Source organism: Saccostrea cucullata, unplaced genomic scaffold, assembly GCF_032062105.1.
Source record: "Saccostrea cucullata isolate Sc308-1 unplaced genomic scaffold, CSIRO_AGI_Scuc_v1 ctg1958, whole genome shotgun sequence".
Classification (NCBI taxonomy): domain Eukaryota; kingdom Metazoa; phylum Mollusca; class Bivalvia; order Ostreida; family Ostreidae; genus Saccostrea; species Saccostrea cuccullata.
In genome coordinates this window covers 1-57,500 of record NW_026919846.1, presented here as the reverse complement: position 1 = coordinate 57,500, position 57,500 = coordinate 1, and the positions used below count along the sequence as shown (strand labels likewise).

The window sequence follows — 57,500 nt, the reverse complement described above, 5'->3', positions numbered from 1 at the left end:
CCAAGTAGGGCTTATAGTTTCTTAGGAATGGACCTGTTCCTAACACTTTTACCTGGTCACTCGTCTTGAAAATGTCAGTCAAATTCAGCATCCGAAGCACGTCTGGTAGTGTTCATCTCTAGATGAACCATAGCTCTCATCGATATCTATCAGCATATGAAGTTTGATGAAAATATCTTGGATAGTTTCTTTGAAACTTAGCTTTGAACAGAGCTAAACGCAAAGTGTGACGGAAGGACGGAAGGACGGAAGGACAGTAGGACGGAAGACGGACATGACAAACACTATATGCCCCGGCCATATTCATGGCGGGGCATAACAAATATACAAAATAAGAGCAGAGCAAACACGGACCTCCGAAACATCAGAGGTGGGATCAGGTGCCATGGAGGAGTGAGCATCCCCTGCTGACCGGTCCCACCCGCCGTGTGCTCGTTGTCATAATCAGGAAATAACGGAAAAAATCCGTAGTCAATTCAGTGTATAAATAATGGACTAACAATTGGGAACCATTTTATGGTCAACTCAATCAGACTTATTCTATGGTACAAATGTTGATTTATATTTTTCTATTGCTAGTATGTGCATTAATGATTTATAACAATTTACTTAAAACATTTATACTCAGTTTCTTTAAACAATGTAAATTGAGAAATTACTATCTCTTAAAGTATAATTCTTTTAATTGTACAAAAATTTCAGATGCGATATTGTTTATAAACATTTAATTAATATTTTGTTTCATTAAAAAATATTTTCAAGGGCGATAATGGAACAATAACTCTTGTTTATGGATGCATGTTATTTTACATGCACAGAAAACAATTTGTAATCGTGATTTAAAAAGCAGCACTTCAGTATATTTTCTAATGGGAATTAGATAGGTATGAGAGTAATTATTATTATTATATATACCTCATATAATATCTAATTTTATTGTGAGATAAAAAAATAATTCATCTTTCTATTTACCATCTCAAATTTTCTTCATATCATGATTTGACATATTATTCATTTCTGAAAAAAATAAGCAACGCTTCATACTTCAAACTATTTTCCATTTGAATTTAATGCTATAGTTGTTGCAAATCAATGTCTGAATTTTAAAAAAAAAAATCGTGAAAATTTGGAGCAGAGGGATATTGCCCCTTAATCACATTTAAAATAAATTATACTGTGTATTGAAACACTTTGACAACTCCTTTATAGTATCCGACCCACAGTGTAGACTTGTATAGGGATAATCTGACTGGAAGGTTCACTTCATTCTCTGTCAGTAAGAACTTCAGGAACTCTCCATCAGGACTCAGAAGATGGATCTGTTTGTTGTTATAGTCAGTAACAAGGATGTTACAGCGGGAGTCACACACTACATCAAGTGGAGTAAAGTTCTCTGCCAGGTTCTGTCCACGGTAGACAGACTTCATACGTCCAGAGGGAGACATAATCACTAGTTCACCTCTAATGTTACTAGTACGGTTCACAACACAGATATCACTGTTACTGTTCTGTGTGACTCTGTATGGCCCTGTAAACAGTCTGGTGTGACCGTCCTCCTGGTACTCATACTCATGAATGACGTCACCTGTCACTGTGATGTATCTCACCAGACGTCTGCTGTGTGACTCTAATTTGTAAAGATCTGATTCTCTGTCTCTCAATGTGACCAGTAGTCCACCGTCCACAGACTGACAGATTCCTACTGGGCCCAGTGGATCTGTACTGGTGACTGTAGAGACAGATCCTGACGGTGACAGATGGCTGATAGATTTGCTAATAGAAACAGTAAAATAAACATCACCAGTATCAGCCACACACATGTCATTAGGATCAATATTATATTTATGTTTTTTCTCCCCGTCTTTGTTTACTTTTTCAATGTAAGGTGATTTTACATCTCCTATGTAACAACTGTCTTCACACAATGCCTCCAAGGAATGTATTATGTTATCTTCATATTTAAATGAGTTTGTTTCAGTCAAACTAAAATCATCTAAATCCAGAGTTTTTCCGATCATTTTCTTTAGCACCTCATCACTGATTTCTCCTTTACTGTATCTCATTGAATAATTAAAGTTGCTAAAATTAGCATCTTGAGCAGACAGAATTTTTGTCAGTTCTCTGTGGTTGTCAATCAAGCCGTAGTCTGACATGGAGCTCTTGTTATCCTCCATATACTCTACCATCTCTTCCATTTTTTTCTTCTTCTTGTCTAGCTCAGATTTCACACTGTTCAGCTTTTTATTTTTTTCCTCCAAATTATCTCTCAGTCTTTGTTCAATATTTTTCCTGATTTCATTTAACTTGACTATTATCTCATCAACATGCTTGTGAAGCTTTTCAGTCTCGGAATCACAAAGTTCTTTATTTCCTAAGATCTGTTGTGACACTTTCTCTATCTTCTCATCAATACCGGAAAGGTCCCCTTCTCTGATCTTTGTCAAAAATCTTAGCAAGTCTCTTCTCCTTTGAGTAGCTGCCGTGGTTATAGTGCTCCATTCATGATCTTTATGATCTGTTTTTGCACACTTACCACAAATGAATTCATCACAGTCCTCACATATCATATCAATAGGTAAATCATGGGATTCACATATTTTAATATGCTCTTGAGGAGAGCCAAGTGGATATTTGGGATTTCTGGCCGCCATGTTTGTTGAATGTTGCCTACCTATGACCTAAATTTAAGGTAAAGTTAAGGTAGCTATGCATTCTGAATTGATTTGGACTTTAAACTGGGATATCATATTACATGATATGCACAGTGAACAAACAGGTGTACCTAAACAAATCATTATATAAGGAGGTAGCTTTAAACAAGGTGTGTGTGTCACTAAAGTTAAATTTTAAAAATATATCTAATGTTTCATGCACTAGTTCTAAGATATGCACTTTTACAGGGGTTAAAGGGGTTTTTTGATACGTACTTTTTGAAATTTTGGCAAATTAAACTGTATACTAGCTTCCAAGTAAGACCCTTATCTAGACAACAAGAATTTTTTTTGAAAAAAACCCCCAAGAGGTCCATGGGCCACAACACTCACAAGAGTCAATATGATTCTGCTGTTCTTCATCAGCAGAAGGATTTTTCCCCTATAAAATATTTGTATGTATCTTATTGTTCCGAAACAAGAGACTCATGGATTACAATTGCTCACCCAAGCCAATACTTCCCTTCTGTACTTCATCAGCAGATTTTCTCATATATTATTAGTTTATTACCCTTTTTAGCTCACCTGAGCCAAAGGCCCTAGTGGGCTTTTCTGATCAAAATTTGTCCATTGTCTGTCGTTGTTGTCATCATAAACTTTTCACATTTTCGTCTTCCTCTCAAGAACCACTTAGCCAATTTCAACCAAACTTGCCACAAAGTATCCTTGGATGAAGGGGATTCAAGTCTATTAAAATGAAGGGCCAAGCCCTCTTCCAAGGAGAGATAATTATGAATTAATGAAAAATTAATGGCATCTTTTAAAAATCTTCTCCAGAACCATTGGGCCAGGAAAAATGAAACTCATGTGGAAGCATCCTCAGGTAGTGTAAATTCAAGTTTATTCAAATCAAGACCCCTGGGGTAGGGCAGGGCCACAATGGTTGATCAAAGTATTACATATGAATATAAAAGAAGTTTAAAAAAAAGTCTCCTTCTTCTCCAGAACCAATGGACCAGGAAACTCATGTGGAAGTATCCTCAGATAGTGTAGTTTGAGTTTGTTCAAATCATGACCAGGGGGTAGGGCGAGGCCACAATTACCTATCAAAGTTTTACACAGTAATAAATAGGAAATTAAAAAAAAAATCTTCTCCAGAACCATTGCACCAGGAAAGATGAACCTCATGTGGAAGTATCCTTAGGTAGTGTTAATTCAAATGTGTTCAAATTATGACCCCTGGGGGTAGGGTGGGGCCATAATGGCTGATCAAATTCTAACACAAGAATATATAGCAAATTTTTTAACAAATCTTCTCCAGAACCAATGGATCAGGAAAAATGAATCTCATGTGGAAGCATCCTCAGGTAGTGTAAATTCAAGTTTGTTCAAATCATGACCTCTGGTGGTAGGACAGGGCCACAATGGTTCATCAAAGTTTTACAGGGGGATATATAGGAAAAATCTAAAAATCTTTTTCTCAAGATCATCAAACCTATGATTGGTAATATTAATATGGACACATTCTCAGTTAATTTAAGTTTGTTCATATCATAACCCCAGGAGGTAAGGTTGGGCCATAATGAGCAATCAAATCTTTACATAGAAATATATAGGAAAAATCTTTAAAACTCTTCTTTTCAGGTATGGCAATATTATACATACCGTATATACCTAACTGATTTAGTGGCATTCTCAAGTAGCAAGAAATTCACGGCCCTCCTTCCCCTAAAGAGTTAACTTTTCAATACTGAGCTGATTTGTGTTTTTTTGTGTTCATGTGAGCGATGTGGCCCATGAGCCTCTTGTTAAAAATTACAAACTTGCATACTATGACCCCGCTTTACCACTACTGAGGGGTGGAGTTTTAAGATTTAAAAAGACTTTACCCGGTAATAAGCCTATACGCAGTCCTTAGTTTAGTAATGTACAAGAGATGACCACGTAAAGTAAAACAATACTAAGAAGAAGCAAAAGTGACCAAGTTCAGGGTTGCAACAAACCCTCATTTCATAGATAAAGCAACTAACCATGATTTATGGTCTATGCTACCCAAAGTGTGAAAAGTATGATTGATTGCAAGCAAAATGTGAAAATGTACAGCTATTAAAATTCAAAAATGAGGTCATGGTAATCTACTTCTGCAATGCTGCATGCTTGACTCCTATATGCGTTAACGCTCACATTGATTGGATAAAGAAACAATAGGCCACACTGCTGACCTTAGCATCTTGCTTAGAAAATTTTAAAAATTACTCAACCTTAACACCAGAGTACTATTTCGTTTAAATTCATCATTTAGTAATTCTATGGTCGAAAACAACAGAATACATGTACCATTCATCATGGATTCAAAAAGCTGACTGACAAATTTCATATTAATTTCATATTAATTTTGTTAATTGGTATTCCATTTTTTACATAATGAATTGATGACAGATTTTTCCTTTATTTCCTGATCATAACAAGGAACACAGAGTGGGTCGGCAGGGAGTGCTTACTCCTACATGGCACCTAATTCTGCCTCTGATGTTTTTGATGTCCGTGTTTCATCTGCTCCTATTTTGTATTGTTTTATGGACTTTTGAGCTTAAATACTGTTTACTATCTATATATATTTCATTCATTTCATTTTTTTAATTATTATATTACAGCATATTTATATTATTTAATTTATTAAATCCAAAATGTCTTGTGAAATAAAGATAAACATATAACAGATTTTTTTTTAAATTCACATATTTTGATATTTCTTCATACATATATATATGTGTATCCTCACAAAGAATCCATATTCATATTGAATACCAGAGGGATAATTTTGGAAGGGGTAATTTGAACGAACTAGAATCCATTCATTTTTCTTAAGACTATTAATGACCTTATTTAAGATCTTCAAAAGAATGTTGATTTATTGTGACATCCGCCTTACCCCCCCCCCCCCCCCCCCCTCCTGGATTTGAAGTACAAGCTTTTTTTATTTTGTTCAAAAGATAAGCCTGAACATTTTAGCACTGCCAATTACTTACAGTGTGTGAAATAATCGAGCACCTGACCGCCTGAGATGCTCAAATTTACACATATTGACGACCGGCTGGATGTCCAAAAATTTTCCATAAATTGAAATTGATCATCGCTCTCAAATCATCTAATATTATAAACTTTTTGCAAAGTGTAACAAGCAAACACGTAAAATTCTTCTTGGAACCTATAGGAAATAGTGAGCTGTCCCTCTTCACATTATTGCTAAAACAAACTTATCAAAGGCAATTTTTTTCTTTTGGGCTAGTACATTTATAGCAGGGCGGACAACTTTTACTAGCAATCAGCCCTGCATGTCTAGCTAATTTTACAGCGAGTTTCAAACACTGGTACTTGCCTCTTTTGCCTCTGGACTTTTGAGATCTTGCTCTTGTATGACATCAATTTTTAAGTCTGGAAACTCTTTTCTGAACTCTGTATAAATCTCATCATCTATCTGTGTTAGCTTCAGGACTGTTGGATCCACAGAGCTTATAAGCTGTAACAGTAGACAGAAGATAGGATACAAATACAATAGCTCCTGTATTAAAGTTACCAACAATTTTTTTTTATTTATACAGAACTTTTTTCATTTGAATTAAATAAATGTTCTCTTAATATATGTAGGTACTGTATTTATTTTTAAAAAATGAATGCTGGTTCTCAAAAACCTGTGCACGTTTTAGTAAGGCCATCTTTAAGATAATGTGTGCTTGTCCTCTCCCAATTCAACGTAATATTATTGGGTCGGGTAAGTACAATGTATGAGAAGTTCCTGGACAATGACAATTTGATTAAAATAAATGGGTTTTTATATAAATTTATTGAATATCAAATTAATATTTCTTAAGAAAAAATCGGGGTCTTTAACCCCCTTCCCAGAAGTCATGCAATTTAACACATATACCATTTCCTATTTCTAACGCAAAATAACGCATATACCGTTTCCCGCAATCATGCATTTTCATTTACTTTAATAAAGTGCCCCGCCACAGCATGATACGCCCATCAAATAATGTTCAATAATCATAAATTAGTTAGGATACAAGAAAATCAGGTAGCCATAATTAACAGATTGACGCAGATTTCAATTATCTATTTTCCATTTCTTATTATACATCTCTAAGAGACTTACAGTGTAGGGATTGATAAATTAATTATAACAAATAATACTAGTGAGACATGACTGCAATTTGTGTCAAATATATAAAAATGAAATATAATTTTTTTTTTCAATTAACACATGTATACCGGTAATTAGTTTTAATCATATTGTACAATACTAATTTAGTTTTGATCATACACTAAAACATCAATTTGTTTTAATTAATTACACAAATTGAAAGATCTTTATCTGGACTAGCCATCAAGAACTCTTAATTAACACAACAACTATGAGGCCATCTCTTTTTGCCCAACTCCCAAGAGATAAATTAAGATAACTGCTGTGCCAGATCTAGAGGTGCTCTTAGCTCCTGACAATAAACTCGTTAATTTCTCTCTAATTTGACATGCAAATTTCTGCTATCAAAATTCTTTTTGACCAGTGCTTGATAATTAAGCCCATGGGACAAACTGATTTCCTCTCAAAGCATAAACATTTGTTACAGATTGCTGTAATGTATATAATGAAAAAACAAGTTTTTACTTAATTTAACGTTTTTTAATAAGCATACAACTATATTTTTACATTTTTTAGGATTATGAAATCTAGAACTTAAAAGACTTAGTTTTTTAAAAAAAAATTCACTATAATTAAAAGTCACAGTGACCTTGAAATAGGCCGCAACACACCTTCTACTTAAGATGTATACTTTTGCCAAGTTTGAAAGCTCTAGGTCTAATAGTTTTCTAGTTATGAGTCGGACAGGATTTTTCCATATTTGGCTTTAGCATCTTTATTTAAAGGCCAGAGCGACCTACTTTTTGTGCGCGAAACCCCGTCTACCCAAGAAGTATGAGTTGACAAAGTTTGATAATCCTAGGCCTAATAGTATTCAAGTTACGAGCCGGACAGGAATGGACAGACGGACGGACGGACACAAAGCCTATAAGTGAACATAATACGTCCCGTCTTAAGACGGGCGTATAAAAAGTTCATTTAATCTTTAATTTGATGCCAATTTCCTCTATATTATACTTGCAAAAATCTCAAAAAATAAGAAAAGTTATTTTTGTTTTAAAATATAACATCATAATAACATTTACCTTACACTTTAGAGAAACGTGTACCATGCTACAAGGTGCTAGCGCGGAAATGGTAAATTTCTATTTCTATGACTTGAACTATGTGAATGTTGCATAACAGTTAAGTAAGTTGTAAAGAGTTAAAGATCACAGATAGTATTTTTTTTATCAGTTTGTACAGTTGTGTGAAAAACTGGTTCATATTTTTTGTGTGTTGTTTTTCTATTTTAAAAATATATATACAGAAATAAGATTTATACAAAGACAAGGTAATTTCCAAATATCAGGAGAACTATACATGTACAGCTCTCTTGTTGAGAAGATTCGTACATTACAGTCAAATCAGAGAGCTTCAGACAAAGCATTCTAAGAAACCTTCGATTGACTTACATTGAAATATGTTTCAGCATGGTGGTATGACTTCATAGCCCATTTCAATTCAAGGTCTGGCTGTAAGAACAAAAATAAAAACAATTGATAAATTACATGTGGGCTTTTTATTCTAAAATAGATAACAAACTGTAAACTACTTAGTTTTATAGGATATGAACATAGTTATTTGTTTAACATCCCTTTCAAAAACTGCAGTGAAGGACTGCAATTTAAGACCTGTTCTCGGTAATCAGGGCCTTTGAGCAGTGAAAGGGCTTTTTTCATGCAATCTTGAAGTTTTCACTTTCGAACTATCCCGAGCCAATGCTGATAACCTACTTGCAAGATTTTTTACATTATTTTCAAGGGATCAGAAATACTGTGGTTCATACAGGTATGTAAAGAATATATTTATATTATCAAGTAGTATTCTGGTTTTGGCATTCGGTATTTTGTGCAGATTTATACGTGATATTCCGTGGAATACTTTTTTTTTTTTGTTTGAACCATCAAGAAATGCAGAATCAAATGTATCTAATAACCATTTTGATTCATCAAATTATATCATTTGTTTGTATTAATTATTTCATTTTGGCACAACATGGTTTCCACACTTCTTTATCCATAGTTGCTGACAGCTGTAGAAGTTCACCCAACCGAAAATGTCCATTGAAAAGACAACTACACATGATTATTCCTCGGTACAAAAAGCAACCAACACTGAGGTGCGGTCATGTATTGACAATCCCTAACTCACGGGTTTGTAGTAAAAACATAGTAGACCATCATGCTTTTTGGTTCATTCACGAGATAGAACCATTGTTTGCTGTGAACATGCAAGACCACGTGATCATGAATATTTCAATAAGAGGCATTTTTAAATCCGACACGGAGAGAAAATAATTTTTACCAAATAATATTTCATAACTTTTAAAAGTGATGGAGTGGAATTGTCTTATTTGCAGAAAGTATATAACTTATATAACTTGATGAGACTCCATGTATATTTATTTCTTTTAAAATAAAACACTAATACGGCATATATATCTTTAAGATTTAACTAGGATCAGCAACAAGAGGTCTATAGCCACACCACTCATGGTGAGTCACCTGAGAAACCTTAGCCCTATTGTTCTTTTGAGAATTAATTTCTCAGATTTTCCCCCCTTTCTTCACATGTTGAAAAATTTTGCTTCCAAAATAAACCCTATTCTAGCTCTAACTCTAAGGGACCATAACTTTGCCAAACTTGAATCCACATGCACACAGACAAGTACTCCAATATCAGTTTCATGTGTTTCAATACCATTCATGACTTTTGTTGTTCTAGAGTAGTATTTTTCACCCCTGACTGTTTAATGCTGCTTATCCATTATGTATACATGTATTTTGAATCCTGACTTTAGACAGATGGACACCAGACTTTAATGGGTGATCAAAAATGCTCACATGATCTTACAGCTCAGTACAACTAACAATGGGAAATGATTTTATAAAGAAACACAGCTAGAGCAGAGAATTTTGTCTTACATTGTTGATATACTTGGATGCATCGTTGGTTAACTGTGATCCAACATTAGCCAGCTCTCCCGCAGTCTGTAATCAAATAAACCACACATGATTATAACATTGATCAAAGAGCAATATATTGTACATTTAAATAGCTTTAGTCAAAACAAACCAGAGCCAGGGTAGAGTACTAAAGGACACTTTGTTACATACTGTTTATAATAAGGCAAAGTTGTCATAGCCAGTTGATATTTACTGTATATACCATGATATACACATCCATAAGTCGGTACAACTTTTTGCCAGAATTAGATGACAATTTTTAATAAATTTTTGATGTTTTACTCTGATTTCATTTAATATTTTAAGAAATATGAAGTTAAAATTCAACTTTAAGTCACAAGAAGATAAATAATGCCCTCTTACGATTAAAAAAATTATTTTAATACATGTATTTAAAATACATTTACCGTATATAATCGCCTATAAGTCGGTTGTATTTTAAAAGCTTATATATCATAGGGACTGACCTCATATAAAACCATTGATTTTATAGCTCGCCTGTAAGTCGGACATAGAGTTTTGGACCAGAGATTAACTCCCAAAAATCTGACTTATAGGCGAGTATATACGGTATGTATAATCTTAGAATACATAAATGAAATAATATACCCATACTTCACTGATAACTGTTGAAAATGTTTATAGAATACTACGATTCGCCATCCAGAAAATACCAGTCTTTTATGACTCGCCTATTATAAAGTCGGACATAGACTTTCGGACTAAAATTCAACTCCCCAAATACTGACTTCGTTATCATGCTTATAGGCGAGTATATACGGTAAGGACATAGGCAAGGTACCTTAGGTACTGATAAATTTTCAAGATATTCTTAATTTAAGATTCATACATGCCAACTTTCCTGATTTAGGCGGGATTCTCCGGATTTTATCCTTTCATTCAGCCTTCCCGATCGGGAGAGAAAAATTGCCCCAATTTCCCGATTTGAAAAAAAATCAGATTTTCAGTTTCCCTACCACCAAATTTTGGAAATCGGGATAATCTTGAATATCAGAGTTGTTTATTCAATGCACACAGATAAGTCTCATTGTTTTTTTTATAGCATGCAGAGTTAATTAGCCACGGGAAATCACTTCTCGCTTCAACGCACACACTGCTGTCCAGGTACAGGTAGCTTATGGCCTGAAGCAGTTAGGGGATTAATATTTTCAGTTTGAAGGGGTATGCGAAGTGAAACACATGGATTAGGGCTTAATTATTAGTCATTGTATTAAAAACAAAAATTGAAGTCAATAAAATGATAATCATTTTTTTTTTAAAAACGAAAGTAGAAAATTTCAAAGCAAATATACTTGCTGATTTTAACTACAGATAATAAAGATATTGCATAGTTTGTCAATTAAAAAAAATATTGAAGATAATTTAGATTAAAAAATACTCTCATGTTAATTACACTGACCCCCCCCCCCCCCCCCTAGATCAAACTCATATTGTACATTGTATTTCTTTGTTACATATATGTCAAGGAATTACTAGAGACCCATATATGGCATTGTCAAAACTGCAAAAGTTCATCTTGTTTATGATGTAGTCTTTTACAATTTTAATTTTTCTTTGGGATGGATGGGTGTGGGGCTTGTGTTAAAATAATTCTTAGGCCTATTTCTCCAAATTGTTTTGTGTGTGAGATAAAATTAATCATGCAGTGTCTATATACTTACTTATAGGAAATAAAGTGACACTTGATTTTAAGGGTACATACCAGAAACAAAATTTAAATTAATAGAACAGATCTAGAGTGACAACTATTAAGCAAAGATATTCAAATTTAGAAAAATAAAACTTTAATTTGTATTGTTTTATTTGTGCTGTATTTATAAGCATGATAAGTGCTATCAATATCATAATTTAAAAAAAGTATTTCATAATCATTTATTTTCACGATAAAATGTCGGACAAAATGTCGCAAATTTAAAGCTTTGAAAATTGTCGTCACGCGCAAAATCACCCATGGGAATTTTCAAATTATTAAAGTTGGCATGAAGATTAGACATGTTAGAGTGCCATCAAAACATCATAGACAAAATTTCAGCATGCATAACCGAGGGATTTTGGAAGATATCAAATTAATTGACCTATTAGACTCTGTTATGGACATGTAACTTACATTACTTGACATCACGGTTTAGACCATCGTGATACTTCAGAGACCACAGGAACTCATCATGACTCAATTATCATTTTATTGAAGCTTATTCGTGTCACATAATAATTTTCAAAGTTGGTAATTCTAACTGTAACATGCTGGGCACACACCACCAAATGGTCATTTTACCCTAGTTTGGTGGTCAATCTTCCATACCGGGGTCATTTTTACGTACCAAAGATGGTCTTTTTTTTTTAAATCCAATTTTCATTAGAATAGAACAATTTTTTTCTCTCTCATTTAATAGGTGAACACAACCCCGATATGTGTGATTATATAACCACATGGCTTAAATGACCATTTGGTGGAGTGTGCCCAACCTGTATAATATAGGCCATCAGGATTGATACATGTAGTAGGGGTGGTCAGGTGGTCAAATAGGTAAATAAGTTATGACTAGCTCCTCTGATTTATTGACTATGACACTGTGTACTCGGTATGAATGGGACTGATGATGTGCCTCTGCCAGAGATGTGCTGCTGATTTTTTTATTTTTTATTTATGTTTTTTTTTGGGGGGGGTGGGGGTGAGGGTAGGGTCTTCCATTGATTTTATTTCTCTAAATCTCTTGAATTTTTTATCTTTATCCAATAAGAATAAGAAGTGAAGAGATCTCAAAATGCGCCCATTACCCTTGAGATTAACTTATCAAGACTACAGTAGACAATAAAAAATAATTACTTACAAAATTTGCGAGGTTTGCCATGTTTTTTTTAAAGATCAGTGTGAATTTAGATTTTCCTATTTAATGTGTATTTCAGCTCTCTAGAAGAGTTTCAATGATTAAGATGCAAGAAACGTGTAATTTCTAAACCAAATCCGATCCGAGAAACGGGTTAATAATTGAGAGCCGAAAACAGGTATGAGTTTTATAGTCTCTGCTCTGTTCTGTATTTTGTCACGCAATGTATCATTACATATGTACAGTACTTATGGAAATGCACTAAATGCACAAAATGATTACTTATTTTGTAAACTATATCATTTATTTACACTATTTGAAAAAAAAAATCGTATATAACTTAAGTTTGTGCAGGTTCATGAGGTTGTTTTCTGCATAGTCCCATAAGAAGCAGCATCTTACTATGGCTTCATGGACAAAAAGGAAGGTGAAGGGAGTGCTGTTGGACATCAGTGGTGTTTTATTTGAGAGTGGTGCTGGTGTCCCTATTGACGGGTCTGTGGAGGCCGTACAGAGGTAAATAGTCTGGTAACATTAACAGGTTGGACCTGCACTTTCAGTCTCTGTCTGTCCCAAATGGGATGTAACAGTCTGTTTGGGATATAATAAATTTCCAGGTGGGATATAAATTTACTGTGCAAAAAAATGGAAAAAAATGTTTTTGGCTATAAATATAATAAATCTGCATCAAAATACTTAAAAGTAAAGGAATAACTTTTGGCAAGCAAGTTTTTCTGTAACCCTACAGTCTGTTAGATTGCTTCCCGAGAACTTCAGAAACTCTCAAGGGATCAATCTCCTAAAATGTGGCCATACAGAAAAACTTGTCATCTAAAAATCATTCCTGTATACAGGTATATATCTTAATTGAAACGGATTTATGAAATTTATAACCCAAATTAAAAAAAGACTGCACTGTAAATTTATATCCCATCTCATCTGTCAGTGGGATATTGTTATTATATCCCAAACGAGCTATATTGTATCCCATTTGGGCAAGTGGTCCCAAGCTTTCAAACATCATTCATTCATTCCCTTCAAATAAGGGAGGCAGTTGGGGTAAACAAGGAATAACTATAGGGATAACTCTGAGGAGAAAAGATGAGGGAAAATCAGGAAATTCTTTGCTGAGTTTGAAATCTGACATAATTGGATTTTACATGAATGTAGAAAAATGAATTTTTTTCTTCTTCAAGAATCATAATCATATAAAGTTAAAGTATAAATAACAATTTAAGAAGCATCAGTAAATAGTCATATTCCATCCATTTGATTATATTACATGTAGTTTACTTTAACCTGATAAGACTTGCATTGATTGATAGATAATTTTATTTAAATACAGACTAAAGGCGGCTGGTTTAGCGGTGAGGTTTTGTACCAATGAGACGACGATGACGCGAGGAATGTTGACAGAGAAGTTACACGTGCTGGGATTCTCAATGTCGGAGCAGGAAATTTTCCCCCCGATCCCCGCCATCTGCAAAGTCTTACAGAAACGCAACCTCAGGCCACATCTCCTCATCAATCCAAGTATGAATTCATATTGTATGAAATCTGTAATTGACAGGTTATTAACTTGTATGTACTTTGGGATAGAAATTTGAACGTTACCTTAGACATGACAGTGTTAAAATTAGGAAGCAGCTAACATTTTTATGATGTGAAATAGAAATGTTGCTCCTAAAAGTCTTCTCTATGACAAATCAATGACAAACTGTTACAAATTTTAGAGGGATGAAATTGCTAAAAATAAAAACAAATACTTAAAATATTTCATTTTAAATTTAATATTGTATCATAGATTTGTCATTTTTTTTCTTACATAAAGCAGCAATGATGTAAATAATTTTGTCACAATAAACTTATATATAGGGTGAATTCACCATGCATCGGATACCCTTGTACTTCAACAAGTTCTAGCGATATCGCTACCAACGGAAAATTATCAAAATGAAGTTTAACATTTAGTTTGTGATTAAAATATCAATGTGGGACACAATTACATGTATATGCCCTTTATTTAGAAAATATCCTCAAAAATCAAGTTTTTAGGAATAACTCAAATTCACCATGGATCGGACATTTTTTACCATGCATCGAACAGACGGTATTTTGACCAGAAAAATGTCATACCTTTATTGAAGTGCTTTAAAATCCTTGATATGGATTTATTTTTATCTTTTATCTAAGAATTAATCCTCAACTCAATTTAATTGACGATATTGTTGCACAAATGTAGAACGATTCAAGAGACCTCACTCTGCCATAAAAATGCTTTAAAATACTTATAATGCGGTAATTCGCACCTTTTTTTCATGGATTATCATACTCTGGTTTGTAGAAATAAATTGAGTCAAATTCCAGACGTCATATATTGTTAACTTGTATTTTGACTGAAAATATAGAGTTTTTATTTTCTTTTTCCACAAAAAAAGCTATCAGCTGGGTTCTGTATGAAAATGGTAGTGCTTACCTTTGCATTGGAAAGTTGCATTGCATGGTTAATTTGTGTCCGATGTACGGAGAAATGAACATATTTGTGAAAACCAAATTCTTTTATTTAATTACACAAACATTGAAGTGAAATTTCTTTAAAATTTATATAAAATTATCAATCTTTGACTTTATTCACCAAAGTCTGCCTCGTTCCGTTGAAGTCGAATTTTAAGAACGATAACTCTAAAAATCGCTAAATCATGAATTTCTGGTTATTCCCCTATGATGATGTAAAATATGACGTAACTTCAGGCAATTCTCGGGGTATTTTTATCACAACATGATAATAACAATCGGTATCATTAAAAAATTTAAGTCTTCAGCTTCAAAACAGAAACAAATAAATACATGGAACTCTTAAGTTGAAAGAGAGTTTATTGTCTAAAGTTGTCCGATGCAAGGTATGTGTCCGATGCATGGTGAATTCACCCTATATAAGTTTATTGTGACAAAATTATTTACATCATTGCTGCATGCTCATAGCTAGCATGTTATATTTTTTTTATCCAATAAAAATATTTTCTCAAGAGAGCATTTTAAAAGTTAATCACCTAACTGTAACTTTTTTCTAAAGGATATATTTTTTGTTCAAGAAAGTATATATATTTCATTCTAGTGATATGTTCCTCCTTTATATATCTTTTGTAGAGGTAGCCCCTGATTTTGACGGTGTTGATACCTCAGACCCTAACTGTGTCATCCTTGGTGATGCGACAACAGAATTTAATTACCACAATCTCAACAAGGCGTTCCAGGCCTTAGTGGCAATGAAGGAACCCGTTTTGTTCTCTCTGGGAATGGGGTAACTACTTACTTTGCTATTTTTTTTATTTCAACTTATGAGAAAGAAAGTTCACTGTTGTAGTTGGCATTTTATTTTTAAGCTATCTAAAGTCAAAATAAAGATATGTTCAAGAAATTTTTAGGTTCATACCAAAATAATAGTTTCCGACTATGAAATGCAACATTGGTTAAATTTCATATGTTTAGAATGATATACCTTAATTAATTTTGGTTTTTCTCCCTTGGTTCCTAAATAAAGACATCATCAAAGTTTTAAATTCCTTTGGTAAATATTGGAATGCATAATTATTAAGGACCCCTGAAGCCCATGTTAAATGTTAAAGAATTCTTTACCTGATATTCTGTTTAATTCTGTTTAATTTTAATCGCTTTTCTCACATGTAGGAGATTCTACAGAGAACAAGGGGAACTACTGTTGGATGTGGGACCTTTTACCAAGGCTCTAGAGGTAATAACACAATCATGCACAAATACATTCATCATTCAAAATTGAAGACCATTGATTTACTAAGGCTCTAGAGGTAACGACACACAAAAAGACAATCATTATTCAAAATTCAAGCCTTTTTTCCCGTGCTTAAACCACAAGGGTAATTTGATAAATTTGATTGTTTCCTGTGCATAAATTATTAACATACAGTTGATTTTTGGTATTTCGAGCAGTCACCTTTTGAACACTGACTTCTTGAATGTGAGGGATATGTCAAAGTAATCTTGGAAGTCTGATCCACTTACTTTTAAAGAATTTTACCCTGGATTTCTGAAAGCCTTGGATATCTCAAAGATTTCTCTCAGCCCTATTGAGTTTAAAATAATTTTCACTGATTAAAAAAAATCAAGAAAACTTTTTCAAAAAGTTTTATTTTAAAATTTCTTTTTATGTAAATCTGCAATATAACATAAGACGTTACTTTTGTACTTAAGAATGAAACTTTTAAGGACTTTTATTGGATTAAGATAAAGTTTATGGACATAAATCTATTGGTGAAAGATGATTGTGCTATGTAGATTTTGGGGCTGAATTAAGGTTGAGAAAATGTCTAAAAAGTCATATTTGAGCACTTTACAGTCTGTTTCATGAGTGCATCCATAATTCACTCACAAGAAAGTGCTTAATTATGTTCCCCAAACGAAGTTGGGGAACATATTGTTTTTACTCTGTTTCTTATTATTATGTTCCCCAAACGAAGTTGGGGAACATATTGTTTTTACTCTGTTTCTTATTATTATTAAGGTCTTCCGTTTCAACGGAAGACCTTCTTATTATTCTGTTGTTTCTTTTCAACTTTTCTTATTATTATTCTTACCGATTTTGTGCAGTCGATTTCTCGTAAATGCGTCGATGGATTTTCATGAAACTTTCAGCATTGATGACAAATGAAATGAACTTAAGGCATTTTTTTTTAATTTGATGACGTCACTTCCGGTTCGGAGTTTTCTGCGATTTAGTGAGTTTTAGAGGGTCATTTTGTCCGGCAGTTTTCTCAATAATGGCTCAAGATAGAAATACGAAACTTTCAGGTCTGATAGACCAAAGTCTATAGATATGTATAAGGTATTTCATTTTTATCGGAAGTGCCGCACGTCGGCGCTCGCTATGGCCCGAAAATAGTCCTATCGAATTTCACAATTTTTAACAACTTTTCTACAATATCTTTTTACCTGGAAATATTTTGTGAAAACATATAGAACAAAAGAAGTGTAGAATTTCAAGACCTTTCGAATGATATGTCGAAAAAAGGGCTGGCCCCTAAAATCAAGGGCCTAGAGGGGCCGAAATTGTTTTCTTTATATCTCAAAAAGTATTGAGAATTTGTAATAAGTTAAAGAAGCAAAGTTGTTCAAAATGTCAAGCTTTATTTACTGGAGTCGTCAAAATACGTCCGGCGTCGTCACTTCCGGCCAAACCGGAAGTAGTCGGAAAACGCGCATTTTTGCCGTTCTTGACAAGTTTTTGGATAACATATGTCTCTTGGAGCATAAAAATTAATTTTCCGTCCGTCGTCATCACTTGCGGTTAAACCGGAAGTAGCCAAAAATAGCTTAATTTGAAGGTTTTTATGTAAAAATTGAAATTCTAAAGTCACTGGAGACGACTTAGCTCATTGCTTTCTTGTGTTGATGTCACTTCCTGCACTTCCGGTCAAAACTGGACGGAACACCTACTCGTTGCTTTGCAACGAGCTTTGCTCTAGTTATTATTATTATTTTTCTTCTTCTTCTTCCTGGGTACTTTTTTGTCCGGGAATGATCTTGTAAACTGTTCGTCCGAGGTAGGTAAAACCTGTTTAGGGTAAGTAGACATGTTATGCAGATTTGCGGAATCAAGGTCATTTTGCGCGCACGTGCTTCCAAGAGCGCGCACGTGCAACACTTGAAATGACCAATATAATAGATATAGTCGAAACTTTTCTATTTTTTGATTAAATGCTTTGAAACTCATAATGTAAGGATACATTAGTAGTATAGACAAGATGGCATGGTCAAAATAGCAAGATCTCACGCGCATGCACGTGCGCTTTGCTCTGATTGGCTGAAACTAAAGTCTCAATATCTTTCTTGTTTCTTGTCATAATCTTTTGAAATTTTGAACATGGTTCTACATTATGAAGATCTATAGCATGATATATTAAAATTTTAATAAAAGCATGCGCATGCGCGCGTGCTGTAATCTGATTGGCTAAAACTTTAAATGGCTATATCTCGTTTGTTTTTTGACGAAATGCTTTGAAATTTAAAACATAGTCATGCATTACGATATCCTTACATATGATATAGAAAATATTCATGAAATCACGAGCATGCACGTGTGCTGCAATCTGATTGGCTGAAACTTCAAATGGCTATAACTCTCTTGTTTTTCAACCAAACAGGATGGGATTTAGAACTTGGATAAACATAAGGGACTCCTACAAGAAGGTGTAGTCATTACGCACGTGCGTGCACGTGAAATGAGTAAAATAAAAAATACACTCGAATGAGTGCATTTTTTAATACTTTTGGATTAAATGCTTTGATATTATTAAAATATTAGATAGTGTAGACAAGATAATATGGTCGATACGCACATGAACACGCGTGCAATGCCTATTTTTTTAATATATTTTGTATTTTTTTTGGAAGACCTTGATTAAGTCTAAATTCCATAAAGTATTTCTTATTTAATAGAGATAACAGGGAATATGGCACCAAAAGGGAGTTGGGGAGCGTTTGGGGAACATCTGTAACGGTCCCCGTTACAATTAGCACTTAAGTTATTATTATTTTTCTTCTTCTTCTTCTTCTTCCTGGGTACTTTTTTGTCCGGGAATGATCTCGTAAACTATACATCCGACTAAGGTGAAATGTTTTTAGGGTCAGTAGACATGTTATGTAGATTTGCGGAACGAAGGTCATTTTGCGCGCACGTGCTTGCAAGAGCGTGCACGTGCAACATGTGAAATGACCGATTTAATGGGTACCTGTAAAGTGCGAAACGAAATAGAAACGAAACGAAACGAAACGAACTGAAACGAAACGAAATCTGCCGAAACGAAACGAAATTTACCGAAACGAAATCTACCGAAACGAAACGAAACCTACCGAAACGAAACGAAATCAAAACGAAACCTGCCGAAACGAAACGAAACAAAACTTTCAGAATGTTTATATGGTCTATTTTTACTTCATATGAAGTTTATATAGTTCAAGCACCAGAGGCAATTGTTTCGCTTCAAGTTCCTACATAGGCGTCAGAAGGATATTGAAAGCTGGGGGGGGGGGCTTAACCAACAAAAAAGGTAAACCCCAGTTTTCAATGCCTATGTAATATATATCTTTGCAAGAAAGTGGGAATGGAGGCTACCCCCCCCCCCCCCCTTCCCGCCGCTCCCGACACCTATGTCATATTTTGTTAATATCTTACTGAATAATTTACCTACTTAAAAATGACATCGTTCGCTTCGAGAGACTTTTTACTTGTCAGTTAAATCGTTTAAGACGTCTATGGTCGAGCCTCTTTATTGCAAACCACTCCTTTTTTCCTCCAAAATTACCTCGATAAAAATAGGAACGTATGTACGTAGAAAGGATACACAAGATTTCGGTTGGAGTTACATGTATAATCTGATTGAACAAAAAAACAGACACTTTGGAATGGAATACTAAATACTCTAAGTCTCTGGTTTATCCTATGTTTTAAGACATTCGCAATACAACAGTACAGTGACTTTATTTCGACCCGCACATAAACGAGCCTTTACATGTAACACATCAATGAACCACGAACGTTAGTATTGTTCTCCCGCCTAGCTCTAAGTCAATTTTCAAAAGTTAACATATTTGAATGATTTTCAGAATTTTTATAGATATTTATATGAATTTTCATAAAACGTTACTTTTTTGGGATACCAAAGAAATATAACTCTATAATTATGGTAAAACTTGAGTATTTCACTATAGAAATCAATGGAAAACGGAAAATATTTTAAAAACATCTTCCCCCCCCCCCCCCCCCCCCCATGAAACAAAAATTCCTTTTTACAGGTAATATAGACTGTCATTTTACAAATTTATGCCGAAGCTTTTTGTGTTTCACGGGGGGGAACATATGTTTATAGACAAAAAACGAAAAAAAAATGTTGATTTTTCACCAATTCTAAAGCTATTTACAATTAAATAATTGTATTTTAATAATTTATATAGCTTTTATTTATTTGTGTACAGCATAAGAAAAGATATGAAATACATTTAATCATATTTAAGACTATTTCAAAATAAAGTGATTCTTGAAAGTTTCATTTCACTAGAAAATATCGTCTACCCCCCTTTTTTGAGAGCTGAAATTAATGATCATTTACTAGCTAGAACTGGAATTAAAATGATTAATCAATTACCATAGAACTGTTCTTTGTACTAAACCAGGATTTAATGGCCAAATTGCCATTAAAATTGAATTAAAAGGGTGCAAAATGTAGGCGGGAATCAGAAGTTAGAGTACGTGGTTCTTTGATAGATATGTTGAATCTAGATAAATAAGGACTGAAAATAAGAGTAAGATATAAAAATTAGAAAATAATGCACATATTGAAACTATACATGCATAGTACGCTCGTGTATATTTGCAGCTTGCAAACATGTAAATGCATCATTAGACTGAGAAGGGAAAATTTATCGGTAATTAAATTTTATATTAACAAGTGCTTGAAGTATATGAATTTTATTTGAATTAAAAAAAAAGTCCACATGTAGTTACACATTTATAATTAAATACATGTACCTTGATTTACAAAAAAAAAAAAAAAAAAAAAAAAAACATTTTGATAGTTTCGTTTCGTTTCGGCAGGTTTCGTTTTGATTTCGTTTCGTTTCGGTAGATTTCGTTTCGTTTCGGCAGATTTCGTTTCGTTTCGTTTCTATTTCGTTTCGCACTTTACAGGTACCCCCGATTTAATTGATATTGGTGTAACTTTTTAAATTTTTGATGAAATGCTTTAAAACTTATAACATAAGGATATAATAGAAGCATAGACAACATGACATGTTCAAAATAGCAAGATCTCACGCGCATGCACGTGCGCTTTGCTCTGATTGGCTGAAACTAAAGTCTCAATATCTTTCTTGTTTTTTGACGAAATCCTTTGAAATTTTGAAAATAGCCATGCATTACAATATCCTACAACTTAATATATAGCAATTATCATGAAAACACGTGCATGCACGTGCGCTGCAATCTGATTGGCTGAAACTTTAAATAGCTATAACTCCTTTGATTTTCAACCAAACAGGATGGGATTTGGAACATAGATAGATATACTGGTCTACTACAAGAAAATATGGTCACCATGCACATGCATACACGTGCATGTACGTGCGCTGCAATCTGATTGGCTGAAACTTTAAACAGCTATAACTCCCTTGGTTTTCAACCAAACGGGGTGGGATTTAGAACATAGATAGATGTAACGGACATCTACAAGAAGGTATGGTCACCATGCTCAAGTATGCACGTGCGTGCACGTGAAATGAGCAAAATCCAAAAAACACTTGAATGAGCGCATCTTTTTTAATACTTTTGGATTAAATACTTTAATATTTAGTATATAAAAATATATAGATTGTGTTGACAAGATGATATGGTCATTACACACATGCATTCACATGCGCACGCGTGCAATGCTAAAATTTGAATTAACTTTGTACACTTCTAGATAAACGTAGTTAAAGTCTCAAATGCATCGAGTGTGTCTTATTTAATGAAGCTTCCAGGGAATATGGCACCAAAAGGGAGTTGGGGAGCGTTTGGGGAACATCTGTAACGGTCCCCGTTACAATTAGCACTAGTTTAAATTCTGACAGTGTTAATTTTTAGTCCATATCCAACAAACTTAGAAATTTTTATCACTTACTTCACTTTGTAACTGTCATATAAAGCTGCTGCAACAAATGTACTGGATTAATAATTTTGGATTTCATTTTCAGTTTGCAGCTGATGTGAAAGCTGAAGTTGTAGGAAAACCTTCACAGACTTTCTTCACTTCCGTTTTAGAGGACATGAATGTTGATGCTGACAACGTAAGAACTATTTCTATGCCCTCCTTCAAAGAAGGGGGGGTATATTTGATTTGCTGCTGTCTGTTGGTCTGTCAGTGGGTCAGCCTGTCTGTCGGTCCACCAAATTTCTATGATGAAGTTTGGTATACAGATTAATCATAAGAATATCGAGGTCAAGTTCTGTTTTAGGTATGATCAAGCTATTCTTTTTTGACAGAGTTATGCCACTTGGACTATGAAAATTCCAATTATTTGCAGTTTTCATGTAAAAAGTTCATCCCTTTATGCAGACAATGCTCTATTTCTACATATTAAGTAGAAAATTATGTCTGTTAGATTAGTCCTACATATTCTTAAACATGTGAAATATTTTTATTATGCTTCTTTGGAGGTTTGAACAGTGAACAGGGACAATGAAAAAAACAAGGAAATAGATACCTGTACAGTGTATTTATAAGGCTAACTTGACAAAGTTGAGATGAAATTATGAGATACCGTCAGCGTCCAGGTTCAAGTTTTAGTAGCAGGTCCATTCCCAAGTAACTATAAGACCTACCAGGACCAAACTTGCATGGATGATGCATCTAGGGATGGACACTACCAGACTTGCTTCGGATGCTGGATCTGACCTACATTTTCCACATTAGTGACTAAGATATTAGTTTGTGGAGCATCTCTGTTATTATATGGCCTGTTATGATTTGCATGTAACTTGCATGGATAATGCATCTAGGGATTGACAATTGTAGACTAGCTTGCTTCGGATGTAGAGAAAAAAAATTCTTGATTAGTGATGTCAGAACAGGTCAACATCCAATGAACTATGAGACCTACTTAAACAGAACTTGCATGAATATTGTTATCAGGATGCATACTAACTATAAAGAAAATATAATGTGAGATTTGCATTATTTAAACTGATAACGTTCGTCGAGGTGATTATGTATGTTTTTTCATACATGTTTACGTAATTTTGTGTCTGTGTATAGGTGGTGATGGTGGGTGATGATATTGTGAGTGACGTGGGCGGAGCTCAGTCCTGTGGCATGCTGGGAATCCAAGTCCGCACAGGCAAATTCAGGTTAGTGTATTGGCAAGGCATAAGTGTGCTTTGGTAGTAGCACATCGCTGCTTAGAGTCATATCTGAAGCTTGTTCAACAAAACGAGCACTCATTAGCATTTCTGTATAAGGAACTTTGGTGAGCACTTGTGAACATTTGGTCCATTAAACAGGCCTCTGTACAGTTTTTTTTAAAAAAATTTTAATGGAAAAAAAGACAGAATAATCAATGATTTATTAATATCATGATAAATTAAAGTTGGTTTTTTAGTTATCCTGTGTCTGTTGATTTTAGGCCTCAGGACGAGGAACATCCGACCGTAAAACCTGACGCATTTGCCGACAATCTCTTGGCTGCAGTGGATCTCATTTTAGAAGCATCCAAATAGCCAACCAATGAAAATATCTTCCAGAAAATGTGCCATCTCTAATTATCAAATATTTAAAAGAATATAATCATGATGTAAAGATTGCATGACATTGTTTATGTGAGTAATATACATGTATGGTATGCTTTTGAAATTATGTTTTTCATAATACTGTAGATTCCTTATTATTCGTGAGGAATTGATTTCTGCGTAATTTCGTGAGAAACGTCACTCGCGAAATAGAATTACTCGCTTTTCTTTTTATGGTGCTGAAATCTATGGAAATTCTGTTAATCAACCGTCCATTTGTGAATTATAATTCTTGCGATTTGAAGTTAAAGACCAAGATCGCGATAAAAAGTACTTGCAAAAAATTAAGAACCTACAGTATACAATATTAGAAGAATTCCAGCTACCTCCTGATTTTTGAATTTAGCGCTTCATGTTTAATTAAAACTTAAAATAATGTTGCAAATAATTCAATCACAAATATTGCCTGAGAAAATAAAAGGTTGTCCTTACAAAAGCAAAATTGATTTTGCTTATAATATTTGTCCACTCTTAGGATGAAATCAGTAAAATAGATTAGGCTTATCAAAATTTCCCTGTGTTTGGATAGATGTTTTGCAAATAATATTTTCCTTTAGAAAATAAAATCACTAAATATGCAGGTCTCTAAATATATTATTAGTAATAAAGCAAATGCATGTACAAACATTTTCTAAGCTGCTTGACACCTGTTTCTGTGCATACAAAATAAAATACCAGGTAAATGTATGTTACATGTAATTTATACGGCATATTGTTACAGTGCATAGGTACTCAACTGTATTGATTCTGGCTGTAGGCAAATCAGGCATAAAACAGCTTATGTATTACATGTATGTGAATTTTTAAAAAAATTTCCTGAATGATATAAAGAATACATGTGTGAAGTAAAGTTTATATTTGTGGTGGTTATTTTTTATCTTAATATTGTGGTAAACACAAATAATAAAGGTGTGAAAAGATAATTGCAGACATAAAATGTTATTGTTCTGATCTGCATGGAAGCAATTAAGAGAGATTGCTGTACAGATAAACTTTCCTGTCAGTGCTGTGTACATGACTGTATGTCAAGATATGAAGTTTGACATGAAAATATAATGGACCAAAATCAACATGTAACAAGGTAGGAGAAAATTTATGACTTGACTGTGACGCAAGTCAGTGGCCCCTGCATCATTAGTCAGGTGCTCTAACCACTGAGCTTAACCCAGGCCAATATCAATGATTAATAAAGCCCAAACTTGTACACAATAGCAATATCTTACGATCCATCCTTATTGATTGATAAATACAGTGTGGGGATGGGATTTGAGAATGTGACAAACAGATCTAGATGGTATTAGAAAATCTAACTGATGAACCATGACCTTTCCAGGGTTCCCTGCATCACTAGTCAGGTGCTCTAACCAATCAGCTACCCAGACCAATATCAATGATTTATAAAGACCAAACTTGTACACAGCACTAATCCCTATCTGATTGATAAATACATGCAGTGTAGGGATGGGATCTGGGGGTGTGATTGACAGATGGATTTATAGAGGATTTGATGAATAAAAAGTTGAATTATTTGGTGATTCAGTCAATTCCGGCTTCATTTCTACGAAGTTATAAAATTACAGACAGAGCTTGTATCAAATATTTTTACATTAAATTTCCTGTTCCTGTATAGCCTAAGCCTTTGAGTTTTAAATTTTGAAAACCAATTTTAAACTAAACAAATGACATAGAGAATAAACCAGTTTTTTTTTTTACTTTAATTAATAAATGATCCAGTAAAGTAAGTAGAGTATTTTTGAAAAGAATCGTAACTAATTCCTATATAATCGTTAATATGTTTTAATCGATGAAAACTGTAAGAAACTAACAAAACAAAATCATGACACTACTGATGATTAGTTCCCAAATGGAACAGATGAATAGAAAACTGGAATTTGATTTATTTAATGAAAACTTTAAAGCAATATAATCGAAATGATATAATTTAATTGTTGGACGTGATAGGGTTTAAACAAATTTAAAAACATCTACGTGAAAAGAAGAAATCTTACTGTTAGGTAGCCTTCAATTCGACATTTGATATATTAAAGACATGTTATCAAATAAAAAAAATAAATCATATTTCATACGTTATCTGTATGAACTCGAAATTAAAATTAATGCACCAAAATTATTTTGCTAAAAACTCTGATTCTAGACAAAATTATTCCCATCAATCATATTTCATACGTTATCTGTATGAACTCGAAATTAAAATTAATGCACCAAAATTATTTTGCTAAAAACTCTGATTCTAGACAAAATTATTCCCATCTTGATAATTAAACGATGCTTAATTAAGTGTCAGTTTGGCAAAATCTCAGTAGTTTTTGATTGATTGATTGTACAAACGTCCCTCTCGAGAATTTTTCACTCATATGAAGACGCCACCACTTGCCGGTGGAGAGCTGCAAATTTTGTCCTATACTCGGCACTCAGGGCCATTGAGGAGGGATGGATCTTTTTCATGCCAGCACCTTCTGCGAGTAGATCCTATAACAATCTCTTTGTACTATAACGAGTACATGTAATCATTGTCCCTCGTTATTAGGAGATTTGATTTTGTATTCATTCAAGAATCTATTAAAATTCCTTTAATTCAAAACTTATATAAATCGATATCGATTGATAAATTTACAATATCTATTTCATTCCAACGATGATTATACTTATCCTTTAGAACTCGAGTCACCAAAGAGTACAAGAGAATCACATGGATGTAATACAATCTGCAAAAACTTTATCAATAAACGTTAAGACCTACTTTTCTATACTTTTTCCCGTTATCACCTGCATGTTTAAATGTTTTTCAGTTTAATCAATAAACAAGAGTATATTCTATGTCAGTTACTTTTTAGTGGTGTAAATCAGATTGGGATACTTTATAATTCCAAGGATCTTTTGGACAATTTGAAATCACAAGATTTTACTAACATCAACAGCTTAAAAACTTACGACATTGCAACTTTATACAAAACCATTCCGCATGATAAAATTAAGTCTTAGACTAGACTTTTTGATATCATTGACAGCTGCTTGTCATTGGTCAGTTGCAAAATTATTTTGTTAAAAATAATTCTGATTGTACACACAAGCTTACGTACTCTGAAGGTGACATAAAAAGATACTATAGTACTTGAGTTTCTGATCGACAATATCTATTATTTTTGGAAACCAGGTCTTCCAACAAACAATTGGATTCCCATGGGTACCAATGGGAACCTATAATTAGCAGACCTATTTATCGTATTCATATGAAACATAATTTGTGCAAAATCGCATGCGTGAAAGAAGGATATGGACCGGAGATAATGAATAGAGTTCAATCTCAAAGTTCATAAAACAATACAAAATAGGAGCAGAGCAAACACGGACCTCCGAAACATCAGAGTTGGGATAAGGTGCCATGGAGGAGTGAGCATCCCCTGCTGACTTGTCATGATCGGAAAATTACGGGAAAATCCGTCGTCAATTCAGTGTATAAATAATGGACTATCAATGTGTATGAAAAAGTCCGTCAGCATTTTACTCAACATTTGATAAACTGTATTTGCTGAAAAGGTCATTGAATCGATTATAGAACTTAAAAATTGATGACTTTAAAAAGAACTGCTAATATTATTGTTTCATTAACTTGCTTGTCAATAATTTACCTCGTTTTAGAAAATGTTCGTACGTAGAGCATGCTCTTGTGTATCGCATAAACTGAGATATATATATACTCCGTATGCAGGTGGTGAAGGTATATTGCTGCATAAGTAAGGGAAGTTGACGATAGAAAAGTTAAAGTCATCAAGTTTATCATATGGTTTGGTTGTTAGATTATCATTAATGTCTTTTTCAAGTAAAATATTTAAGAATGAAACAGATGTGCCAAACTCTGTGGTATCTTTTATCTCAAGCTCACCAGGATATATCGTATCGACGTAGGAACGGAAATGACCATTGTTAATTGACAATGTCCTCGTTATATTTAAATGTCACACTGTAACTATGCAGTTTTCTTTTGTTGATACCTGACTACATTGTTTTCATAAGAGCCAAAAATTCAGTCTTCCATATATTAATGAATAAACCAGCAATTAGGTAGATCAGGAAAGAAGATGCTTGCAGAAAATAAACCATCATCTCTTTGTGTATTTCTGTCATTCTTGTCTTTAGCCTGGACTCTATTGGCAACCTCTTTCTAAACAACGAATAGAATACCACCATACCAGGTATCCATAAACTTTTTTTGTCCTTTGTACATTCTAACAGATCTCATTTAATTTTAAATAATTTAATTTTAGTTGTAAGACGTCATTTAATTTGTTAAACAGTTTTATTAATTTTGTATAACATAGCTTGCCTACATCACGATGAGTTACGTCAACAAGAGGCCCAGGAGCAATTGGCTAGGAAAAAGCACAAATCAGTTAAGAACTGAAAGTTTACTGAGGGGGGGGGGGCTTGAATTTTAACCCCCAGGGGCTCATGATTTGAACAAAATAGGATCTACACTACCTGAGGATGATTCCCTATAAATATTACTAAGCATGGCTTTGAAGTACTTTAAAAGGTTTCCCTATATATTCCTATGTAAAATTTTTATTTGCCATTTGGCCCCACCCTACCCCCGGGGTTCATGATTTGAACAAACTTGAATCTACACTACCTGGGGATGATTCCACATGAGTTTCATCTTTCCTGTGTCAATGGTTCTTGAGAAGAAGATTTTTCCTATATATTCCTATGTAAAACTTTGATCGGCGATTTTGGCCCCACCCTACCCCCGGGGGTCATGATTTGAACAAAATTGAATCTACACTACCTGAGGATGATTCCACATGAGTTTCATCTTTCTTGGCCCAGTGGTTCTTGAGAAAAAGATTTTTAAAATTTTTCCTATATATTCCTATGTAAAACTTTGATCAGCCATTTTGGCCCCACCCTACCCCTGGTTGTCATGATTTGAACAAACTAGAATCTACACTATCTGAGGATGATGCCACATGAGTTTCATCTTTCCTGGCCCAGTGGTTCTTGAGAAGAAGACTTTTAAAGATTTCTCCAATGTATTCTTATGTTAAACTTTGATAACGAATGGTAGCCCGATCCTACCCCCGAGGATCATGATTTGAACAAACTTGAATCTACACTACCTGAGGATGATTCCATATGAGTTTCATCTTTCCTGGCCCAGTGGTTCTTGAGAAGAAAATTTTTAAAGATTTTTCCCATATCGTCGCTGCGCTTCCAAAACCTCGTAAGTCAAAATATGCGCGAATTTTTTTTTCCCTATTTTAGAATTGATACCCCAGCCTCCATATACACTCAAAATATCGTAACTCTACGCCAATCAGAAGTCATAAAATTATACATGTGACAAAACCTCGTAAATCTATTGGTTGTCTCAGCTTATTCCAAAATATCGTATGTCAAAAGAGAAAAAACATTGAAGTTGCAGATGACCGAAAATACAGGTAAATTGTCACTTTTATTAAATATTTTGCTCAATTAATAAATTAATATGCCATGAATATGCTTCTTTACTACATGTACACGCTGAATTCAATTTAACAGTGTAAAAGAGAAGAGATATCGTCTGATCAGCAACGAATAAACGATTTTCCCCCTGTTTTTGACTTCGCAGAGTTTAGGAAATAAATCTATGTCATTTTGATATCATCGTTTATATTTTTAATGCTTGTTAAAATCAATAAATACTTCATTCAAACTTTTTTTCTGCAGATACGAGGTTTTGTAATTTTAACTTGAATGAATAATACGTGACATACGACATTTTGAAAGAACCTTTGATTAAGTTGACAGTCATTTTCAAATTAGATAAGTATGTTAATATAAGGTTTTGGTATGTATCCTATTAATATAATAAAAATGCGAGTAATATTTTACATTTGAAGGTGCCAAATATTTTTTCTGTTAGTCTATAACAAATCAAACCATATGCTCGTATTTTCACTTGTAATTTTAAAATCTAAATAACGATTTTTTAGATGTCAGATTCTGAAGAGGAATGGCCTGAATGGACTTGTTTTGAGTGTCATCGCGTTGCAGTGAACTCTGGTTGCCTTGATTTGCAAATGATTACAAAGGAACATGTAATACTTGTTGATGTAAATGGAGAAAAATGGGTGCGGTGTATATGTAATAAGAGATTTCATTTGAATTGTACAACAAATCTTCCTAAAAGCGTCAAGGAATCAGATTTTAAAGACATATATATTTGTGATTATTGTGGTTGGTTTATGATTGGGGCATACGATTCGGAAAATGCAACAACCTTGTAAATGGGGAAGAACTTACACAGATGTCAACACAAAAGTACATCCAATTCAACCGGTTGTATCACTTTTACAAGGTAGAGAACGTGGAGATTACTCGAGAAGAGGCCAGCAATTTCAATTTATAGAAAATATTTATTATTCCTGGTTTCCAGAAACAACACCAAGAGCAATAATAATTGAAAGACAAGGTAGCGATTACAAAAAACTTGAATTCAAATTTCATCCTAACTGCAAGAATGGCTGTTAATTTGCCTCTATCTCGTGGACAGCTTCTTTTGCAACTATCTTTAAATAAAAACAAGGAAATTAGTCATACAAACGAATTTAGAAATTTTCAAATCCAGGGATCGGTTGTTACAGAATCAGTAGACGAGAATGAAAAAGATCAACGTGATGAAAACGATAACATGCAATATGAAAACGATCTTCACAATGAGTCTGATGATGAAATGCTGTATGATAGTTCTGATGATCCAGTTTGGCAGCCGAAAAGAAAAGAAATGTTACAAAGCAGCTCAGACAGCGAATCAGATTGTAGCAGTACGCGTAAAAGAAAGAGAAGAAAAACGATAAAAATCAAACAGATCAAGAAAAACAAAACTGTTACTAGTAATTTCACGAATAAATCAGTCAATGATACAAATGCAAAAGTCAATAATATTGGTGAGGAAATCGTAAGAACTGATAAAAACCAAGGGGCTCCTTGTAACATTTCCAATGAACCCATTAACGACGAGCAGATTCCATTTGAAAGAGAAGTGATTCTTGGGGAGCAGAGTCAATCAGAAACTGTACCTCCTGAACAACTGCAAGTAGACCAAAACAACGAGTCGGAACATGAACAATCAGATCCTGAAACTCTTGATGATAGACAAGAAATTCATTCAGAGATGGCCAATAACATGAGAACCGCACAGGAACCTAAGAAAGATAGAAAAAGAAACCCAACAGACTGGGAGAAAAATAAGCAAAAAGCATTACGAATGCAAGGAAAAGGCTATAAAGGGATGACGAAAATTTCCGGTCACTATAAATTTACAGTAGAGAGACCAGAAAGAGTGATGAAAGAAAGAAAGTGCTCAAGGAAGTGTCAGAACTGTTCTTCGATAGGCGAGGAAGAAAGAAGAAGCATTTTCAATCAATTCTGGAACAATATGGACTGGGATCAGAAAAAAGTTTACATTTCAACGTTGGTGGATGTGAAAGGTTGTAAACAGAGGAAGCAAGACAAAGATATAAGCAGGCGTTCTAGATCTCTAGTTTATCATCTCAAACGAAACCATGAAAGGGTTCCAGTTTGCAAAGCCATGTTTTTGCTTACCTTAGGCATTGGTGAAAAGACCGTTTATTCGTGGATTGATAATGCAGATAGGGGAATTCCAAAGCCACCCACCCAAAGACAGATACAAAGTCGAGCCCCAGAAAAGGTTTCTTTTGCTAATGACTTTTTGAAACAACTACCAAAGATGCCATCACATTATTGCAGATCATCTACCTTGAAACAGTATTTGGAACCAACTTTTAATTCCTTCTGTGAACTCTACAGTGAATACATTGAAAAGTCCAAACAATGTAACCAAGCAGTCCTGTCAAGGAAAACGTTTACAGAAGTATTTGAAAGCCAGAACCTCTCTTTATTCAGCCCTAAGAAAGATCAGTGTGATACATGTTGTGGCTTTGAGACAAAAAATATATCAGAAGAGATCTACGCGAAACATTTAGAGATGAAGACAGCAGCACGCACAGCAAAAGAAATTGATAAAGATAGGGCACTCAATGAAGACAACCTGAAAGTAATTGTTTTTGATTTGCAGGCCCTGCTACTTTCCCCTATGTTGAAAGCAAGCTCTATGTATTACAAAAGTAAACTAGGTTGTCACAATTTCACAGTATTTGATTTGTGTACGAAAGAAGTGACGTGCTACTTTTGGCATGAAGCGGAGGGCGATTTATCAGCAAATGCATTTGCCTCATGTATCGCTGATTATGTAGATAATCTTGAGGAAAGAATCGAAGAAGTCATCATGTACAGTGATGGATGCACTTATCAAAATAGAAATGTTGTGTTAGCTAACGCCTTATTAAAAATATCACATGATAAGAACATTCGAATTGTTCAGAAAATTTTGGAGAAAGGTCACACGCAGATGGAGGTAGATAGCGTTCATAGTGTAATTGAGAGGAAACTTCGCAACAAACCAATCTATATTCCACAAAATTATGTCGACATCATGAAAGCATGTAGGCCATCTCAGCCATATACCGTGAAGTATTTGACACATGACTTTTTCAAAGATTTCACCACCTTGAATTACTACCAGTCGATTCGACCTGGAAGCAAAGCTGGCGAACCTACCGTTACCGATCTCAGGGTATTGAGATACCTACCTAATGGTACAATAGGATACAAGTTGCATCATGACGGGGATGAATTTATGGAATTTCCAAGACGGGCTAGAATTCGGTTACCCTCAGATGATGTTGTTGGAAATTTATACCAGCGACGAATCAAGATCAAAGAAGCAAAATATGGGCATCTACAGGAACTAAAAAGAGTGATACCCCTCGACTATCACCCTTTTTATGACAACTTGCCACACCAATGAGAATGTCAAACTTAACTGACAGTTGGCCACACTTTAATGAGAATGTTGTACTTACCTGGACTTTGTGAATTCAATTTTTTTTTTAATTTTTGTTGATTATGATTTTATTTTTCCCTACAGTAAAGCTATACTGTTTATTTGTTCTAAATTGTAGCATTAGAAATAAATTTTTGCAAACACATAGCATGTTATCATTATTTCATGTTTGGAATGAATTTTACACGGCGAATCCTATAGATCATAAAGGTTTTCAATTCATGAACGGGATGAAAAAGGAGAACATGAACCACTTAGGGTGATCTCATCTCTACTTTGTATAATTGAAACCGTTATTTATCAATTATGGGGCAAAAATAATTTATAAATAAAATTATGTAGAAACGATATGTGACAAAAGGTCGTAAGTACCAGAAAAAATACAAAAATAGAGACAAATCATCGTAAGTCCGCTATGATCTGTACTATGCACAGTAGATAAGATTGCAAATCTTCATCTTCAAAACAATGGCTATTAATCATAAATGTGAAAGCAATTTTGATATGTCACTAAAAGGAAACAAATTGAACAGTTTTTTGCCTCTTCTGAAAATTATCAATTATTGACTTACGAGGTTTTGGAAGCGCAGCGACGATATATTCCTATGTTAAACTTTGATCAACCATTTTGGCCCCACCCTACCCCTTGGGGTCATGATTTGAACAAACTTGAATCTACTCTACCTGAGGATGATTCCACATGAGTTTCATCTTTCCTGGGCCAGAGGTTCTTGAGAAGAAGACTTTTAAACCCTTTTCCTATATATTCCTATGTAAAAATTTGATCAGCCATTTTGGCCCCACCCTAACCCTTGGGGTCATGATTTGAACAAACTTGAATCTACAATACCTGAGGATGATTCCGTATGAGTTTCATCTTTCCTGGCCCAGTGGTTCTTGAGAAGAAGATTTTTTAAAAATGCCATTAATTTTTCTCTAATTCATAATTATCTCCCCTTGGAAAAGGGCTTGGCCCTTCATTTGAACAAATATGAATACCCTTTACCCATGGATACTTTGTAGCAAGTTTGGTTGAATTTGGCCCAGTGGTTTTTGAGAAGAAGATGAAAATGTGAAAAGTTTACAACAACGACAACGACAACAACGACGACGACAACGACAGACAACGGACAAAATTTGATCAGAAAAGCTCACTTGAGCCTTTGGCTCAGGTGACCTAAAAACGTATTATCCGCTTGACGTTAACTTTTAAAATATGCTATATTTGAATCCCTTTTTAGTAGGAAAAATGGAAAAATTGTCTCATTGTCTACATTGAAATTAAATTATGAGGAATGAAGCTTATTATGTTCCCCAAACGAAGTTGGGGAACATATTGTTTTTACTTTGTTTCTTATTATTATTATTAAGGTCTTCCTTCTGCACGGAAGACCTTATAGTGATTCTATTGTTTCTTATTATTATTAAGGTCTTCCGTCTTCACGGAAGACCTTATAGTGATTCTATTGTTTCTTATTAAGGTCTTCCGTCTTCACGGAAGACCTTATAGTGATTCTATTGTTTCTTATTATTATTATTAAGGTCTTCCGTCTTCACGGAAGACCTTATAGTGATTCTATTGTTTCTTATTCTTTTTATTATTTTTTTGACTTTTTAATTTTGTGCACGCGATTTCTCGGAGACTACTGGATGGAATGACGTGATATTTTCAGGACAGATGTGTTGTAACATGAATTTTATATATCCGAGAGAAAATTTGGAAACTCACTTCCGGTGCCAAGTTACGGACAATTTCCTGAAATTAAAATGACATTTTGTCCGCGATTAAACTCAAAAACGGTAAAAGATATCAACATGAAACTTTCAGGGATTATAGATCGTGATATCTATCATCCAGGACGCGACATTTCGTTCGTCGTCTGTACTTCCTGTCGTCAGGAGAAGCAAATTGAAAAAATCGTATTTTTCAACTTTTTTGTTTTTCAACATTTTTTATTCATTTTTGGAATGATAATAGAGACCTTTTGATCAATGCTTACTATATAATTTGTTTGAACATTGGTTAATCAGAACTCTAGATATTTATATTTGAAAATCTGAAGCGGACCCAAGATGGCGGCTGTCTCTGTCAACTCCGCCATTTCGCGAGTAGGGGTTTATGGAGGCAGCTGAGCGTTTGACTAAATGATACATGACAAGTAAAAAAACTACATGGACTTTCACCCTTCAGTACGCTGCAATTCACTGACAATCTTTAAACTTAATTTCCGTTTTACTGCTTTAGTGTAATTGTGGTAGATAAGTGTGTGTAATGTATTAAATTTACTTTCTTAGCGTCGAAACAAATAAAGGCGATAAGAAGTTGTTTAATTTAATATTTAATTTCATTGAAGCTATCACACCTGTTCGATAGATCAGTCTATCATATAGATCTTTTTGAGAGGTTTCCAACGGTGTATTTCTTGTGATTTTTAATGCACTAATTCAGAAACTATTAGCTCATATCTATAAGCATTCTGTTTTGACAGAACATGTCCTCGCGTTTTAGAAGTAAACAACTTATATTTAGTTACAATGGTGGACATTTAACGATGGCTGTGATTGGTCAACCAATGATATGACAGCTTATATATTGATATCCTCCATTTTGAATATTTGAACCGTACGCGCATCCTAATTGCGCATGTGACGTTATTATTCTAGAACATTCCTATTTGTCGGTTTATAAGTCGATCAGATTAACCGGAATTCTATTTTACGCTGTATTAGTCATTCCGATAATACGATAATCGGATATTACGATAAATTCCTGCTTTTGATGAATTTCATCGAAAATTATAATTTTCAGATATTGCTCGTTTAATTATATCTCTACAACTCGGACGGAAGACCTTCTCGTTGCTCGCAACGAGATCGCATCTAGTTAAGGTCTTCCGTCTTCACGGAAGACCTTATAGTGATTCTATTGTTTCTTATTATTATTAGGGTCTTCCGTCTTCAGCGGAAGACCCTTCTATTATTCTTTTGTTTCTTTTTCAATTTTATTATTATTATTATTATTATTATTCTTTTTTTCTGCACAAATTTTGTGCCGACGATTCCTCAGAGATTTTTTGATCGATTTGTTTCAAATTTTCAGGGTTGGTGCACAATTATCTGAAGTTAATTCCGGCTGAAGGATTTTTTGAAAATCACTTCCGGTCTAGAGTTATCCCCCTTTTCTTAAAATTCAGATGACCTCCGTGTCTGTGACAGAACTCAATAACGGCTTAAGCTAGAGCGTTGAAATTTTCAGTGATAATAGAGGACATGTTGCCATGTTGCACCTGGGTCAGGATATTTTCCGGAAGTGCCTAGTATGGGAGCTCGGTAGGGGTCAAAATTTAGGACACGAATCATGACTGATTTTTTGAGACATTTCGCATCATATCTTTTAAAGTATAAATATTTTGTTAAAACATACTGAACATCATTTGTGCAGAACATCAAGATCTTTCATATTATACCAAGAAAAAAGCGCTGACTCATCACATTAAGGGCAAAAAAGGGCCAGAAGTCTTTAATCGATAAATCTTTAACAATCAATATTTTGGTATTTATTACTGAACAAAAAATGTTAAGCTTAACAATCTACAACTATATATTATGATATTCATGTCGTATGGTACATAATTAGGGGCCACAAGGGGCCAGAATGCTAAATCTTTGATGCTTTATATCTCTAAAGGGAAAAATATTTTGATAAGCAATATTGAACAAAAGATGTTCAAAATAATGTTCTGAACAATGTGCAGCCTTTCATTTTTCGCTGAACGTCCCCATTAAGGAGTTGAAGGGTTGGCCCCTAAATATTTCTTTTGCTAATAGCTCAAAAACGAAAAAGAATTTCTGAACAGTTGTTGAACACAAAATGTTCAAAATCTTAAGATCTTTAAGATGAGATCCCGAAAAAGGGGCTGGGCACTCGAATGAGGGGCCAAGAGGGGCCAAAAGTCTTCAATCAATGTCTTTATCAGTTAATATTTTGTAATACATTACTGAAGCAAAGATGTTTATCTCAAACATCTTCAACTATATATTATGGTTGTTATGTCGTATGGTACATAATTAGGGGCCACAAGGGGCCAGAATGCTAAATCTTTGATGCTTTATATCTCGAAAGGGAGAAATATTTTGATAAGCAATATTGAACAAAAGATGTTCAAAATAATGTTCTGAACAATATGCAACCTTTCATTTTTTGCTAAACGTCCCCATTAAGGAGTTGAAGGGTTGGCCCCTAAATATTTCTTTTGCTAATAGCTCAAAAACGAAAAAGAATTTCTGAACAGTTGTTGAACACAAAATGTTCAAAATCTTAAGATCTTTAAGATGAGATGCTGAAAAAAGAGCTGGGCACTCGAATTAGGGGCCAAGAGGGACCAGAAGTCTTTATTCGATAACTCTGTAACAGTCAATATTTTGTTATACATTACTGAAGCAAAGTTGTTTATCTCTACAATCTACAACTATATATTATAATTTTAATGTGGTATGAAACATAATTAGGGGCCACAAGGGACCAGAATGCTAAATCTTTGACGCTTTATATCTCAAAAGTGGAAAATATTTTGATAAGTAATATTGAATAAAAGATGTTCAAAATAATGTTCTGAACAATTTGCAACCTTTTATTTTTGCTAAATGTCCCCATTAAGGAGTTAAAGGGTTGGCCCCTAAATATTTCTTTTGCTAATAGCTCAAAAAGGAAAAAGAATTTCTGAACAGTTGTTGAACACAAAATGTTCAAAATCTTAAGATCTTTAAGATGAGATCCCGAAAAAAGGGCTGGGCACTCGAATTAGGGGCCAAGAGGGGCCAAAAGTCTTCAATCAATAAGTCTTTATCAGTTAATATTTTGTAATACATTACTGAAGCAAAGATGTTTATCTCAACCATCTTCAACTATATATTATGGTATTTATGTCGTATGGTGCATAATTAGGGGCCACAAGGGGCCAGAATGCTAAATCTTTGATGCTTTATATCTCGAAAGGGAGACATATTTTGATAAGCAATACTGAACAAAAGATGTTCAAAATAATGTTCTGAACAATATGCAACCTTCCATTTTTTGCTAAACGTCCCCATTAAGGAGTTAAAGGGTTGGCCCCTAAATATTTTTTTTGCTAATAGCTCAAAAACGAAAAAGAATTTCTGAACAGTTGTTGAACACAAAATGTTCAAAATCTTAAGATCTTTAAGATGAGATCCCGAAAAAAGGGCTGGGCACTCGAATGAGGGGCCAAGAGGGGCCAAAAGTCTTCAATCAATAAGTCTTTATCAGTTAATATTTTGTAATACATTACTGAAGCAAAGATGTTTATCTCAAACATCTTCAACTATATATTATGGTTTTTATGTCGTATGGCACATAATTAGGGGCCACAGGGGGCCAGAATGCTAAATCTTTTATGCTTTATATCTCGAAAGGGAGAAATATTTTGATAAGCAATACTGAACAAAAGATGTTCAAAATAATGTTCTGAACAGTATGCAACCTTCCATTTTTTGCTAAACGTCCCCATTAAGGAGTTAAAGGGTTGGCCCTTAAATATTTTTTTTGCTAATAGCTCAAAAACGAAAAAGAATTTCTGAACAGTTGTTGAACACAAAATGTTCAAAATCTTAAGATCTTTAAGATGAGATCCCGAAAAAAGGGCTGGGCACTCGAATTAGGGGCCAAGAGGGGCCAAAAGTCTTCAATCAATAAGTCTTCATCAGTTAATATTTTGTAATACATTACTGAAGCAAAGATGTTTATCTCAACCATCTTCAACTATATATTATGGTATTTATGTCGTATGGTACATAATTAGGGGCCACAAGGGACCAGAATGCTAAATCTTTGACACTTCATATCTCGAAAGGGAGAAATATTTTGATAAGCAATACTGAACAAAAGATGTTCAAAATAATGTTCTGAACAATATGCAACCTTCCATTTTTTGCTAAACGTCCCCATTAAGGAGTTAAAGGGTTGGCCCCTAAATATTTCTTTTGCTAATAGCTCAAAAAGGAAAAAGAATTTCTGAACAGTTGTTGAACACAAAATGTTCAAAATCTTAAGATCTTTAAGATGATATGAATAAAAAGGGCCGATTCCAAAAAAATTAAGGGCCGTTAGGGGCAAAAGGCCGATTTTTTAAGTCTTTAATGTTCAATGTCTATTTACAGATTGTGGTAAATCATAATTTTAGAATGAAAATCACAATCAAAATCTTATCTCATCTCATCAAGAATTGGACGGAAGACCCACTCGTTGCTCGCAACGAGATCTTATCTAGTTAAGGTCTTCCGTCTTCACGGAAGACCTTATAGTGATTCTACTGTTTCTTATTATTATTATTATTCTTTTTATTATTTTTTTGACTTTCTAATTTTGTGCACGCGATTTCTCGAAGACTCCTGGATGGAATGACATGAAATTTTCAGAAAAGATGTGTCGTAACATGAATTTTATATATCCGAGAGAAAATTAGGAAACTCACTTCCGGTGCCAAGTTACGGACAATTTCCTGAAATTAAAATGACATTTTGTCCGCGATTAAACTCAAAAACGGTAAAAGATATCAACATGAAACTTTCAGGAATTATAGATCGTGATATATACCATCCAGGACGCGACGTTTTGTTCGTCGTCGGTACTTCCTGTCGTTAGGAGAAGCGAATTGAAAAAATCGTATTTTCTAACTTTTTTGTTTTTCAACATTTTTTATTTATTTTTGGAATGATAATAGACACCCTTTGATCGATGCTTACTATATAAGTTGTTTGGATATTGGTTAATGAGAACTCTAGATATTAATATTTGAAAATCTGAAGCGGACCCAAGATGGCGGCTGTCTCTGTCAACTCCGCCATTTCGCGAGTATGGGGTTTATGGAGGCAGCTGAGCGTTTGACTAAATGATACATGAAAAGTAAAAAAACTACATGGACTTTCACCTATTAGTACGCTGCAATTCACCGACAATCTTAAAACTTAATTTCCGTTTTACTGCTTTGGTGTAATTGGGATAGATACGTGTGTGCAATGTGTTAAATTTACTTTCTTAGCGTCGAAATAAAATAAAGGCGATAAGAAGTTGTTTAATTTAACATTTAATTTCATTAAAGCTATCACAACTATTTGATAGATCAGTCCAAAGGATAGGCACGAATATTTACTCGTGGTGTTTTTCGCCAGATTATGAATAGTGGTCCGCCTTTTATGATTCTTGGACAGGTGTACTGTTGCAGGTGTACTGTATACATAACTATATTTAGAGCAGTATTCAAAATTTATTAGTTTTTCACAAACGTAACCACTGTGTTTCCCATGCATACTTGAGTCATATTAAACTAATAAAAAAGACAGAATTAAGAAAACCTTTTTTAAATAAGATCGTCTAATGGATTTATATTAACATTCTTTTCTCAAAGATATTTAAAGTTGAACATTGAACATAAATGAAATCTGATTCCTTGACCGTCGAATGGCGAGACATGTCTTTTATCGAACCATTTCTACCTTTTCATGAAGGTGTAAAGAATCGGGTTAGTTCACTTTGGGGATAAACAAGTAATTAAAAAAAGTTAAAAATGATTTCCATTTCACTTCTTTTGTGTTACTTACCTATATAAGATATAGAATATGTACAATCTGTTAGATATATTTTCTAAACCTCGAAATTTAGGCTTAAAGAACGTTCCTTTTTCTTTATTCTATTGAAGCTATCACACCTATTTAATGAAACATTCCAAAGAAAAGGCGTACAGATTTACTTGTGGCGTTTGGCGCGAAATTATAAATTATGGCGCGCCTTTCGTGATTCTAAGACAGGTGTGTTGTTGAAGAAGTATATTCAAGTACATTTAGAGCAGTGGACTCAAACGCGTAATTTAAGCGTGTTGGGAATAAAGAGGAAAAAAGCGCGTTGGATTTTCACGCTGGCGACCTGGGTTCAATCCCCTTTGTGACCAAATTTTTTCTTATCACTTTTTCGGCTCGATTTTAGGTTCTTTTCCTGAAACGGACGGAAGACCTCTCGTTGCTCGCAACGAGATCGTTTCTAGTTATTAGGGCTTTTCGACTTTTGTCGAAAATACCTATTGTTTTCGTCTTTTTTATTAGGGCTTTTCGACTTTTGTCGAAAAGACCTATTGTTTTCGTCTTTTTTATTAGGGCTTTTCGACTTTTGTCGAAAAGACCTATTGTTTTCGTCTTTTTTATTATTATTATTATTCTGAACACTTTTCTGTCAAAGGTTTAAGAAAAACCTTTGAAGATATACACTTTATTTCATAACCATCTTTATGAACATGCAAATGCCTCTTGCGTGTAATGTTTTGGTTTCCCGAATATGTCACATCCGGTTTCTACCGAAGGAAAACTGAAATTACTAAAGAAGCCAAAAACATTTCTAATTTTAAGGTCTAGACTCCAAAATTTTAGATATGAATTCTAGAAACCTTACTTAATAAATAAGTGCGCGTACGTAACTTTATACAACAGATAATTTTCGAGATATAATACTTCAAACACTGAAAAAGGGGGGATGAAATTTTTTAAAGTAACAACTACCTTACAAAAATTATTCTGAGCATAGAAATATGTTTGACCTATTTAGTAGAGCATATCCTGTAAGTTTCACAACATTCAGAGCAGAACTTCCGGTTTTATAGTCTTTGAAAATTGTCTATGGAAGTTCTATGTTAATTTGAAATCACGCATGACATTTTTTCTCCTAAAGTAATGACAATTTTCTTGTGAAATTTTAAGCTAAGAATGACCTTAATAATGTTTCTACCTGAAAATACTCGGAAAATGAAAATCAGGAAAATTAGGGATTTTAAGGGGCAAAAATTAAAAACAGACCTTTGCCTGTAACTTTTTTATTTGTCAATCAATCTTCAAACTGATTTCAGTTTTGAGTTCAGCATAAGAAGGACAATTTAAAAATTATGGTCCGTGGGGTCACTTTTTGACCCCTTAAAGGAGTTTTAGAGACCTGAAATTTTGTATTTTAAAGTATTTTCAAAAATAATTGTGCAAGAGTTATCTCCCTTTGGCAACCTATTTGAAGACTAATATTCTCCCTATGTTTAAATTTTGGTATGGATATGTAGAGTACTTCCGGTTTTATAAGTACCTTAAAATTCCCTATGGAGATTTTTATGTTAAATATGAAATTATACGTTGTCCATTATTTTCAAAGGAAAGCAAGCAAGTCTCATAATATTTCACATGAAAAACTACTTTAGCATTGTCTTTCGGGGCTTAGGTCATGAAAATAAAATTTCTTAAAATAAAAGGGATTTTAGGGGTCAGTACAGAAAATAGTTTTTTGTTTATTACTTTTTTATTTGTTCATAGATCTTCAAACTGTTTTCGGTTTTGAGTGAAGCGTAACAAGGGCAATTTAAAAATAATGGTCCGTGGGGTGATTTTTTGATCCCTTATGGGTGTTTTAGAGACCTGAATTTATGTATTTTTAAGTAATGTTAAAAATAATGATGCAAGAGTTATCTCCCTTTGTCAACCTGTTTGCAGTCTTATATGCTCTCTATGTTTCAATTTTGATATGCATATGAAGAGTACTTCCGGTTTTATGAGGCCCTTAAAATTCTCTATTGAGATTTCTATGTTAAATATGAAATCATAGAATGTTCCATATATCAAAAGGGAAGCAAGCGATTCTCGTGATATTTAACATGAATAATGACTCAATCATTGTCTCCAGTTGGTAAGGCCAGGGTAAGAAAAATCCCTTAAATTGAAGGGACTTTAGGGTTCAATTCAGAAAACAGCCTCTTCTCCATATTTTTTTTTTCAAGCAATCTTTAAACTTATTTTGGTTTTGCATTAAGCATGAAGAGTGCAGTTTATAACATATTACCCGTGGGGTCACTTTTTGACCCCTTATATGAGTTTTAGTGGATTGAAAAACAGTACATTTTCATATGTTTTAAATATTGATATTTAGAAAGAAGTAGAGTAGAAAATGATGGACAGAAAGAATCGTTATGTTTTCAGTTCAGTATTGATCTCAAAAGAACTTTTGTGAAATTGAACCTTATGAGTTTTATATCATGTAAGTTTTTAAAGCTCTTGATTTTTAGGCGTCGAAAAGCCCTCCGTTTTTGTTGAACGACAAAAATAAGGTCTAGTTATTAGGGCTTTTCGACTTTTGTCGAAAAGACCTATTGTTTTCGTCTTTTTTATTAAGGTCTTTCGTCTCCAACGGAAGACCTTATTGTTTTCGTTCGGTTTCTTTTTCCCTATTATTATTATTTTTCTTACCGATTTTGTGCACGCGATTTCTCGGAAACGGCTCGCCCGATTTTCACCAAACTTTCAGATCTGATGGATATTTATCTGAACCTTGTCGGAAATTTTTGTCGTTGATGACATCACTTCCGGTCGTGAGATATGGCCGATTTTCTGATTTTTAGAGGGTCGGCTTGTCCTGAGATCTCCTCCTAAACGACTGAAGATATCGACTTGAGATTTTCAGTGAAGGTAGAGGAAGGATAGTAGATGTGACATTTTGCATATGGAGCTTTCCAGGTAAAAAAGCATCGACGCTCGCCTGGGCACGAAAAATAGGCTCATATGCATCTCGCAAAAATTGATACGTTTTCTTTTATATCTTTTTACTGGTTAATATTTTGTTAAGACATATATAATAAAAAATGTGCAATAAAGTAAGACCTTTCATTTGATATGAAGAAAATGGGGTTAGCCCTTCAAATTAGGGGCATAGAGGGGCCATAAGTCTCTCGTCTTTAACTCTTTAATGATCAATACTTTGTGATACATTGCTGAAGCAAAAATATCCAACTTAACTATTTGCAACAATATATGCTAAAAATTTGATCATATGTTACGTAATAAAGGGTCACAGGGGGCTATAATGCTAAATCTTTGACGCTTTATATCTCGAAAAGCGTGAATATTTTGATAAGCAGTATTGATTAAAAGATGGTGAAAAAAATGTTCCCAACAATATGCATACTTTCAATTTGTTCATTTTGTCCGTGGACACTTCTGTTGTAAACCGGAAGTACATGTAATTTAAATTCATGTACATGTATAGCGATTTTTTTTATCATTTTCTAATGAATGTAATTGTTCATAATATAGATTTAAAGAATGCGTAGCATCTTAATATTTTCACCGGAAGTACGGTTTGTTCAAACCGGAAGTTGTCTAAAAATGAGTATTTTCCATCGAAACTTTCAGGGATGATTACTGCATGCTTGATGTAGAGTTGAAAGTAGTTTTGAGCACATACGGTCGCACCGGAAGTGAAGAAGTAGAACCAGAAGTTGATTGGAATTGATAGATCGTACTTTTTTTGTATTTCTAAACATATATTGAAGAATTCTTGTGCCTTTTTGACATTTTTTTATCCTATCAGTGGAATTATCCCAGCACAGGTCTTATTCCATCAGATATCGGACGGAAGACCTACTCGTTGCTTGCAACGAGATCGCATCTAGTTAAGGTCTTCCGTCTTCACGGAAGACCTTATAGTGATTCTACTGTTTCTTATTCTTTTTATTATTTTTTTGACTTTCTAATTTTGTGCACGCGATTTCTCGAAGACTACTGGATGGAATGACGTGAAATTTTCAGGAAAGATGTGTTGTAACATGAATTTTATATATCCGAGAAAAAATTTGGAAACTCACTTCCGGTGCCAAGTTACGGACAATTTCCTGAAATAAAAATGACATTTTGTCCGCGATTTAACTCGACAAGGGTAAAAGATATCAACATGAAACTTTCAGGGACTATAGATCGTGATATATACCATCCAGGACGCAACCTTTCGTGCGTCGTCAATACTTCCGGTCGAAACCGGAAGCGAATTTAAAAAACGCAATTTTTCAACTTTTCTTTTTTAATATTTTTGTATTTGAATTGCATAAAGACCTCTTTTCTGAATCCAAATATGTAATTTGTTTTAAAATCGACCGAGCCAATCTCGAGATATTTGCATTTGAAAACGCGAAGCGGCTATCCCGATGGCCGAATGGTTAGCGCGTTGGATTGTCACGCGGGCGACCCGGGTTCGATCCCGCTTGTGACCAAAAAATTTTATCACTTTTTCTGCTTGATTTTTCGATTTTTATTAATTTTTGACTATTTGCAAAAACATATTTTCAACTTTTAAGTATATCTTACATAATAAGGGGTCACAAGGGGCCAGAATGCTCAACCTTTGCACGCGATTTCTCAAAGACTACTGGATGGAATTACATGAAATTTTCAGGACAGATGTGTTGTAACATGAATTTATTATATCCGAGAGAAAATTTGGAAACTCACTTCCGGTGCCAAGTTACGGACAATTTCCTGAAATTAAAATGACATTTTGTCCGCGATTAAACTCAAAAACGGTAAAAGATATCAACATGAAACTTTCAGGGATAATAGATCGTGATATCTGTCATCCAGGACGCGACATTTCGTTCGTCGTCTATACTTCCTGTCGTCAGGAGAAGCAAATTGAAAAAATCGTATTTTTCAACTTTTTTGTTTTTCATTATTTTTTATTCATTTTTGGAATGATAATAGAGACCCTTTGATCAATGCTTACTATATAATTTGTTTGAACATTGGTTAATCAGAACTCTAGATATTCATATTTGAAAATCTGAAGCGGACCCAAGATGGCGGCTGTCTCTGTCAACTCCGCCATTTCGCGAGTAGGGGTTTATGGAGGCAGCTGAGCGTTTGACTAAATGATACATGAAAAGTAAAAAAACTACATGGACTTTCATCCTTCAGTACGCTGCAATTCACTGACAATCTTAAAACTTAATTTCCGTTTTACTGCTTTAGTGTAATTGTGGTAGATAAGTGTGTGTAATGTATTAAATTTACTTTCTTAGCGTCGAAACAAATAAAGGCGATAAGAAGTTGTTTAATTTAATATTTAATTTCATTGAAGCTATCACACCTGTTCGATAGATCAGTCTATCATATAGATCTTTTTGAGAGGTTTCCAACGGTATATTTCTTGTGATTTTTAATGCACTAATTCAGAAACTATTAGCTCATATCTATAAGCATTCTGTTTTGACAGAACATGTCCTCGCGTTTTAGAAGTAAACAACTTATATTTAGTTACAATGGTGGACATTTAACGATGGCTGTGATTGGTCAACCAATGATATGACAGTTTATATATTTATATCCTCCATTTTGAATATTTGAACCGTACGCGCATCCTAATTGCGCATGTGACGTTATTATTCTAGAACATTCTTATTTGTCGGTATATAAGTCGATCAGATTAACCGGAATTCTATTTTACGCTGTATTAGTCATTCCGATAATACGATAATCGGATATTACGATAAATTCCTGCTTTTGATGAATTTCATCGAAAATTATAATTTTCAGATATTGCTCGTTTAATTATATCTCTACAACTCGGACGGAAGACCTTCTCGTTGCTCGCAACGAGATCGCATCTAGTTATTATTATTTTCTTATTTTTTTGACTTTCTAATTTTGTGCACGCGATTTCTAGAATACTACTGGATGGAATTACGTGAAATTTTCAGGACAGATGTGTTGTAACATGAATTTATTATATCCGAGAGAAAATTTGGAAACTCACTTCCGGTGCCAAGTTACGGACAATTTTCTGAAATTAAAATGACATTTTGTCCGCGATTAAACTCAAAAACGGTAAAAGATATCAACATGAAACTTTCAGGGGTTATAGATGGTGATATTTACCATCCAGGACACGACCTTTTGTTCGTCGTCAGTACTTCCTGTCATAAGGAGAAGCGAATTGAAAAAATCGTATTTTCTAACTTTTTTGTTTTTCAATATTTTTTATTTATTTTTGGAATATTAATAGAGACCCTTCTATTGATGCTTATTATATAAGTTGTTTGAATATTGGTTAATCAGAACTCTAGATATTAATATTTGAAAATCTGAAGCGGACCCAAGATGGCGGCTGTCTCTGTCAACTCCGCCATTTCGCGAGTAGGGGTTTATGGAGGCAGCTGAGCGTTTGACTAAATGACAGATGGAAAGTAAAAAAACTACTTGGACTTTCACCTAGTAGTACACTGCAACTCAGTGACAATATTAAAACTTAATTTCCGTTTTACTGCTTTAGTGTAATTGGGCTAGATACGTATGTGCAATGTGTTAAATTTAATTTCTTAACGTCGAAATAAAATAAAGGCGATAAGAAGTTGTTTTATTTAATATTTAATTTCATTGAGGCTATCACACCTATTTGATAGATTAGTCCAAAGGATATGCAGGAATATTTACTCGTGGTGTTTGTCGCCAGATTATGAATAGTGGCCCGCCTTTTATGATTCTTAGACAGGTGTACTGTTGCAGGTGTACTGTACACATAACTATATTTAGAGCAGTATTCAAAATTTATTAGTTTTTCACAAACGTAACCACTGTGTTTCCCATGCACACTTTAGTCATATTAAACTAATACAAAAGACAGAAATAAGAAAACCTTTTTTAAATAAGATCGTCTATGGAGTTTTTATTAACATTCTTTTCTCAAAGATATTTAAAGTTGAACATTGAACAGAAATAAAATCTGATTCCATGACCGTCGAAGGGCGAGACATGTCTTTCATCGAACCTTTTCTACCTTTTCATGAAGGTGTAAAGAATCGGGTTACCGGGTAGTTCACTTTGGGGATAAACGGGTAATTAAAAAAAGTTAAAAATGATTACCATTTTACTTCTTTTGTGTTACTTACCTATATAAGATAAAGAATATGTACAATCTGTTAAATATACTTTCTAAACTTCGAAATTTAGGCTTAAAGAACGTTCCTTTTTCTTTTTTCTATTGAAGCTATAACATCTATTTAATGAAACACTCCAAAGAAAAGGCGCGCAGATTAACTTGTGGCGTTTGGCGCGAAATTATAGATAGTGGCGCGCCTTTCGTGATTCTTAGACAGGTGTATTGTTGAAGAAGTATATTCAAGTACATTTAGAGCAGTGGACTCAAACGCGTAATTTAAGCGTGTTGGAAATAAAGAGTAAAAAAGCTCGTTGGATTTTCACGCTTGCGACCTGGGTTCAATCCTCTTTGTGACTAAATTTTTTTTATCACTTTTCCAGCTCGATTTTCTCGTTTTTTTTTTTCCTGAATCGGACGGAAGACCTCTCGTTGCTCGCAACGAGATCGTTTCTAGTTATTATTATTTTTCTTATTTTTTTGACTTTCTAATTTTGTGCACGCGATTTCTCAAAGACTACTGGATGGAATTACATGAAATTTTCAGGACAGATGTGTTGTAACATGAATTTATTATATCCGAGAGAAAATTTGGAAACTCACTTCCGGTGCCAAGTTACGGACAATTTCCTGAAATTAAAATGACATTTTGTCCGCGATTAAACTCAAAAACGGTAAAAGATATCAACATGAAACTTTCAGGGATAATAGATCGTGATATCTATCATCCAGGACGCGACATTTCGTTCGTCGTCTATACTTCCTGTCGTCAGGAGAAGCAAATTGAAAAAATCGTATTTTTCAACTTTTTTGTTTTTCAACATTTTTTATTCATTTTTGGAATGATAATAGAGACCTTTTGATCAATGCTTACTATATAATTTGTTTGAACATTGGTTAATCAGAACTCTAGATATTTATATTTGAAAATCTGAAGCGGACCCAAGATGGCGGCTGTCTCTGTCAACTCCGCCATTTCGCGAGTATGGGGTTTATGGAGGCAGCTGAGCGTTTGACTAAATGATACATGACAAGTAAAAAAACTACATGGACTTTCACCCTTCAATACGCTGCAATTCACTGACAATCTTAAAACTTAATTTCCGTTTTACTGCTTTAGTGTAATTGTGGTAGATAAGTGTGTGTAATGTATTAAATTTACTTTCTTAGCGTCGAAACAAATAAAGGCGATAAGAAGTTGTTTAATTTAATATTTAATTTCATTGAAGCTATCACACCTGTTCGATAGATCAGTCTATCATATAGATCTTTTTGAGAGGTTTCCAACGGTATATTTCTTGTGATTTTTAATGCACTAATTCAGAAACTATTAGCTCATATCTATAAGCATTCTGTTTTGACAGAACATGTCCTCGCGTTTTAGAAGTAAACAACTTATATTTAGTTACAATGGTGGACATTTAACGATGGCTGTGATTGGTCAACCAATGATATGACAGCTTATATATTGATATCCTCCATTTTGAATATTTGAACCGTACGCGCATCCTAATTGCGCATGTGACGTCATTATTCTAGAACATTCCTATTTGTCGGTATATAAGTCGATCAGATTAACCGGAATTCTATTTTACGCTGTATTAGTCATTCCGATAATACGATAATCGGATATTACGATAAATTCCTGCTTTTGATGAATTTCATCGAAAATTATAATTTTCAGATATTGCTCGTTTAATTATATCTCTACAACTCGGACGGAAGACCTTCTCGTTGCTCGCAACGAGATCGCATCTAGTTAAGGTCTTCCGTCTTCACGGAAGACCTTATAGTGATTCTACTGTTTCTTATTATTATTATTATTATTATTCTTTTTATTATTTTTTTGACTTTCTAATTTTGTGCACGCGATTTCTCGAAGACTACTGGATGGAATGACGTGAAATTTTCAGAAAAGATGTGTCGTAACATGAATTTTGTATATCCGGGAGAAAATTTGGAAACTCACTTCCGGTGCCAAGTTACGGACAATTTCCTGAAATTAAAATGACATTTTGTCCGCGATTAAACTCAAAATCGGTAAAAGATATCAACATGAAACTTTCAGGGATTATAGATCGTGATATATACCATCCAGGACGCGACACTTTGTTCGTCGTCGGTACTTCCTGTCGTTAGGAGAAGCGAATTGAAAAAATCGTATTTTCTAACTTTTTTGTTTTTCAACATTTTTTATTTATTTTTGGAATGATAATAGAGACCCTTTGATCGATGCTTACTATATAAGTTGTTTGGATATTGGTTGATCAGAACTCTAGATATTAATATTTGAACATCTGAAGCGGACCAAAGATGGCGGCTGTCTCTGTCAACTCCGCCATTTCGCGAGTAGGGGTTTATGGAGGCAGCTGAGCGTTTGACTAAATGATACATGAAAAGTAAAAAAACTACGTGGACATTCACTTAGTAGTACGCTGCAATATGGAGGCAGCTGAGCGTTTGACTAAATGATACATGAAAAGTAAAAAAACTACGTGGACTTTCACCTAGTAGTACGCTGCATTTCAGTGACAATCTTAAAACTTAATTTCCGTTTTACTGCTTTAGTGTAATTGGGCTAGATACGTGTGTGCAATGTGTTAAATTTACTTTCTTAACGTCGAAATAAAATAAAGGCGATAAGAAGTTGTTTTATTTAATATCTAATTTCATTGAAGCTATCACACCTATTTGATAGATCAGACCAAAGGATAGGCACGAATATTTACTCGTGGTGTTTGTCGCCAGATTATGAATAGTGGCCCGCCTTTTATGATTCTTAGACAGGTGTACTGTTGCAGGTGTACTGTATACATAACTATATTTAGAGCAGTAATCAAAATTTATTAGTTTTTCACAAACGTAACCACTGTGTTTCCAATGCACAGGTGAGTCATATTAAACTAATACAAAAGACAGAAATAAGAAAACCTTTTTTTAAATACGATCGTCTAATGGAGTTTATATTAACATTCTTTTCTCAAAGATATTTAAAGTTGAACATTGAACATTGAACAGAAATGAAATCTGATTCCTTGACCGTCGAAGGGCGAGACATGTCTTTCATCGAACCATTTCTACCTTTTCATGAAGATGTAAAGAATCGGGTTACTTCACTTTGGGGATAAACGGGTAATTAAAAAAAAGTTTAAAATGATTACAATTTCACTTCTTTCGTGTTACTTACCTATATAAGATATAGAATATGTACAATCTGTTAAATACACTTTCTAAACCTCGAAATTAAGCCTTAAAGAACGTTCCTTTTCCTTTATTCTATTGAAGCTATCACACCTATTTAATGAAACATTCCAAAGAAAAGGCGCGCAGATTAACTTGTGGCGTGTGGCGCGAAATTATAAATAGTGGAGCGCCTTTCGTGATTCTAAGACAGGTGTTTTGTTGAAGAAGTATGTTCAAGTACATTTAGAGCAGTGGACTCAAACGCGTAGTTTAAGCGTGTTGGGACTAAAGAGGAAAAAAGCGCGTTGGATTTTCACGCTGGCGACCTGGGTTCAATCCTCTTTGTGACCAAATTTTTTTTATCACTTTTTCAGCTCAATTTTAGGTTCTTTTCCTGAATCGGACGGAAGACCTCTCGTTGCTCGCAACGAGATCGTTTCTAGTTATTATTATTATTATTTTTTTTCTTATTTTTTTGACTTTCTAATTTTGTGCACGCGATTTCTCAAAGACTACTGGATGGAATTACATGAAATTTTCAGGACAGATGTGTTGTAACATGAATTTATTATATCCGAGAGAAAATTTGGAAACTCACTTCCGGTGCCAAGTTACGGACAATTTCCTGAAATTAAAATGACATTTTGTCCGCGATTAAACTCAAAAACGGTAAAAGATATCAACATGAAACTTTCAGGGATAATAGATCGTGATATCTATCATCCAGGACGCGACATTTCGTTCGTCGTCTATACTTCCTGTCGTTAGGAGAAGCAAATTGAAAAAATCGTATTTTTCAACTTTTTTGTTTTTCAACATTTTTTATTCATTTTTGGAATGATAATAGAGACCCTTTGATCAATGCTTACTATATAATTTGTTTGAACATTGGTTAATCAGAACTCTAGATATTTATATTTGAAAATCTGAAGCGGACCCAAGATGGCGGCTGTCTCTGTCAACTCCGCCATTTCGCGAGTAGGGGTTTATGGAGGCAGCTGAGCGTTTGACTAAATGATACATGACAAGTAAAAAAACTACATGGACTTTCACCCTTCAGTACGCTGCAATTCACTGACAATCTTAAAACTTAATTTCCGTTTTACTGCTTTAGTGTAATTGTGGTAGATAAGTGTGTGTAATGTATTAAATTTACTTTCTTAGCGTCGAAACAAATAAAGGCGATAAGAAGTTGTTTAATTTAATATTTAATTTCATTGAAGCTATCACACCTGTTCGATAGATCAGTCTATCATATAGATCTTTTTGAGAGGTTTCCAACGGTATATTTCTTGTGATTTTTAATGCACTAATTCAGAAACTATTAGCTCATATCTATAAGCATTCTGTTTTGACAGAACATGTCCTCGCGTTTTAGAAGTAAACAACTTATATTTAGTTACAATGGTGGACATTTAACGATGGCTGTGATTGGTCAACCAATGATATGACAGCTTATATATTGATATCCTCCATTTTGAATATTTGAACCGTACGCGCATCCTAATTGCGCATGTGACGTCATTATTCTAGAACATTCCTATTTGTCGGTATATAAGTCGATCAGATTAACCGGAATTCTATTTTACGCTGTATTAGTCATTCCGATAATACGATAATCGGATATTACGATAAATTCCTGCTTTTGATGAATTTCATCGAAAATTATAATTTTCAGATATTGCTCGTTTAATTATATCTCTACAACTCGGACGGAAGACCTTCTCGTTGCTCGCAACGAGATCGCATCTAGTTATTATTATTATTCTTTTTTTTTTTTTAGACAAAATTTTGTGCAGGCGATTTCTCGTAAACTATTCGGTGGAATTCATTGAAAATTTCAGGAATAATAGATCACTATATGATTTTTAAATAAAATTCCGTTTGTCTGAAAACTCGCTAACAGTGCCAAGTTATGGGTAATTTCCTGATTTTAAAATGCAATTTTGTCTTCGAGTGTTCTCGAAAACGGCTCAAGATATTAACTTGAGACTTGTTAGAGATGATAGACCATGAGTTATAGATGTGCAATTTTGCCTTCGTTTTTGTCGTCAGTACTTCCGGTCGCTACAGGAAGTGAATTCAAAATGTGCAGTTTTTCAACTTTTTTTGTTTTTCAATATTTGTCTTTGATGTAATTAATGTTAATGGAGACCGTACTGGAAAGGCCTAATATATAATTTATTTTAGAATTGATCAATCCACACACTAGATATTCGCATTTAAAAATCTGAAGCGTGTCCAAGATGGCGGGGCGTCTCCGTGAACTCCGCCATTAAGCAAAAGGGTTCTAGAAGGTCAGCTGAGCGTTTAGATGAACGAAACTTCTACCAAAAATATTTATGAAACGTAAAGGATTCTTTGTATTGCCACGTTGCAATTACCTTGCATTGAGTATAGTTTTAATATGAGGTTTCCTCAAACGTTTATTGAAATTGCTTTTGTTTGCATCTCAAAGTAGAATACAACATGACTACAAGTGGAAATACGACGACTTCAACCTTTGGTTTTGCACCAGGGAAAACTTGTAAACAGGATGCAAAATTCGTGGAAAATTTTACCGAGTTCACTGTTTTAGTGTCATTTGGCCGTATACGATATTATATTTGTGATAAATATACTTTCTAACGCTTGAAATTCCGGTTATAAGAACATACATTTCTAATTTTCATTGAAGTTATCTCATCCATTCAATAGATCAAACATTTCAAAGGAATAGCGTTAAGAACTACTTGTGACGTTTGGCAAGAAATAATGCATCGTGACCCGACTTAAGTAGTAGACAAATGGCGACAATAGTGCAGAAATATATAACATTGGCATGCCTGTATATGGAGTTGCATGGAAAAAAAGTTGAATACATATCGAAAAAAGGAAAGAAAACAGTATCATCTGTTCATCAATAATAGAATATCCATCCTAAAAATTACTGTTAAAACTCAAGTAACAAATTCCGATGTGATCATCTTGAGCAAAGTTTAGCAAGCTGGCTGTCATTTTACAATTCCAAACTGAATTTAAAAAAAAATGTCATGTATGTTGGAATCAAAGAGAAAACCAATCTCGCGATATTCGAATGTTAAATTTGAAGCGGATTCCCAAAGGTGTAATGGGTACCGCAATGGATTTCCACGCTGGCGACCCGGGTTCGACCCCCCTTGTGTCCGATTTTCAAAATCACTTTTCTCAATTTGATTTTACGTTGTTTTTTTTTTCTGAATCGGACGGAAGACCTCTCGTTGCTCGCAACGAGTTTCTTTTCTAGTTCTTATTATTTTTCTTCCTGGGAAAATTTTGTCCGCGAGTGATCTTGTAAACTACACATCCGACTTAGGTAAAACCTTTTTAGGGTAAGTAGGCATGTTATGTAGATTTGCGGAATCAAGGTCATTTTGCGCGCTTGCAAGAGCGCGCACGTGCAAAACTTAAAATGACCAATGTATAATGGATATAACCAGAACTTCTCTATTTTGTGACGAAATGTTTTGAAACTTATATTGTAAGGATGTATTAGTAGAATGCACAAGATGATATGGTCAAAATAGCAAGATCTCACGCGCATGCACGTGCGCTTCGCTCTGATTGGCTGGAACTAAAGTCTCAATATCTTTTTTGTTTTTTGATAAAATCCTTTGAAATTTTGAACATAGTCAAATATTAGGGAGATCTACAGCATGTAATGTAAGATTTATCATGAAAGCATGTGCATGCACATGTGCTTGCAAGAGCTTGCACGTGCAACAAGAGAAATGTCCAATATAATTGATACAGACGTAACTATTTAAATCATTGATGAAATGCTTTGAAAATCATTTTATAAGTATATGTTAGAGTATAGACAAAATGACATGGTCAAAAAAGTAAGATCTCACGCGCATGCACGTGCGCTTCGCTCTGATTGGCTGAAACTAAAGTCTCAATATCTGTCTTGTTTCTTGTCATAATTCTTTGAAATTTTGAACATATACCTTCATTATGAAGATCTACAGCATGATATATAAGAATTTTCATGACAACATGCGCATGTCCGCGTGCTGCAATATGATTGGCTGAAACTTTAAATGGCTATATCTACTTTGTTTTTTGACGAAATGCTTTGAAATTTAAAACATTGTCATGCATTAGGATATCCTACAATATGATATAGAAAAAAAAAATCATGAAATCACCCGCATACACGTGTGCTGCAATCTGATTGGCTTAAACTTGAAATGGCTATAACTCCCTTGTTTTTCAACCAAACAGGATGGGATTTAGAATATAGATAGATATAAGAGACTCCTACAAGAAGGTGTGGTCATCATGCACGTGCACGCACGTGCGTGTATTTGGAACGAGTGAAATGAAAAATACACTTGAAAGAGTGATTTTTCATACTTTTGCACTGAATGCTTTAATATTTAGTATATTAAAATATGTAAATAGTGTAGACAAAATGATATGATCATAACGCACATGCATTCACATGCGCACGGGTGCAATGCTAAAATTTGAATGTAATTGGTATCCTTCTGAGAAAACGTTGTTAAAGTCAAAATGCACAGAGTTTGTCTTATTTAATGAAGCTTACAGGGAATATGGCACCAAAAAGGAGTTGGGGAGCGTTTGGGGAACATCTGTAACGGTCCCCGTTACAATTAGCACTAGTTTTATCTTATGTTATGCGATATAACATAACTTGGGGCAGTTTGTCCCTTTCACAAGCTTCACGTTTTATAAAGCGTTAGCTACCCCTAAGTTATGTTATATGAAATTTCAAATTTTGCTATACGATATAACTTATATCGTATAACAAAATAATTTGAAATAAGCTTCATTGCAATTGCTTAAATAAATTGTTTTAGATAAGTGTAAATTACTTTTATACCACATAAGAAAAATATAGAGAAAGAAAATTTGAAAAAATTAAACACTGATAGCAAAACATGTTTATTTAAAACAACACTTACATGTATATATACATACAAAAATCAATCTAAAGCTTTGAAGTTATGTCATTGTCATTTCTAATACTACATGTACAAGTAGTTGTACCTTCAATACGCCAGTTTCGAGATTGTAACTCTCCTGCGATAAAGGCGCAAAAAGTATTATAACACAATTAGCCAATGTGTTTGGATTAAGAAGACTTTTGTAAGTTCATAGTTTTATTATAAAGTCACAGCAAAGGTTAAACAAACAATGGTACATGAAAAGTTCAATAACAAAGTTCTCGGAGCTAAGATGTTAAAAGCTCTCATAGTCCGTCTCGGAGCTAGGATGGTAAAAGCTATTGATAACCAGTGTGCGCATCTTTTGTACAAGAAGCTGCGTCATAGGGTTCACATATTTGGTAATAGCAATTAGTTGGTAACAGTGTCACTTCATTAATATTAATATTGTAAGCCCCTCACTGAAGCTTTGTCTCCCATCTCCTTATAGGATACGGCAATGTCCTCTGTTTACATTAACATTATGCATCTTGCACATTCTTCAGTTAATTAGATGGCTGCAGCTCTGCACAAAGTCTGATTGGAAGTGTCAATGCTCGACAACAACACATCGTAAAAACTAATTGTCCGTCAAATGAAGACGCTCTGTTATTGTATTCTATCTCCCAGAGTTTGTAAACAAGTTCGTAATTAAGATATTATTGTCCGTCGCGCTACACACTGATAGTATCAATTATAATTCATAACACAATATTAAAACATAGATAAATATACTGTACAAATTAATTTATCAATTTAACTTATAATTTATACGCTCATTGTGTTACATTCCTCCCCAAACCGGAGGAAACATTGTCCAATGTTTCATAAAATAAAACGCACTAACACAATGAGTTAAAATGTCTATAAATTATTAATCACTTTAAAATGTCCATAACACACAACACACAGATGTCCAATAAGAATGTCCCGAATTGTTGATCGAACTTTGACGAATGTCCCTTGAAAAACGGCGACATCCACTTGACCATCATTTCTTCATTACGGCAACATCTCGTAGAATGGGTTGAATATCCCTCCAATTCGGTGACATCTCTTGGGTAGATGACATCTTCTGGATATGATGAATGCCCCTTTAACTCGGTGACATCCCAGACATGACACATTGTCATAATGTTTGTGATCGTATAGTGGTAATAAAAGTTCATGCATCAAAGCAAACGTAAAAACATAATGTTGTAATCTGCAACAGAACTAATTAAAGCTTTCTGCTTAATTGTAACTGGTCAGTCCGAGACTCGGATACATGGTGTTGATCTTCGTCGCTGTTCATCATCAGCATCAGATTATTTCGTCTCTGCTTCCAAAGAACCATTGTGGGTATAGTGATCTTGTAGTCTGCAAAACTGTTTTCTGGTTATTTTCAGTATTCTCCACGCTCATTACTGGTGCAAATACAGCTTTGTTATGGTCAGTCTGCCTTCTAGATACTTGGTCACCCTCGACTCTGAATAATTGGCTGAGATATTATACCTAGATCATTTAATTCTGGACAACCAATACACTTTTGACCTTGACCTTTTATACCCATATTTAACGATAGAACACTTTTACCCCCATAATAATGGTACTTATTATCCCCAGGAGAATGTATATACCCTTGTCAGTCAACCATTTTAAGTTACGGGAATACTTAGTATATTCTCATAGTTTATTTA

The 57,500-nt window shown here is 34.1% G+C and overlaps 3 protein-coding genes across 3 annotated transcripts; 1 reads left to right on the top strand and 2 right to left on the bottom strand.

Moving 5' to 3' along the window:
• Positions 1–1,169: 1,169 nt before the first annotated feature.
• LOC134239043 (uncharacterized) lies at positions 1,170–2,651 on the bottom strand. Its single transcript, XM_062721191.1, has one exon. It carries the CDS (start codon positions 2,649–2,651, stop codon positions 1,170–1,172), a length of 1,482 nt encoding a protein of 493 aa, XP_062577175.1.
• Positions 2,652–6,012: 3,361 nt separating this feature from the next.
• LOC134239034 (protein PBDC1-like) lies at positions 6,013–12,720 on the bottom strand. Its single transcript, XM_062721180.1, has 4 exons — positions 12,656–12,720; positions 9,762–9,827; positions 8,250–8,309; positions 6,013–6,171 (listed from the first exon to the last, which is right to left on the bottom strand). The coding sequence occupies exons 1-4, from the start codon at positions 12,674–12,676 to the stop codon at positions 6,013–6,015; spliced, it is 306 nt and encodes a 101-aa protein (XP_062577164.1). The 5' UTR covers positions 12,677–12,720.
• LOC134239120 (phospholysine phosphohistidine inorganic pyrophosphate phosphatase-like) lies at positions 9,315–23,950 on the top strand. The gene is made up of 8 exons (XM_062721280.1): positions 9,315–9,332; positions 13,007–13,168; positions 13,998–14,185; positions 15,800–15,953; positions 16,340–16,403; positions 22,415–22,507; positions 23,476–23,567; positions 23,843–23,950. The coding sequence occupies exons 2-8, from the start codon at positions 13,056–13,058 to the stop codon at positions 23,934–23,936; spliced, it is 798 nt and encodes a 265-aa protein (XP_062577264.1). The 5' UTR covers positions 9,315–9,332; positions 13,007–13,055; the 3' UTR covers positions 23,937–23,950.
• Positions 23,951–57,500: the final 33,550 nt, after the last annotated feature.

What these genes read in the sequence shown, in the direction of transcription:
- LOC134239120 (XM_062721280.1), top strand. Translation starts at nt 13,056, where the DNA reads ATGGCTTCATGGACAAAAAGGAAGGTGAAGGGAGTGCTGTTGGACATC. An exon ending in TTGTTCTCTCTGGGAATGGG is followed by an intron (nt 15,954 to 16,339) that starts GTAACTACTTAC and finishes TCTCACATGTAG; the next exon opens with GAGATTCTACAGAGAACAAG. An exon ending in TGAATGTTGATGCTGACAAC is followed by an intron (nt 22,508 to 23,475) that starts GTAAGAACTATT and finishes GTCTGTGTATAG; the next exon opens with GTGGTGATGGTGGGTGATGA.
- LOC134239043 (XM_062721191.1), bottom strand. Translation starts at nt 2,651, where the DNA reads ATGGCGGCCAGAAATCCCAAATATCCACTTGGCTCTCCTCAAGAGCAT.
- LOC134239034 (XM_062721180.1), bottom strand. Translation starts at nt 12,676, where the DNA reads ATGGCAAACCTCGCAAATTTT. An exon ending in TGGCAAACCTCGCAAATTTT is followed by an intron (nt 9,828 to 12,655) that starts GTAAGTAATTAT and finishes ATTTGATTACAG; the next exon opens with ACTGCGGGAGAGCTGGCTAA. An exon ending in CATCCAAGTATATCAACAAT is followed by an intron (nt 8,310 to 9,761) that starts GTAAGACAAAAT and finishes TTGTTCTTACAG; the next exon opens with CCAGACCTTGAATTGAAATG.